The 68391-nt window shown below is 34.9% G+C and overlaps 8 protein-coding genes across 13 annotated transcripts; 4 read left to right on the top strand and 4 right to left on the bottom strand.

The window, feature by feature from the left end:
* Positions 1–2551: 2551 nt before the first annotated feature.
* On the bottom strand, positions 2552–6579 carry LOC132052205 (protein indeterminate-domain 11-like). Of its 3 annotated transcripts, none has more exons than XM_059443610.1 (5): positions 6212–6579; positions 5824–6090; positions 4970–5372; positions 3799–4181; positions 2552–3222 (listed from the first exon to the last, which is right to left on the bottom strand). In XM_059443610.1, exons 2-5 carry the CDS (start codon positions 5990–5992, stop codon positions 2657–2659), a joined length of 1521 nt encoding a protein of 506 aa, XP_059299593.1. In that variant the 5' UTR covers positions 5993–6090; positions 6212–6579; the 3' UTR covers positions 2552–2656. The 3 variants fall into 3 exon arrangements, with proteins under 3 accessions (XP_059299593.1, XP_059299594.1, XP_059299596.1); XM_059443611.1 differs by having other exon boundaries at positions 6255–6579; XM_059443613.1 differs by having other exon boundaries at positions 2552–3219; positions 6212–6578.
* A 5956-nt stretch (positions 6580–12535) lies between these two features.
* Positions 12536–14220, bottom strand: LOC132052204 (polyadenylate-binding protein 2-like). The gene is made up of 2 exons (XM_059443609.1): positions 13966–14220; positions 12536–13641 (listed from the first exon to the last, which is right to left on the bottom strand). Exons 1-2 carry the CDS (start codon positions 14218–14220, stop codon positions 12994–12996), a joined length of 903 nt encoding a protein of 300 aa, XP_059299592.1. The 3' UTR covers positions 12536–12993.
* LOC132052202 (nucleosome assembly protein 1;4-like) lies at positions 14213–20723 on the bottom strand. 2 transcript variants are annotated; one of them, XM_059443604.1, is made up of 11 exons: positions 20399–20723; positions 19712–19755; positions 19280–19375; positions 18182–18274; positions 15614–15706; positions 15291–15378; positions 15142–15203; positions 14877–15064; positions 14653–14794; positions 14518–14564; positions 14213–14350 (listed from the first exon to the last, which is right to left on the bottom strand). In XM_059443604.1, exons 1-11 carry the CDS (start codon positions 20457–20459, stop codon positions 14227–14229), a joined length of 1038 nt encoding a protein of 345 aa, XP_059299587.1. In that variant the 5' UTR covers positions 20460–20723; the 3' UTR covers positions 14213–14226. The 2 variants fall into 2 exon arrangements, with proteins under 2 accessions (XP_059299587.1, XP_059299588.1); XM_059443605.1 differs by lacking the exon at positions 19712–19755.
* Positions 20724–21106: 383 nt separating this feature from the next.
* LOC132052203 (nucleosome assembly protein 1;4-like) lies at positions 21107–24575 on the bottom strand. Of its 3 annotated transcripts, XM_059443607.1 has the most exons (12): positions 24355–24572; positions 24207–24250; positions 24019–24114; positions 23155–23247; positions 22877–22964; positions 22730–22797; positions 22468–22652; positions 22204–22384; positions 22061–22104; positions 21767–21893; positions 21642–21656; positions 21107–21551 (listed from the first exon to the last, which is right to left on the bottom strand). In XM_059443607.1, exons 1-11 carry the CDS (start codon positions 24410–24412, stop codon positions 21651–21653), a joined length of 990 nt encoding a protein of 329 aa, XP_059299590.1. In that variant the 5' UTR covers positions 24413–24572; the 3' UTR covers positions 21107–21551; positions 21642–21650. The 3 variants fall into 3 exon arrangements, with proteins under 3 accessions (XP_059299590.1, XP_059299589.1, XP_059299591.1); XM_059443606.1 differs by having other exon boundaries at positions 21107–21656; positions 24355–24570; XM_059443608.1 differs by lacking the exons at positions 21107–21551; positions 21642–21656; positions 21767–21893 and adding an exon at positions 21900–22007 and having other exon boundaries at positions 22056–22104; positions 24355–24575.
* Positions 24576–33870: 9295 nt separating this feature from the next.
* LOC132052201 (uncharacterized) lies at positions 33871–36003 on the top strand. Its single transcript, XM_059443603.1, has 2 exons — positions 33871–34453; positions 35242–36003. Exons 1-2 carry the CDS (start codon positions 34000–34002, stop codon positions 35712–35714), a joined length of 927 nt encoding a protein of 308 aa, XP_059299586.1. The 5' UTR covers positions 33871–33999; the 3' UTR covers positions 35715–36003.
* A 3033-nt stretch (positions 36004–39036) lies between these two features.
* On the top strand, positions 39037–42818 carry LOC132052200 (heterogeneous nuclear ribonucleoprotein 1-like). Its single transcript, XM_059443602.1, has 6 exons — positions 39037–39267; positions 39709–39749; positions 41187–41350; positions 41457–41559; positions 41633–41802; positions 41906–42818. The coding sequence occupies exons 1-6, from the start codon at positions 39077–39079 to the stop codon at positions 42449–42451; spliced, it is 1215 nt and encodes a 404-aa protein (XP_059299585.1). The 5' UTR covers positions 39037–39076; the 3' UTR covers positions 42452–42818.
* Positions 42819–50620: 7802 nt separating this feature from the next.
* On the top strand, positions 50621–55162 carry LOC132054554 (uncharacterized). Its single transcript, XM_059446537.1, has 9 exons — positions 50621–51104; positions 52154–52248; positions 52381–52448; positions 52536–52579; positions 52756–52833; positions 52918–53071; positions 53318–53470; positions 54525–54590; positions 54781–55162. Exons 1-9 carry the CDS (start codon positions 50839–50841, stop codon positions 54877–54879), a joined length of 1023 nt encoding a protein of 340 aa, XP_059302520.1. The 5' UTR covers positions 50621–50838; the 3' UTR covers positions 54880–55162.
* Positions 55163–57544: 2382 nt separating this feature from the next.
* On the top strand, positions 57545–61214 carry LOC132052199 (large ribosomal subunit protein bL34m). The gene is made up of 3 exons (XM_059443601.1): positions 57545–57905; positions 60195–60291; positions 60789–61214. Exons 1-3 carry the CDS (start codon positions 57635–57637, stop codon positions 60859–60861), a joined length of 441 nt encoding a protein of 146 aa, XP_059299584.1. The 5' UTR covers positions 57545–57634; the 3' UTR covers positions 60862–61214.
* The last annotated feature ends 7177 nt before the right edge of the window (positions 61215–68391 follow it).

Below are 68391 nucleotides of genomic sequence, written 5' to 3'. Positions count from 1 at the left end.
ACAATAGAACTAAAGCAATACTAAATTCAAGAAATTTGTATAATGTTAAATTTCTTTAAGTTTTGAACTATTAAATTTAAAATATTCATTAGATTTTGCACCACCCATAAAAATATTCTTAAGTAACATTGTCTAAAAAAAGTTTAATCACGTCAAATTAATTAAAGAAATACAAAATTATAAATTTATTACAATAAATATAATTATTAATTGACATTTTGCGAACTTAATTAAGATTAATGGACGAAGTTTAGTTATAGAGTAATTAGTACACGATCAAAACGAGCCAATCGAGCTGAGTCGAGCTGGCTCAACCAAACTCGAGCTTTAATCTAGTCTAGTCGAACTAAATTTTGACTAAAACCAAGCCGAGCTGAGCTGAGCTAACTGCATGCGAGCCAGCCTGGCTCTTTGCCCGAGCAATGTTGAATTGAGACTTCAAAATTCTTTAAAAAAAGAAAGGAAAAAATACTCATCGTCTACATTTTCTCAAGTTTTTACTTGGATGGATATTGCCATATTAATATCAATGGTCTCAATATAATTAACTAAATAGAGGTCGACGTCAAACCAAGATTAGTGTATTACAGTCAATCCTCTATATGATTGCCATTCATTATAACAACATTTCACTATAATGGCCCGATTTTCTCCTGAACCGATTTTTCATGTTATATTTTACTTCTCTATAACAGCATTCTGCCTATAACAGTAATGGCATCTATTATAGCGGTACACTCTTTGTAAAATTACCTCTCTATAACAGCCATACTCAAATAGCCTGTAATAATATTTTGTAAGAAATATATTATGTGACAACAAAAGTGTCGATGAAGAGCCTCAATCTATTGCTACTTGGAGACAGAAGAGTCAACTGTTAAGCACTTAGACAGCCTTCAAGGGAAAACTATTGAATTTCCTTTTGCTAAAAGTTTGGACAAAATTCTTCGTCAGTTCAAGCGTTATATTATCACTAAGAGACTATAATTTACGAAACAACCTAGAATTGTAGAGTTCTTACGTCAAACTTAAAATATTTAAATTCTCAATTAATTTAAAATTCATATGTTCCATAGATTTTAATTCTTTATCTTTGTGGTACAACTAGTTTTGGATTTAGTAGTAATTTATTAGTCTTTTCAATTTTTTTAATTTATGAGATATGAAAATCAATTGAGATTTTAAAATTTACAAGTATATTGTTTTCGTTTATAACATAAAAAGTACAAAAAGTTAATTGTTTGCGTACTTTTGTTTACAACAGCTAAATGAGATCTAACTATCGAATAACAGTATACATGCATAACAGCACCTCACTATTGCAGGCATGAAATTTTCGGACAAACGCTGTCACTATAGAGAGGTTTGACTGTAGATAGTTCTATATATTTACTCGATTTGGCAATCCACAGTTCTTGCAAGATTTTCGGATGATAATTATCATTAGTTAACTTATCTTCTTATTTGTACACACTGAACCCCGATCTACGTGAAGATGATCATTAATCTTCTCATTTCTGTACATTTTTCTTATTTTTCCGTTTGACAATCCGATTGACCGAAAGAATGGATAATCTCAAATGTTTTAATGCATGGGTCAACTCTCAGTACCTTCGCACTTCAAAATGTTAACTTGGGAATAATTTCAGAAACATAAAATTGTATGCTACTTACTACTCAATAATTCTTATTATAAGCAACACACAAAAAACAAGTATCTGACTCTAAAATATTGAGAATGGATTAACAAGAACCAGCGTCAATAGTCGGCCTATTTCCAGCCAAAAAGGAAATCCGCCATCATGCTTGCTTGGTCTCTATTTTTTCTTCCTCTTGTGTTCAATTTCTTTGGGTTCTTTTTTGTCTATTTTTGCTATAATTGTAATCTCTAGAAACTTGATTTCCGTGGTAAGAATCTGATAGATTTTTTTCTGCTACCAGATTTGGTGTTGCCAAAAAATTTGGGACAATTTTAGGCGCCAATCAGATGAGAAATTAAAGTAGGTGGAAATACTAAAATTTCACAAAACTAATAGAAATATCTGATATTCTAACCGTGGTTAAGATTCAACATTTATTAATTAAATCTAAGCCTTTGATAGTAATATGGGACACTTGCTATCCATCCAAAGTAAGAACTTGAATTTGACTGCTTTAATTTTGCTAGTCATAACATACATATGGACATAACAAACAGTAAATAAATGAAATTTTTTTCCTATAAATGCACGCACCTATGCATAACCCACTGACCGGCCTCTCATATATCACTCATCAGTCATCATAAGGGATTGAATGCAATAAATGTTGAAGCTATTAAAAGTACTGCGTATAAAATCCTGAACTGGGCACTTAGACGTACGTAGTCACTATCCAACAGAATTATCAATAGTAATAAAGGCTCTTTCAAAATGTACGTACGTACCATGTAAGAGATCATGAACTTAATCACTACCCCTATAAAAGGAGAGTAAAAAGAAGTTGGTGCAAGTACTAGCTGGTCCTCACCAACTAGCTAAAACAAAAAAATGTGTAACTACACACCCGCGCATCAACAAAATAAAACTAAATCAATTATAATTAAATAGTACCAACAAGAATTAATATTTTAGTTTCTCCGAGGATCGAGTTGTATATCAAAGAGAGTTCTTCTAAGCTAACTTTGCCAAGTTTTATGATTTTTGAATTGATCATGTTCACTAGGAGTAGTAGTACTAACAAGACCAGCAATGTTGAAAATGTCATCATTATGAGAGAGAGGTCTTAAACCCAAGAAATCCTTGGTCATATCCTCATTGATTGTTCTGTTGAAGTACTGATCATCATCTTTCTTTGAATTCAAATTGTTAAATCCGCCGAATAATATTGCATCTTCAAACGTTGACCCTTCAAACCCAGTAGTAGCATTAGCAAAATTAGAAAAAGAAGTTGTCATCATGCCAGTGCCACCACTTATATTTGCAGGCCCAGTAGTGGTCAGCTCTTCACGTGAGGACAGATTCTGATCAGTTTGTTTGGTAGTAGCAACAGACACGTGACTATTGTGGGGTATTTGTCTCATCAGCATGTCTGGGCCTGTGTTTGCTGAGACAGCACTTGCTTTGTTACTAATTGTAGCACCCAACTGACCTGCCTTCTGCAACAATGCAGTTGCAGAAATGTGTGAGAAGACCGCAGATTCTCCTGTTGAATTGTAGGGTGTTGCTGTTGATGTTGGTCCTGCTGCGGTTGAAGACATAATTAGATAAATAAAAATGTAGTTTTCTAACAACTTAATCTATTACATGAGTTTAATCATAAATAATTAAGGGGTCGTTGGTTAGGGCTTTAGAAGATTTAATTAATTGCCAGATAAAAATCAACAGTAAATTATAAGTACAATGTTTGGTTTGAGCTTTTAGGAGATTGAATCTCCACATAGAAAACAACTTTAACTTGTATAACGTTTGGACGTTGCTCTTCTCTTTTTGTTTTTCATATAGAAAAGTAATACATGAGTACGTTGTGTGAAAATTTCTATATTATTTTATGCTGAGTAAAATCTGGAACAAGAATTTGGTATTGGTAATACATGGATTAAAAATAATAAAATGACAAAACAAACCCTCATAGTAGTTTGAACATTTATACTTTGCTTAAAATGTATTCAAATATATTAAATTATACAACTATATTGTATAATAATTTGTAATATATCAAACTAAGCAAAAAATAATAATATCAGACCATATAATTAAATAATTAAAAAATATGATCCGTGAAATAAACTTTTAAATGAGATGGTAAAAAGTTCATTACCTCCAAGATTAGGGTTTGGGTTCTGATGAAGATTAAAATCTTTGTGGCTCTGCGAGTATTCTTGGTCTAACTTAGTAGTTTGGAAGATTGATGATGAGCTAAAGTTATGGGGTGGTGGAGGGCCAGGACCAGCTCCAGCAAATGGTTGGCAATTAGTCATTAGCCATGGAGGAATCTCAATATGTCTGAAATTATCACTTGGCTGCTCTTTTTTCATGGAAAATGTAGCTGGTGGAAGCTGGTCATGGTTGCTAAAGTACTGGGGTTGTTGGAACTGGAGGTTCATTTGAGAGGGGAACATTGTTGGATTTCCAGTTATTGCTCTTGCGCTCTCTACAGCTAAAGTATCGCAGAAAGCTCTGTGTGTGATGAAACTATCTCGTCTGATATACAAGAAAACAAGAAGATTAAAGTTATAATAAAGTAATGAACAGAATAAGGGAAAAAAGGACACTATCACATCGTCACAAAAATTCACAAACGAACTTGCATATTCCAAAAAACATGGCTTAATACTTTAAGCACAAAAGATAAATGGCCAATAGTTGTTTTTGTCGCCTTATGGGAATGCATGGGTGGAAATATGATACTGATATCATGTTAATTACATTATGTAATAATTCCAGACCACAATAATCACTTTACACGCCTAGGCACTTAGACCCCAAATAATCACAAAAAGATGAACTCAAAATTCAAAAGCAGAAACAGTAGATGCACGGACTCGTAGTATATGATTAGAGTCTAAAAAGTTTGATGGAATCGTGTTCGTGTTCATACTCCTGTAGCCAAAAAATGTTTTTGGACCTTAAATAATGTCAATGTAAAAAAATTTAACACTGCCAGGTCATCTTTACATTTATACTAATGCGTTTGAACGTAAATTTGATTGAAATTTAAAAAAGAGTTTCTAAAGTTAAAGTTGAAAAATTGTAGTATTTGGAATATCGAAATTGTGCTTTGGACATGAATTTCACTTGTAAATAGTTGGAATTTCACTTGTAAATAGTTGAAGTTTTGTGAGAAAAAAATTTGAAAAACTTATCTTCAAAAAATCAGTCTAATTTATAATCAAATAATATTTTGAAAAAACAAAAGAAGAAAACCTATACATCCAAACGGCTTCCAGGTAATTTGTCTTATTTTCAAGTATTATTCGGTTGTTACATACCTTGAGAAAAGGGTACCGCATTCACATTTGTATTCTTTAGTGCCACAGGTCTTGGAGTGAGCTTTGCAATCAGATTGAACTGCATAACGCTTAGAGCATTTCTCACACTTCCACTTCTTCTCACCATGCTTCCTGCTAAAATGCTTTTTAATTCCAGTAAGGTCCCCTAATGCCCTAGATGGGTCATGGTGCACACAGTTTGACTCTGGACAAACATACACCTTCTTTCTCACAACTTCATTATTATTTTCTCTCTTCTTCAGCTTCCATGGCAAATTATGCCCTCTTCTGTGGAGTTGTAGATTTTGGTCTCTTTGAAACCCTTTGTTACAGATTTCACAAAAGAATCTGTTGGTTGCAACTAGTGTCTTGGGTGATAAAGCTATCACTTCTGCTTCTGGATCTGTACCAAAAATCAATCAGATGATCATTAATTAAAGAGTTTAAGTTTATATATACATCGTTAGTGGAAAGAATTTTTTTTTTATAATTTTTATTTTTTTTCATAATCACCCTAATGATATCTATAGGTAAAACTCTTTAAAATGTAAATTTTATAATCGGAAAATAATGCAAGTTAATTACTCACTAAATGATTTGATAATATCAAAATCCATATGCTGATGGTGTATATAACTAAACACGAGTTTTACTTCTGTATACTTACGGTCTAAAACAACAAGTAAATACATGCCCATAATAGGTGGAATTAGTAACCGGAAAATATATAAGACAGGACATAATAGCTAGGTTGTGCAAAACTTTTTCAAAAAAGAAAAACTGAATAGTTTGCTAGACAAAACTAATTGAGATTAAAAAAAAAAAGGTATTTAATGATCAATACAGCAGTATACCTGGGTTGCCTGGTTGGTTTCTCTTTTTCCTGATTTGTTGTGGTGGATTTTGATTTTGGGGTGTAATTAAGCGCTGAAGTGGATAGAAGCTGGCTCCAGTAGTATCATTATTCATGTTGCAAGAAGATAAACTTGCAGCTTCACCAGATGCACTAGTTAAACTGGACATGTTTGTTGAATAACTTGAATCATCAAAGCCCTTTTGCCTTCTTCTGTTGCTAATAATATAAGCAGCTAACCAACTATCAAAGTCCTGATGACTCTTTTCTGCTTACAAATAGAACAAAAAAGTTATTGAGAATTGAGAAGAAATGATTGCTAGATCTAAAGATAAAACAAAAACCTAGAAAAAGCTAAACCATAGTAGGTGAACAGATAGACAATATACATATAGAAGCAAAAATCTAGTTCCTCTTTGAAATTGTTTGAACCTTCAACTGCATGCCTCCTCCTACTGCTAGTTTAATTTCTTCTTTCCTTTGGCATCACCCCAACAAACAAGGTAGTAGTAGTTTTTTTTTTTTTTTTTTTTGCAAACCAAAAAGAAACAAAATGAGAAGGAGAGAAGGGAAAAAACTTCAGAGAGGTAAGAGATGTGGATGAGAAGGCCTCTCTCTCCACACCCTATGGCTAAGTCTCTGACGTGCACCTTCTGTCTTCCCTTTTGTTCTCTTCCTTGCTGAAATATCTCAATCTTTCTTTATCATATCCTAGTATAGTATGTATATTGCCCTTTCAATAATGTTCAAACTTTGTTTTAAAATTTATAAAACTTTTGCCTAATTGCACCAACTTTTCCATTCTCTCATAATAAAGTAGCTCAAAAAATCAAACATATAGTACTCATCTAAAAGGAGAGTTTGCTTTCTATTTGACAAGTGTTGAAAGAGACTGAGAAAGACAAAGGAAGGAGATGGAGGCGTTGAAAGCATATACTTCCTCCGTCTCACTTGATATTTGGTATTTTGATTAAGCACGAAATTTAAAAAAAAAATCTTTCTTGTAATTTAAAATAAGTTATGAAAATTTATATAATCATAATCATCTCATCAAGAATGAAAAGAGAAATCTAAAATTATCATCAAAAGTGCATCATATAAATTAGTCACCTGAAAAGGACTAGTACAGTAGCATGATCATTGGTAGTAGTAGTAGACCCCTCTGCTAATTAATGCAAGCTTTATTAATTTACAGTGACATGCATGATTGAGTCATTGATTAATATTTCTAACCGACATGCATGATCTTGCCCCTAAAGGCTTACAATTTTAAATTTCCTTCTTTTGTGTCTAGCTTTTCATTTCATTTTGTTATCATTCAGCCTTAATTACTTTTCTAACAGTGAAGAAAGTTTGTGACATTTCTGATTTGTATAATTAACTCAGCTTACTCCTTTTCCTCGTCCCACAGCAGGGTTAAGATTGAAGAAAAGCCAGTAGCTGACTTTTTTCTTTGATATCCATTTTGATGATAGACTAATTTGAATTCGTGTTCAAAGTCTAATTTAGATATAAAATGCGCTATGAAAGGCGAGTCTCTATTCCCAAGGTTTGACGAACCTGATAACTCTGATTGAAGATAAGTTTATAATAACACCACGCATGTATATATATATATTCTTCTAGTTTTGAAACACGGTGATAGTAATTATATATTCACTTCAGTTAAGAACTTCTTTGTCCATCAAATTGACTTTCCTTGATCTAATCCTACTTTCACAGCAAAAGAAAAAAAGAATAAGGATAAGATTAGATTTTACAACTATATCCTGTTATTCCATTTGATTAATATGTTACAAAATATAAAATAATCTTCGAGTTTAATTAAAGCTCTTGCCTTTAATTTATTTTCACTTCAAACATGCAATAAAAGTGTTATTGTAAAAAATTGATAAAACTGTTGTCTTTTTTGACTTCTTTGCATTAGAATAAACCCACATATATCATTTTCATTTGAATTCGATAGATTATTAATTGCAATTGTCCACTTTTGAATTTTTCTTAATTATTTATTCAAGAGGCCAAAAAGGAAAAAAAGATGTGGCGGCTTATTATGGAAAGACAAGTCTGCATTGACCAAGTGATGAACAATTAATATTCCTCTATTTAGTGAAAATCCATCATATGTGCAGTGGCATATGTGTATGGGCACTGGATGTACAAATGCACTGTAATTAAAGAAGGAAAAAAAAAAAAAATTAAAGAAGGAAAAAAAAAATGCACGGTAATGAGGTCATACGTCCTTAATAAACAATCAGACTTTAAAGAAACCTTTTGAGTTTTGAATTCTGATACAAAAGAAAGAAAGTAATTTTATTCACCTATATATTTTTATTAATGTAATGAACATATAATTAATAAGCTAATAAATAACTATACTAGTGGTTTTCGGTTTGTCATTAACTAGTTTATTCCTTAATAATGTAGTTTCGGAAATGGGATATTGGTCAAGACAAAGTCTGACAACATGCACTCCCAACTCAGCTCCCATTTTAAAACAGTAGTCACTCGTTAAACTTTTTGCAAAAAGAACTAGTTTCGCAATATGAAAGAAGAGCACATGAACTATGAGGAAAAACACTAGTGGGAGCTGTGAGCAGAGGCGAATTGATCAGAACTTAAATTTTATTGGTTAAATCTTTAAGATTTGTAGCGTCGAACGATAAAATTATGATTTCAGATATATATGTATATATATATTTATATATATATATATATATATATATATATATGTATATATATATTTTTTTTAATGAATCCTCTAGGCGGGAGTGTTCAGGACTAGTTTTTTATAAATAAATAAAAGCTAACCTCAAAGAGAAGAGTAGAAGTAAGGGGGCTAGACTGATTAAGTGATAGATGGTGTTAAGTTCAGATATATTATTTGTTGCAGTTCTGATGAATTTTTATATATGCATAAATTTATGTTTTACGTTGGAAATACTTAGTTCAAACGAATCCAATATTGCAAACACTGCATCTACCTCTGGCTGCTAGAATTTAATTAATTAGTGTTTGCTGAAGTTCAATATTGGATGTAAAATACAGTCAAATAAGTAAATAGAATTGGATGTATCAGGTGTTGAGTATGTTCGTAGTGGTGATGTAGGATAATTCTGTTGTGAGTTCACGAGGGGAGGCAAAGGCAAAGCAGTGGGTCCATTATATTCCAAAATAATTCAGTACCTACCAACACCTTATATATAATATAAGTTGTAGACATATAATATGATCGTATATATGCATGACAGCAAAGAGATCAGAAAGAAATCAATTAAGGAGAAGGCTTAGTAAGTGCTAGATGGCGTTAAATTTAGCAAGAGGGGACTTACTTTTGTCTGTTTATTTACATGTACAAGTTTAATACATCTCGTACGTGTGAACTTCATTATTTTATTAAGGAAATTGAGTGAAAATATTTAATATGTTAACGGGTGATGGTGAAACTTTGATTCCGGATCTTTTATGTTTGGCTATCATATCAATCAAGAAATTCGTACAAAACTTGAAACCTGTGTAAGGGTGTTTTTGGTAGGAAAAAAAAAAGATTTTTTTTTTTTTACTGAAACATAAGTGATTTTTCACTATTTTGTGCTGATTTTGGTAGTTACATAAAAAATAAAATAAAATTAAAAGCATAAATGTGAGGGATAAATTCTGATACTTAACATCAAACCTACTTAGTACAGTATCTAAATCCTAATCATGGTGAGTGCATATTTTACTGAGGACATTATAGTTGTACGTATTCTTTCTACCCTAATTTATGTGATACTTTTTCTTTTTTCATTAGTCTAAAAAAAATATCTTTCAATATTTAGTAGTACTAATAATTTAATTTTAAACTTCTTATTTTATTTTTTAATGAGATGATTTTATAACCAAACAAAAATTTATGACTCATTTTGGATCATAAATTTCAAAAGTCTTCATTTAATTCTTAAACTCTGCTATTAATCAAACAACTTCATATAAATTAATACAGACGGAATACAACTCAAGGATGAGATGAGAGACAAAAGAAAGAACAAAATTGAAAGCCAGTGGGAAAATGCCTATAATGTTTTCTTCTTTTCTGTATAGTCAGAAAGTACACACACTGATTGAAGAGGAAAGTTCTAGTCACAACTTGAGGGAAGCTGCAATGGAGTGACGGCCTGTCTGATTTGGACGCATGAGTAGACTCGTCCGTGACCAGAGGGCCCATGGCTCTTGTTAAGGAATACGTACTGCATAATTTTATTTTACAATATCAGTGCGAGTGATAGTAGCAACGTGCTTCATGCATATGGTAATCTAATTCATTTTGTTGGAAAAGTCGTGATAATGAAGCTTTGGCGATTCAGAAAGCAATTCATTTTGCGGTGGAGTAAGGATGGAAGAATATAAAGATATTGTTAGACTCATCAGCTATGACTCCAATGCTTAATAGGAGAATAGCTCCCTCTTGGGATATAATTACCGTGTGAGAAGACATCTGATATCTAGGGCATTATCTAAATTAATGATATATATAGACGTGCTAATATTTGTAGCTATAGATTAGCTAAATTAAACTTTACCATTATTTCGAGAAGTCTCTTGGGTTGAAAACTTCCCAATTTGGGTTGTAAAAGAGGACTCCTTCTTACTGCTTTGTATAACTGAATAGTTTTTTATGAATGCATATTAGTTCTGGTAAGAAAAGAAAAATAGTAACATATTACTTCCTCCTTTCACTTAATAGTATGACACTGTTTTATGTTCTAAAAAGATTGTTCCAAGAAGAATAACATTATTATACATTTAGAAATAATTTAATTATAAACTTCTCATTTCATTTATAATATAATAGCATGATTTCGCGAGACAAAAATATCATGACAAATTAAAAATACAAATTTCAAAAAAAAAAAAAAAATCTTAAATTATGTAACCAATCAAACATCTTCATAATACGAAAATGAAGGTATTCTTCTCCAAGTCACCGATTCAAGTGACAAAATGCAATTGGCTTTTAAATTATAAATTGATAGTATAACAACGTATATAAATTGAACGTGATAAGTCAATATGCAACGACACACACACACGCACAATGGCCCCCTCGTGGTACTCATGCTCACGGGAAGTCAGAAAGGCATAAGCCCATATTACAAGGCATAAGCCCATATTACAATCAAAATCAGGATAGTTCCCACTCTTGTTTAACCAAAAACTTATCGCTATTGTTCCAATTTTATTGAAGGGACATCCCTTTCAGCAAAGCTGAAGAAATTTGGGCAATCTGGCAAAGGCCCATGTTCTTGCCGTGCTGTTTTGAGTTTGACTTTTCGGGTGGCAAATTTCTCATTTTCTAGCTAGGACCCCTAGCAACGTCGGTACTTCACTATAGGTTCCTCCTTTCTTTTTATCTTCTTTTAATTTTACTAATAACAGTGTTAGCCACTTCCATGGTGTCCGAGTTGGTTGAGCAAGGATCTTCCAATGGTCCTGGGATCGATATAACATGCGTGTGTTTCTTGGTCAAGCTCGTCCGCACAGGGCTTGCCTAGTGCAGTTTACATCTCATGCGTAATTTATAGGCTATTATACTGGAGCGGCGTGTACCAAAGGATAGTGGCTATGGGTTACTTTGTTACCAAAATAAAATAATAGTGTTAAAAAATATGGGATTTTAGAGAATTGAATCACATAATTGATAATTGCAGTCAATTGTCTAAGGTATTTTAGTGAGATGAGACTCCGCAAGGCAATGGACTGTCCAACCTTGGGACGAAAAAGACAGAGGAAAGCGACTCTATCACAAATAAAAACTCCACCATATAGCAAATATCTACTCACAGTTAACTTTTATCGTTTCATTAAGGAAATTGTTCATTAATTGTGACTTAATATTACAACAACAACAACATATCCAGTGAAATCCCACAATGTGGGGTCAAGGGAGGATAAAGTGTACGCAGACCTTACTCCCACCTTGGAAGGTAGAGAGGCTGTTTCCGAAAGACCCTCAGCTCAACAGACAAAAGAGTCAGATAAGGACAAGTATATCAGAGCAATGCGAAAATGAGAAATAACAAGAGCGAAGAAGTCATGATAAAAACAATCAGGAAAGACAAGACCAAAGCAGAAATCAAAGGGCAATAAACGATAGAGTAAAACTATGACCACTAGTGCGAAAGAATAAGTAACACTACCTACTAGCCTTCTATCCTAATCTGAATCCTCCACAACCTCCTATCTAAGGTCATATCGTCGGTAAGCTGAAACTGCGCCATATCCTGTCTAATCACCTCTCCCCAATACTTCTTTGGCCTACCTCTACCTCTCTTGAAACCGTCCATAGCCAACTTATGACTTATTATTATTATTTTAAAAAAGATAACTGTGGATATAAAAAAAATCTAGTAATTACTTAGTGTATAATCATATTTTAACAACTGGATTTATAAGTAATAACTGTTCTTTAAATTTTGACAATTTTTAATGCATCATCAACAAGGAACAACCACTGAAGCAAATGATAAAGGGGAATTTACTCCGTATAACTTAGGCCACTGGATCATTTAAAGTGAATGGTAGAAAACTTCAAGCTCACACACAATTGCAATAATATACATCCAACGATATATGTCGCTGCAGTAATTTTAAGAAATTCTAAGATCCATCTTAAGAATGTCATTTGTGCAGTATTTCCATCATTAATAAAAGAGACATAAAAACACAAGAAGTAGAAAACATATTTACATATCTGAAATGGGATTATAAATAGAAATTTACACAGCAGCAAGTACATATATATACTAAAAATTTGGATCATCTATTAACCTTCACGATAAAGATCATAGCTGTAAACAAACTACATAGGACAGCAGAAAGGAGGGTGATTAGTAAGAGACGCGGAAGAAGGCCAAACATATCATGATAACAAAAAGCGAACCACAGGCAACCAAAAACCCCCTTGAGCCTTGAGATTACAAAATCACTAACAACAAGTAAAGACTAAAGAGGATAATAGGAGAAGGAATAAACGGAGAGGAAAACTGAGCATACAAAAATGAGGCAAAGGTAAATTTATAAACCAAGGGCTCCAAGATTATATTGGTGCTTCCCCATAACTTTTGGCCTAGTGTGCAACCACAAACTACTGTTGCTTGCACTCTGGAGGACGTTCACCACCCCATTGACCTTACCCAGCTTGTGCTCTGCCACTCTTCTCTTTGCGAAGGGCATGTGAAACATACACTTGCCTATCATTGATGAGTGCACCATTTAACTTATCTATGGCACTTTGAGCAGATTCATCGTTGTCAAATTGTACAAAACCATAGCACTTTGACTGGCCATTAGAGTCAGTAACTACCTTGCAAGAAAGAATGTCACCAAAGCTTGAAAAGGTGTCATGTAAAGCTTTGCTGTCAATTGACCTGTCCAAATTCCTGACAAATAAATTTGCTGTTCGACTCTTAGGAAAATTGGGATCACTGTAAGAGTGCTTCACCCTAATGGACTTTCCGTTAACAGGAGTGTAGTCCAACATCTCCATTGCCTTTGCAGCATCCTGAGGGTTGCTGTAGTTGACGAAGCCATAACCAAGGGATCTCCGAGTGCAAAGGTCCCTACAAATCCTAACCGAAACAACCTGACCCGCTTGGTTAAACAGCTCGTACAGCTGTGTATCAGTCACATTGAAGTCTAAGTCCCCTACGTACAGAGACATTGGCTTGAACTGGTTCTGAACACCACCAGGAGCAGCTGTGGAGGTGGCGCCACCAGTAGCTGTGGCTGCTGCCACACCATTTACTGGCGCCACTGAACTCCGATGCTGCATCTGAACCTGCACCATAAGTATCCTCAGAACCTTCTAGAACAACAAAGATTAGACTTCCACAGAAGCTTCCAAAATAAAAATGATACCCTTTTTTTCTTTTTTAGTTCCATCTCCTCTTGTTATTGATAAGCAATAAGGAAAAGCTCTAGAAGAGTAAAATGGAGGAGAGAGACGGGTAAATGGAGAATTGGAGATGTAAAACGCCGGAGAAAGATCTGAAAAAAGTGAAGAGAATTTTTTTTTTTCTTTTCAATTTTTTAGGGTAGAGAAAACTGCATGGCAAGGAAAATAGTTGAATCGCTTTGTAGAAGCAGGCAAAACAAATGTCACCTTCTTTTCAGGCTTCTCCTCTTCTTCTTCTTCTTCTTCTACCCCATCATAATCACAGGCATATTCATCTTCTTCATCATCTGCACTGTCATAGTCGTTATCATCTTCTTCATCATCATCATCATCAACATCATCATCATCGTCTTCTTCAATATTGTCATGCCCCTTTACATGTCTACTAATATTACATTCCATATACATATCACCATAGTCTTCTTCAATATAGTCACGCCCCTTTACATGTCTACTAATCATACCACATTAATATATCATAGCATCCTCGAATGCTTCCATATCAAATTCCATATATATAGAGTCATCCTCTTCAGCCTCACCAGTAAACCACAACACTGCATCAGGGATTATTTTGTCCCGAATTGTTGAGCTACGAATGGAAGCAGAAAATATAACATCACATTTACTCTTCTAATTCAAACAATAGCAACTTATAATGGGTGGAACAAAAAGTGGAATTTGAAAGGACAAAGATCTAAATAAAAGTGAATTGACACTAAAAGCACAATCCAAGCAAAGAAGAAATGATCTACAGACCCAATTTCATAATCATCTTCTTGCATATGATACTGGGGTCCTCCAACCTATCAGAAATATATTCGGCTTAATTATGACAGCAGATGAAAAGTTAGTACATTTAACAGTAAATGAATAAAGTCGAAGTTTAGGTACCGGTGGCGGTTTGAAAAAATGGAAAAAACTTTCACAATCCACTGGCCTGATCATGGTTTTAGCACTTTTTAACCTCCTATCTGGATTGCATTTTACAGTCTTCTTTGTCAAGCATTTTCCTGGAAACCATTCAATATCCGTCCTGCAAGTCCCACACATCAAACAAACCAACACAAAAAGGATCACAAGATATCAAACCAAAATAATACGACAGCAGAATTTACCCTGTTGTGTTTTTCGCCATAGTCTTATTTATTCTTTTGTGACAGGTCTTTGTCAATACAGAATTCTTGAAAAAAGGATTTGTATCAAAGAAGAAATCCAGCTTAAAACCCTTTGGATGATCAACCCTGCACCACTTGATATCCTTAAGGAATTTTAAAGCTTCTTTATCTCGTTTTGAGACGTAGATCTACAACAGAGTGATTTGCAGTCAGTTCAATCATCAATGTATTACTGCAGAAAACAATGATAACTTTGGTCATTTACCTCATCTTCGTATTTTGCGAAGGACTTCAATGCAGTCAGCCAGAAGTTGGGAACACCTTTTTCTGTACCAAAAGTTCACAACAACAAGATTAAAGCCCATCTGTAATTAATTCTGTATGAATGTAAGAAAGAGCATGTCACAGTTTTACCATCTCCTGTCCCCTTATTATCACTGTGATCCACAGGAGCTAAATCAACACCTTTCACTTCAACAACACCATTTACAATTTCATATCTCTGCGAAAGAAACCAGAAAATGATTAATCGGGATGGATATCCAAAGAAAGTTGAGTCAAAATAACTGCAAGGTTACTAACTTCCACAAAATAGAAGTATTTCTTCCTTCTCTACTTCCCTATCTGTCTTTTTCTTTTTCTTAAATATTTGGGGTGGGGATTGGGGAGTGGCTAGGCGAGCAGATATGTTGTCAAGACACATGCAGATGCAGAACAAGTTGAGTTATCCTTTTAACCTTTGGGTACAATGATTCATGCAGCTTCTCATATTTAGCTTCAAGTACAGCCTTCTCCTCCGAATATAAAGCTTTCAGCGCATCACGTTGACTCTACAAAAAGAAATTTCTGTCAATCTCTCTTTCTTCCTTTTGCAAGAGCACTTAATAACTACACAATCTATTGGATGATCTAATACAGGCAACAGAATAAGGACCAAAAACTTGGCACTGAAAATAAGGACTTATAAGTAAAACAAATTAATCATTAGAATGAGAAGTTATTCATGTACAAACGTAGTCATGCAAATTAAATATCATTTGTTGGGTCGGGGGGAGACGGGGAGGAAAGAATGGCCTAATAACAGTCTGTCTCCTCCAGAAATACAGTCATTATATAGGGCTTGATCAACCTAGCTTTTATAACAGACTGAATTCAGAGCCATGTTACTCGGACTCTTCATTTTCGGTGCCGCACCCGTGTCGACACGACATGGGTGTGCGTGTGGGTGTGGGATGATTTCATCAACCTCTGGTCAACGATTTTGGATACTTTGACCAAAATCGATCCATAGAAATTCTGATCAGTTTTTCTCTGATTTCTTTAATCAAAACTAAAGCTAAGGTGAAATTGAAGAAAATGGAATACCTTGTATAAAAATTTCTATGTCACTGAAACTTCAATCCTTTTATCTCCTTTGGGGATTCTCCTCTTGATCAATATTTTTCCTCAAGTTTTCCACATAATATTCCATAATTTAGGTTTTATAACTCACGATTTTTTAGATATGTGAATTTTTTAGCCTTTGAGATCCCCGCATAGTATCCATGAGAGGACTGGGTCCAGATGGATCCGTATCCCCGAAACTTAAAATTTAGATCATGAAGGATCCGACATCTAGATTACTAAACCGTATCGGACACTTTTTTCCTCTTTATGCACCCATATATAACAGTGACAAGAGTAACTTAGATTTAGAGAGGTATAAACCAACACATATGACCCATAAGACCAGGAAAAGGAGTAGGTTGATCAGTTTTCTTCTTTCCTCCCTGATCCCCCTCATAATTTAGCGAATATAGTTTAATATTTGCTCCAATTACTTACGTCAACACGAGGAAAACACAAAAGGCAGGAAACAGTAAGCAAATTAACTAAGACATAATTTATCCAACACTTATACACAATAACTATGAAATTTAAATATGATGTAGGAGTGTCAAGTGGGCGGGCTGTGTGGAATTAGAACGGGTCAAAAATGACTTAGGTTGAGATGGGCTGGGTCAACATGGAGTAAACAATGGATCATGTCCTAACCCACTCCACTCTTACCAAGTATTAATTTTTTTGTTTGTTTTCTTATAATTTGTTTAATTACCAAACAAAACTAACGAAACTTTCCCTTTTTTTGGCTAATCCTTTTTTAATAAATTTTGACAAGAGCCCCATGGGTCGATCTCAGCTACATATTTAGCCCAAATCAGCCCAACTTAGATGGGTTGATTTTGGAAGGGTAAAATGGGCTGAGTTAATCAATGCGCGGGTTATTAACCCGCCCACCCAAACTTGGGAGGTTTGCGAGTCATGTTTTCATGGGCTAGTCTTGCCACGCACTTTCCTCGAACCACATATTTTTACAAGGACTGCGATACAGAAAGAAATAAAAGAGTAAGCTTCTGCGCGCTGACATTAATATGGTGTTTTTTAGCACTAACTTTAGGCCAAAAAAGTACAAAAATAAGCTAAAAGCCAAAAGTTGGCTATTCTCAACTTATGGCTTTTAGCTTATAAGTTATTTTTAAAAAGTCAATCCAAACACTCTCTAAGTGAAAGATGGAGGAGAAATAATACATATACACACACAAAACACGCACAAACACATGATGTGGAACAAAACTGATTCGCACGAAGAAAAATTGGGAGCAGCGGTGAGGACAAAGGAGAATTATTGAGAGAATTATTGAGAGATGTAACGTGTTCTAAATATGTCAAGAGGGCCTTTGGAGTCCTAGAATTGTTCCTATGCCTGCTAAGCCACTATATGGAAGCATATTAGTGAGCTCTGGCCAGAATTCCAACAATATTTTAAATTGAGTGTTGGAAATGAGTGTATGATCAGATTTTGGATAGCTTATTGGATTGGTGAAGAAATATTGAGGGATAAATTCCCTGTCCTGTATAGTTTAGCAGAAAATATACATAGCTTGTTCAATGAATGTTATACTGATAAAGGATGGAAAATAATTTCAGAAGACACTTTAATGACTGGGAATTGGAAGATGTTAGCCTATTATTTTGTAGAAGTTAGTAACCTTGCAGCTGTATGGGTTTCAGGTTGGTTTGTAATGCACTCACTTACGTATGAGTGCTATATTTTTTAGTTTGTTGTACTCTAAGACCAGCCATGTGAGTCAAAACAGCTGCAAGGTTACTAACTTATACAAAACAGAAGTATTTCTTCCTTCTCTACTTTCCTATATCTTTCTTTTTCTTTTTCTTTTTCATTTGGGGTGGGTATTGGGGAGTGGCTGGGGGAGCAGATATTGTTGTGTCAAGCCACATGCAGAACAAGTTTAATTATCCTTCACCTTCGTGTCCAACGATTTATGCAGCTTCTCATAACCAGCTTTAAGTACAGCCTTCTCCTCCGATAATAAAGCTTTCAGCGCACCAGGTTGACCCTACAAACAGAAAATTCTGTCAAGCTCTCTTTCTTCCTTTTGCAAGAGGAGTTAAAATCTACACAATATATTGGATTATCTAATACAGGCAACAGAATGTGACATGCAAATCCAAGGACCAAAAAGTTGGCATTGAAAATAAGGACTCATAAGTAAAGCAAATTAATCATTAGAATGAGGATTGATTCATGCACAAAAGTAGTCATGCAAATTAAATATATTTTGAGAGATGGGAAGGAAAGAATGGCCTAATAACAGTGTGTCTCCTCCAGAAATACAGTCATTATATACGGCTTCATCAACCTAACTTTTATAACAGATTGAATTCAAAGAGTGGTAAGCCAACATATATGACCTCTAAGCCCAGGAAAAGGAGGAAAGAATGGCCTAATATTTGATGTTTTCTCCATTAAAATAACTTCTCAGCCATTATAGCATCTTCTTCCACTACGACTAATATCACATCTTAACTCAATGTCGATCAAACAACATCACATTAATTGATATAATATGAATACAACAACAACATAGTTGGCTTATAAGCTTTTTTCAGCTTTTTTGAGTGTTTGGTGGCCAGACTTAAAGTCATTTTTGACTTAAAATAACTACTAAAAAAAAGACCCATTTAAAAAAAAGAGAGAAAAAAATGTATTAAGTGGGAATTGATCCTAAGCCAAAAAAAATAAGTTGGACTTCAACCAACTTATTTTTTTTTCTTGGGCACGGGTGCCAGCAGTTAATATTATGCCAATTTTAGAAAGTATGTAAATAAAATATCTAATTTTACGAAGAGACCATGGGTTCGGGTGCCTCATAATCTACTATATAAATTTGCCCATGTACGCAGACCTTACCCCTACCTTTGTGGGATAGAGAGGCTGTTTCTGATAGACCCTCGGCACAACAACGCATAACCAAAACAGACAACAGGTAAGGGTAACAAAGTGACCAGATAAACACAGTCAATGAAGCAACGGGTAACAATTGAAACATATGAATAATAACCTGAAGATTTCTCAAAGCCTCCACGCGCTTCCTAACTCGTGGTGACAATTTCTTAAGTCTAGTCAAGGGATCCCCATCCAATTTCCGAATCTTTTCCTACACATTTCCAAAAGAAAAGAAATTACTACAATGAACAAGAAAACCAAGTGAAATATTTAAACTAAAACAGAATGAACCGGAACAAAAGCACCAAAAAAAATAATACTCCCTCTGCTTCAATTTATGTGAACCTGTGGGCACAAAGTTTAAGAAAGAAGAGAAAAATTTTGAAACTTGTGGTTTAAAACAAGTCATAGAAACTTGTATGCCTATAAATCATTACAAAAGTGATTTTGTTTCCAAATTTAGAAAAGGGTCATTCTTTTTGGCATTGACTAAAAAGGAAATAGGTTCACATAAATTGAAACAGACGGAGTATAAAAAAGAACCAACCTTCCGTTCAAGCTCCAACTCAGCACGATATTCAGCATACGAAGCTACATAGAATTAAGACAAATAAGAATCACTTGGAGCCAAAAGCCATAGAGGAATATATGTGCGTTTGTTCGAGGGTGTGTTCAGTAAGGAAATGTTTTCCAATTTTCTCATGATCGGTTGGTCAAAATTTTAGGAAAACATTTTATCAAGGAAAATAAGTTCATTAAAACTGAGGAAAATGATTTGAATTTTGTGGCAAACAAGTTTAAACTTAGGCATTGGATGTTTGAATTATCGAATGCACCTAATTCATCAAATATAGAAAACCCCACCTATTTTTGGATTTAATAAAGGGACCCGAGGGTGAACACCCTCGGCAATATTACAGTGTATATATAGGGTAGATTTTCGGTCTTTATGTACATATATCAACTTTTGAACCAATAATAGTAAGTGCTTAAAAACTTTTATTATCTTTAGTTTTTAGCTTATTTTTACAACATTTTTTTTATATTTAGAATAATATTTTTTTATTTTTAAACACACACAAAAAAAAAAATGGAAAAAGTTAAAGAAAACATTTCCTTCAAACCGAAAACACCCTGAGAGACACAAAAGAAAACTGAAAACACTCTTTATACAAACACATCAATGTAAAGGAATTTTTAAAAATGTATATATGTAAAGAGGTTAGGGATTTACCAACGGCATCAGCCGTGAAGGGATAAAGATTGGACTGATATATGTCCCAATTGTTACTCATACTGAAATGTGTTGATGAAAGAGAAACCCTATGTCTGCAAAATATATAAACAACCCTAGAGGAAGACTGGAAAAGATGGGAAAATTCCAATGAGATTTTCAAAAAGATATTATGGTATGAGGTAGTGGACCCATATTACGTCACGTCGTGTGAATATAAACTACACGAGCTGAAATGAATTCAAGCTTGTACTATGAGTGGTGACAGAGGTACCTAGCCGTTCGTTGGGTTGCTGAGAAAAGGAAAAAAAAAATAACATTGGAGTTCCTTAGGTAGTTTGGACACCGAGTTTTTCTAAGTTCGAAGCTTAAAAAAGGCTATTTAAGATTTGATAGGAAGTTGCGGGATTTAGGCCAATTAAATTTTATTTCTTTCATTTCATTTAAGATTTAAAGCTGGATATGACCACAATTTGATTATCTATTTTTAATAACTGGAATTATATTGTATCAAATGTTCTTTAAATTCTCAAATATTTAAAACAGCAGCTACAAGTAACGACCATTGGAGCAGATATTGGTACCTAAATCACAATTAATCTTAGCGACCATAGTTTGGGGACTTCACTCTTGCAGTATTTCCATCATTAATTAAGAAAAGTAGATACACACGTGGGAAATATATCTACATAACTTGAAAAGGGATTAAGAAAAATATTTACACGGCAGCTAGTACATATATACAAAGTTGGATCATGTATAAGCCTTTGGTATAAGCAATCATAGTTGTATCAATCTACATAGACGACTGCAGAGAAAGGAGCGATGGTGGGTGGGGGGTAGCAAGGACACTAGCAAAAAGGGTCCACCATTTCATGGTAAGAAAAGCAAACCACAGAATCAAAAAACCAGAGCCATGACAAATCACATCAAAACATAACACGCAGAAAAGGATGATGGAAAAAGGAGTGGACGGAAAGGGAAAATGTGCACAAAAAAATTGGCTAAGGCAAATTTATCAACCAAGGGTTCCGAGATTGCTGTTTTCCATTAGCTTGTGACCTAGCATGCAACCACAAACTACTCTTGCTTGCACTCTCTAGGACATTCACCACCCTGCTAACCTTCTCCAGCTTGTGACTCTGGCACTCTTCTACAATTTTGTCAAATCAATCCACTGTTCATCAAGTCTAAGAAAATGAAAGGACACCAGACGGAAGTGCCACAGATATGTTCATATCACCTTTGGTCCTCAAGGCTGAAACGACAATAGAACAAAGAAAATCGACAGACAGAAACTATCAGCATCCAAAAACAAAGGGAGACAGTTGAATCACCTTGTAGAAGCAGGCAAAAGATATATCTCACCTTATTTTCACACTTCTCTTCTTCATCCTCATCTTCATCTTCCGTATCTTCAGAGTCATCGTTTTCAGCTAGCTCACCAGTGAACCATGACACTGCATGAGGGATTATTTTGTCCCTGATTGTTGAGCTGTAAAAGGAAGCACAAAACACAACATCATATTCACACTTCTAATCCAAACATAGGCAACTTATGATGCGTAGAACCAAACGGGTAATTTGTTCGGACAAAGATCTAAATAAAAGTGAATTAATACTAAGGGAACCATCCAAGCAAAGAATAAATAATCTACAAACCCAATTTCATAATCTTGTTCCATTTGATGCTGGAGTTTTTCAACCTGTAAGGAATACATTCAATTTAGTTATGACATCAGTAATAAAATAAAAAAAGTAACTCAACAGTAAATGAATAAAGTCTTCTAAGTTGTGGAACCTACAGTATCATTGTCTATATCATAGCCATCATCTTCAGGTACTTGTGGCGGTTTGAAAAAGTTGAAGAAACTTTCACAGTCCTCAATCCTAATTTCGGGCTTGACATTTTTTAATCCTTTCTTTTGCCTCTTCTTTAAAATCTTCCGCGTCAAGCATTTTCCTGGATACCATTCAATATCTGTCCTGCAACGCATCCCATATCAAAGAAACCAACAAAAATAGGACCATAATATATTACCCCAAAATAAAAACACAGCAGAAGCTACCCTATTGCTTTCTCCAGTATGGGTTCATCATCACCAATCATGTGATAGGTCTTTGTCAATACTGGATTCTTGAAAAAGGGGTTTGTATCAAAGAAGAATTCAAGCTTAAAACCCTTTGGATCATCGACTCTGCACCACTTGATATCCTTGAGGAATTCTAAAGCTTCTTCATCATCCTCTGAGATCTATAGCAGAGTGATTTGCAGTTAGCTTAATGAATGGAACTTAAAAGCAAGAAACAATGATAACTTTGGCTATTTACCTCCTCTGCCAATATCTCATTATTCTGCATAGCGATCAGCCAGAAGTTGGGAATGCCTTTCTCAGTACCTAAATTTCACAAGAAGAAAATTAAAGCCCTTCTGCAATTAATTCACACATATGTAAGAAAAAACGGGTCAAAGTTTACCATCTCCTGTCCCTTTATTGTCACCCTGGTCCACAGGAGCCACATTGACACCTTCCACTTCAACAACGCCATTTACTATTTCATATCTCTGTTAAAAAACCACAAAATGATTAATCAAGCAAGGACATATCGAGTCAAAAATGCTGCGAAGTTATTAACTTCTACATTTCTTCTAATTTTAATTTCCTATATCTTCTTTTTTTCTTTTTTTGGGGTTGGGAGCAGATTTCATTGTCAAGATACATGCAGATGTGGAACAAGTTAAATAAACTTTTCACCTTTGTGTACAACGGTTCATACAGCTTCTGGTATTTAACTTCAAGTGCAGCCTTCTCCTCCAAAAACTTAGCTTGCAGTTCATCATGTTGACCCTACAAACAGAAAATTCTGTCAAGCTCTCTTCTACCCTTTGTAAGAGCAATTAAGATCTAACATAGTGGAAGAGTCAATACAGCCAAATGAAAATGCAAATCCAAGGACCCAAAAGTTTGAAAAGGGGAACTTACAACTAGCAAATTAATCATTAGAATGAGAACTTATTCATTTACAAACATAGTTACTAGTCACTCCAGTTAAATATCATTTGTTGGGACTGGTTGAGGGGGGAACCAAAGCATGGCCAGATAACTGCGTGAGTCCTCTAGAACTGCAGTCATATATACCATACAGCGAGAGTCTGTTTCTCAATTGCCACAACTTATACCAAGTGAAATGTCAATAGAAATCAATAGATGAATATTGTATCTATAAACACGGCCACACTCATCATCTCTGTGAGACTATTCTTCTACAAGCAAGCATAGCACATACCTGGTCAAACGTCAACAGAACATCAAGCATGACTAAGTATAGAACCTTCCCAACTGTCGGATACTAAAATATACAGTTACACACACCAGTTTGTGCATATCCTCTTTGAATACTCAAGCCTTCCATAACCTAAAAGATGGCTGATAAATATGTAAGTAATACTAATCTTCTATACAACTTTCACCACTTTCATATCTTCAAATTAATTATCTCGTCGATGCCATGTTTTCTCCGTTATACTAACTTTTCTTCAACCATTACAGTATCTCCCCTTCCATACTGCCATCATGATAAAATGAAACAGATAAAGACATGCGATATGAATAATAAACCTGAAGTTCTCTCAAAGCATCAACGCGCTTCCTAACTTGTGGTGACAAAGTCTCAAGTATGTCCGAGTTCTCCAAAGCCAAATTCTGAAGCGTATTCTACACATTTCCAAAACAAACCAAATATAAAAAATTAAACGAAAATATGACGAACAAGGGAAAAAACGAAAGAGAGAGAGAGAGGAGCAAACCTTGAGTGCATTTACCAAGCCAGCACGATCCTCAGCACTCAAAGCTATGGAGAATGATGACATTAAAGATAAACAAGAATGAATTAGAACAAAAGCATTGATATACATGCGTATGATCAAAGGGATTAGGGATTTAAATTTAAATTACCGGCGGCAGCGGCAGGGAGGGAGGTATGGAGATCGGAATCTAACTGAGAATTGCTCATATTCAATTATGACGAAACAATTGGATATGTAATCAATGTGATGAAATGGAAAGATACGTAAACAACCCTAGAGAGAAAGAGTAGAAATGGGGAGGAAAAGGAGGGAACTCCAAAGAGTTTTTCAAAGACTATATACTTATGCATGGGATTGGTAAGGCCATATTCCGTTACGTAGTGAAGTTCTTTTCTTTTCTCTCTCTTTCCAAAGTCCAAAAAAAATTAGTGAATGAGAGGGGGTTATTAATTGTCACCATATGATATAAATCTACGTGCAAGTCATTACTATTAGATACGTAATTCGGTAATTAAACATTCAATAGATATGAAGTTGTTTGTTCAGCTCAAAATAAAATTTTCTCATCAAACAATTCAATTCCTATTATGATCCGATTCCAAATTAGTCATTGTTATGTGTATTTCACTTTATTATTCCGGATCATTTCGTTCTAATATTAGTAAGTATGGTACACCCTGCGTCTCAATTTATGTAATACTAGGTAATTTTCTCGCGCTTCGCGCAGTTGTGAATGACCTCATTAAGCTTACGAATGATATTCGATAATATAATAAAAATAACTTGAGGGATGTTTCTTGTAAAAAATAAAGATATTAGTGACAATATTTTCAAACATAAATGAGAAGATTTGACATTGTCACTCAAGAAATCCAAAAATTTGAATATCACCTATTTCAAAATTAATTTAATTTATATTTTTTAATAGTCACAATTATAAACATCACAAATTTATATAAAAAAAAGTAATAATTTAAAGCATCGGTCAATAGAACCTAAATTACCATTTTATTTATAGATTACAAAGAAATAAAATAACCAAATCTAACTTTATTAAATTCCTAAGATATTAAAAGGATTATCATCTAATAAGTCACAATTACTTATGACTTATCTGATTAAATTAAAGATATGTCAACAAAGATCCACATCATGAAGTTAGCATGAATTTGTTCCGCAAGAAAATTCCTAGCTAAGAGTAATACATTCCTTCTCTAATTGCTTTCAAAATTCATGCGCCTCCTTTATTTGAACTTTTCACAAAAATATAGTAATTGATACTCATCATACTCCTTTTCTGTAATCGGAACTATTTAATTCAATTGGTAGAAGAAAAATCATGTGACGTTAAAGTGAATAATTTGCAATATTTCTCAATAAAACAAATTTCTATTTATGAAAAATGAAAATATATGTAAAATACTTATCCAGCGAAAAAAATATAATAAAATACGATACCGCAGACATTCAAAATGAAGAATCTTAATACTTAATGTGCCGAGTTTAAGAGAACTTATATACTACTACTATATACTTTGAGGCATTCAAAATTTCTGCCTAGTTTGATGCTGGTACATACATTGAAGAGTGTACATGTGTAATGTTACGGGCTGCCTTCATTGTGCCTTGACGCCCATAACCCCTGCGCGTCCCGAGCGGGCCAAGCGAGACGACCCGTGACAGTTGACATGAGACTAAGATCATTAAAATGATTTCTTACGTAAAATGGAATAACTCTTTTGTATTCAGATGGAACAAAATATGTTCCTTTCAAGAACACAATATTGAACCTCCATTTTCATTTATTTCATATTGGTAATATGCATGCCGTAATTATACAGAGAGATAAAATGATAACAAAATTGGCAACATAAATTTTTATGCTCCTGGTTTCTAAATAGTTTTTACTTATTGCTTCATCCGGTCCATTATAGTTATCGTGCTTACTAAATATAACAGGTAGAAAATAATTATCATTTTAGAAAATCAAGATATAGTTGATTACTCCCTCCGGAGTTATCGAAGAGAGATAAATATGATGAATGATTAAAGTAAATAAGGTTGTAACAGTCAAAAGCCTTTTTATTATTTCTAAAGGGACGTGTAAAAGAAAAACACAATAACTAAAATGGACCAGAGGTAGTAATCTTATATTCTAACATGACTATATTTTATTGGTTATTTGTAATAAGCATGACAATTAAAATGGGCCAGAGTTGTTGAAGAGAGATTAATATTATAAATGACTAAAGTAAATAAGATTATAATAGTCAAAAAAGTCATTTTATTATTTTTCAAAAGACGTGTAACAGGAAGCACCACAACTAAAATGGGCCGGAGGGAGTATATCAGGTTAAGAAAAGCTTTAAAAATTAGGAACAGAGCAATAGAAAACAGTAAAAACATAATACTTGTAATTACTAACGAAACAATTTAATCCAGACAAATAAAATTAATGAACTTTCATTCCGCTGCCGAACTTTTTTATCCTATATTTATTTCAGTTATGATATGCATAAAATATTAATAGTTTAATAATTTAACAATTACTTCATATTTTGCTTTGTCCTAAAAATCTAACTGATTGTAGAAAATAAAATGCTAATGTATTCTTTGTACACAGGGTAGCCACAACACAGAACTGGGAAAATAAAAAAAATGTATCCTATTGATCAAAATATTTTAATGTAGACTTCAACAATTATCAGATAAGTAGTAAAGATAAATTCAAAATTTCACATCATCATTTGTATAAAAAGAGAACAGGAAGAGAAGGGGATTACCGATGATAAATGGAAGGAATAAGAGGAGTGGAAAGAAGAAGCAAAGTAGAGGAGGAGAAACAGGGCAATGGGTTTAAAAAGTGGCTTTTGAACGGTTTTAAGGTGACTGTTGAACTTCTTAAACAGAAGAATTACACTGATTCATGAATGTCTCCCTCTTTACAATAATAAATGCGTCGCTATTTTAATTGTTACAAACCGGTGTGGCTTTTCCTTTTGAAATCATCAGAATTTTAGCAGCGAAAAAAATGAAAAGAAAAGGCAAAAAAATGAGGAAAAAGATATATAGCTTTCTTGATCTCTGAGATTTGCCACATCAACGGGCCTAAGTCCCGGCTTTATATATATATATATATATATATATATATATATATAGAGAGAGAGAGAGAGAGAGAGAGAGAGAGATTTCGCCTTTTGAGAGTCAATTTGATTAAACTTTGAAGCTAAATTAGATTAGATTAACTCACTATTTAAGATTTAAATGTACATATTTGAAAACTAAATGAAAAGTATTATAAGTTACAATTTTTCTTATATTAATTTGGTGAAAAAATACATCTTAAAATGTTGGTCAAAGTTTATGCAGTTTGAATCTCGAGAAGCGAATGACAGGGGAGTAATTTATTTATCTTTAATGCAATGATGGCTCTTTCAATTTAACATGTCATACTTGTTCTGTCTTCACCAACTTAATCATCTTAGTAATATTTATTGTTTCTTAATTGGAACATTCATATTTGCGTATAGAACAACAACATATTCAGTATAATTTCATAAGGTGAGATTTGGGAGGGTAGAATATATGCGGACCTTATCCCTACACAAGATGTTTCCGATAAACCATCGGCTCGAAGGAGAGATAAGACGGAGGCAGTAACAACAAGCAGTAACAATAGCTAGATAATAAGATCAACGAAGTGATGGAAATAATCATCTAACACTAGAGCTATAAGAATAGGCAAATGGGCAAACGTAGAAATGATACTAATAACTCTAGTGTAGAAAAAAAAATGTACACAGGAACCTACTGTCATATCCCTCTACTCTAATAGTCGATCTCTATACCCCCTATCAAGAGTCATGTCCTCGGTAAGCTGAAGATGTAGACATATCCTGCCTAATCACCTTTCCCTAAGATTTCTTAAGCCTACTTTTCCCCCTCCTCAAACCCACCACCGCCAACCTCTCACACCTTATCACTGAGGCATCGACATTGTCACGACCCAAACCCATGGACCGTGACGAGTGCCCGATCACTGCTGACCAAGCACCCCTAAACTCGTACTTGCCATATCTTTGAATAACCTAGTGGTCCATTTCTAACTCATATATGAGCGATAGCATCTGCTGCAAAATTTATGCAATAAACTCTACCTCAAAGAACTCATAATTTATATACGTGGATATGTATATATAGGCGTACTTGCAACGGATGACAACACGATCGACATGGCCACTACACATTTTGTCTGGAAAATAGGAGACCACGAGCTACATGATATTTTCACTATATACAAGTTCTCTACGGACATACTGCATGGAGTCTAGCGTAGAAAAAGACGGGACAAGCCCCTTGTCATACCCGTATCCGTACACATCATAAATAGCATACCAAAGGCTATCCGGATCAAGTGGAGCGCAGCGGCGGCGGTCGAGGAGATCCTAATGGTGCGGCTCGTCCGAATGACTACCGAAACTGCGGGCATGAACGCGGCATCACGAGGGGACGTCGGTACGAAGCGATTGTGCGAGTATGTAAGGCATGAATAACAACATAATGAAAGTATGAAGATAACGTAATATAAAAAGAGATCATCTTGTGACTTTGAACACCTTTTTAAGGCGGATGTCGTGCATGCTTAGCTTTTTAAAAAAAAAAAAAAAAAAAAAACTTTTCCATATATACATATATAGTATCTTGTCCGGCCGTTAAGGCACGGTGGAACATATATATTGTCTTGTCCGGCCATTAAGGCGCGGTAAAATATATATAGTATCTTGTCCGGCCATTAAGGCGCGGTGGAATATATATATTGTCTTGTCCGGCCATTAAGGCGCGGTAAAATAAATATAGTATTAAGGCACTTATATATTGTCTTGTACCGCCCGCGCGGTAAAATATATATATTGTCTTGTCCGGCCATTAAGGCGCGGTGGAATATATATATATATATATATATTGTCTTGTCCGGCCATTAAGGCGCGGTGGAATATATATATTGTCTGGTCCGGCCATTAAGGCGCGGCCCGTCCGACACGTTAAGGCGCGGTGGAATATATATAGTGCGATTAAAACCATTAAGGCGCGGTCGCGTCCGCCGTTGGGCGCGGTAAGTATCTAAACTACTCATACATAAATACATATAACATGCACGAGAGCCCAATTAAATGTTACTACTCTATCGGAGTGACGTCGGGTCGGTAATCTCCGATTTATATTATGGGTTATTCATCACCGCTATATCTCACCTCGAAGGAATGAAAAACATGAGATGAGATCATCATCAATGAATAAGATTGAGAAATCATGAAATAACTCAACATTCTCATAGCAACATTGAAATCATAAACTTGGAACCTTTAAGCATAAAATCATCATTATCCTTGTAATCATCATAGAAACATTCTCATCTTTAACATCATGAGAAGCTTCAAGAATCATGAACTTCTAGCTTTTGAAAACAAGGAAGTTATGGAAATATTTATGGAATCATAACATAAGAATCATGCATTTGAAAGAAAGGGACAAGCCTTAACATACATTTTTGGTCGCCTTAACTTTAACTACTCAACGCTTGTCCTTCCAGGCTCGTAAATCTATATTCAAGAAAATTTATACTATTGTTAGAATCACCTTTATACTCTTGTCTTAATCCTTCAAATAAATCTTTCTAGAGTTGCCGGAATTTAAGCATCTTCCCTGTTTATATGCCTAACCCGAAATCACAATCTTATAACCAACAACAACAACAACAATACCAACATTATCAACACCAATATGCTCCATGAAACATCCCACGCGATGTTTCTTTAGTCTAATAATCGATTCATTAATTATATGATATTCCAACGATTTTACTCTCGGAAGTTAATTCCAATTCGCAATAACAATACCAACATCATTGTCAACGTCAGATACATATGAAAATAGCACCATAATTCTTTTTATAACTCCATAAACTCCATTCCATAACACAATTATATTCTAACTTCAAACCATAATATCTTCCATCTTTCTACACTAAAGCCTTCCAAAACAATTCCAAAACAATAAATGAAGTATAGGGCCTTACCTTAGGATGGAAAATACACAAAATCCAAGCATAGTCTATGCCCACAAGATCAATACATCTTCAAGAACCATGAGTTAGTTCCCTTGATATATCTTTCTAAATCTTCAACTAAGGTCCTTAATTAATTTGGTTACGGAAACTTTGTTTGGAGCTCTTGGAAGTTCATAGTTTTTTCTAGAACTTTGGTGAGCTTCTTCATCTGATTTTTGGTGAAAAAAATGGGGTTTTGCCCCTTTTATAAGGTTCTAAATTCGGGTTGGGATCACTGTAGCAGTATTGTAGAAAGTCGGTACTGTAGCAGTTACTGTAGCACGCGTTTCTGCTCCGTCTGCCTAACTTGTAACGTCCGTAATTCTCTACTCCGATGTCGTATCGACGAGCGATTTGTTACGTTGGAAACTAGACTCGACGAACTTCACTTTAGGCTTTAGAAACACCTTAAAACTCCTAATATACTAGGAGCTATACCCCTCCAAACTTGACCCAAAAATCTACCCAAAATCCTGCCAACTTTTTCCAAATTTTCGTCAAACTTATTTTCTTCGATTTGCTTGATCCAGGAATCTCCCGAAACTCTCCATACATGATATTTATCATTAATTATAATTGATAATGGTCATGTCCTTTGGTTCCAAGGTTGTCCTTCTCGGTTAAGACTTATAAGATCATAATTCATCCTTTACTTAAACAATATACTTTTTTTTTTTTAAATTATCGCCGTATGGTGGCGTGACCTTTATATCAATAAATCAAGAATTACAAAGTGAAGGGGAACATAAGCTCAACCCTCTGTTTCAGTTTACAGATAATGACTGCTCAAAAAAATAAAGCAACAGATCTTGGAATGTAGCATCAAAGGATCCCAAGAATGGCTAAAATATACAGTAGAAGATGAAAACCACCAGGCTTTGCGCAAATATACAAATCTAGTGTGATAGGCAATCTCAACTGGACCATTTTTATACAAAAGAATTCTTCCTCTGTTTATACCGAAGGGACTCCATTTGTATGAGATCAAATCTGTAAGGTCCGTTGGCTCTCGATGGAAGATGCGCATGTGCAAATATATTCAAATCCTCATTTGTAATACTCTATTTTGCTAAGGCATCTGCGACTTGGTTGGCTTCCCTATAGCAATGTCGAACCTCTCAAGTAATAGTACTTGATATATTTTGAATGTGAGTAATAATGCTCTTCATTTGCCAATGGATATGGTAGTTGCCTTTGATCATCTCAACCACAATCTTTGAATCACATTCCAAGATTACATTGCTATGCCCATTTCGATAACACCATTCCAGGCTATTTAGAGCAGCCTTGGCTTCAGCCATATTCCTAGTATCCATACCCACCCTTTCGAGCAAAGGCCATGATAATTATTCCTCCGTGATCTTTAGAAATTCCTCCAATTCCACTTTCTACCAATTGCATCCTTGCTTCCATCAGTGTTAATCTTCACCCAATTTTCAGGGGGCTTCAATCATTTAACCACAATACATTCAATCTTGGGAATAAGGCCCATAACTTGTCGATACATATTTTCCCACCTAGAACTCCATTCAGTATTACTCTTTGCTTTGGAGACAACCCATAGAATAGTTTGATGAAGTGAATTTTTTGGCCTGATATTCCACCACTTTTAAAGCATACACCTGATAGGTACATCCTCCCAAGAAATTCCAACGGATTTCCAAAGAAATTCACATTTGTTCAAAGAATTTTCCCACTAATGAAAGTGTGGTGCATAGTATCTCTTTGATCAATAGGACAAAAACACACGCATCATCGTCAATCCCAAATCTAGAAGCAATAGTATCATTAAAAGGCAAGCTTCTTTTCAAAAATCCCCACATTAAGAAAGACATTTTAAAAGGTAAATTCTTATGCCAGATCTTCTTTAAAAAATAAGAAACCTCATTTTTCTATCTAATATGTCTCGAGTGAAACAGAGAAAAAGTACCATTCTTCTAAGATCCGAATAGGAGTATCAATTAGATCCCGATTACCTATGTCAATGGAGTTGATGTGTTCAAGAAGATATTCGTGAAGTCGTAAGTGATTTACATCCCAATTTCCATTAGTAATAACATCACTAACAATTTGGTCATAATTAAAATCATTTCTGTGAATAATTGCTTCATTCCTCACAATCCAAAGTTGTTTTACCTAACCATAGCTCGACATACTTACATTCAAATTTAACCATTGCTTCTCCGAGGTACGGGGTGTAACAGACTCCTCTCCTTTGCACACGTCCGAACCATCTCAACCTCCCTTCCCACACCTTGTCCACCACGGGGGCCACCTTATCTCGAATCACTTCATTCCTAATCTTATCTCTTCGGGTATGCCCACACATCCATCATCCTCATTTCTGGTACCTTCATCTTCTGGTCAAGATCTTTCTTAACAGGTCAACACGCTGCCCCTTACAACATAACGATCTAACTACCACTCAATAAAACCCACCTTTAAGTCTTAACGACACATTCTTATCATACAAAACACCAGATGGGAACCTTCACTTCATCCATTGCCAATACGATGTATGACATCATCGTGAATCTCCTCGTTATCTTGGAGGACTCTCAGGCACTTGAAACTTCATTATTGCATATACAATTTTTTTTTATTTTTTTTTGGTGTTATATTCTTAGCAAAAGGCCCATATTGATTTTTGAAATTGTAATACGTATTTGGCGTAATTATATTTGAAAACATGCTTCAGAATCTTTTTCAAAATTTTAAAAAATATCAAATAAAATAGTCCAATAAAATTATTTACACTCTCGTCTCTCAATTTTTATTAGCATTTAATAAACGGAAAAGGGTCAAATATACCCCTATACTATCAGAAAAGTGTTAAATATACCCTTCTCGTTATACTTTGGGTAATAACTCACTTTGGGTCCAATATAAGTCTTAACTTTGGTTTTAAATATACCCTTTCGTTAAAATTGTCCATGATGGACATGGAATAAACACTCGGTGAGGTGGACATCACATAGATGCCCCTTCCATTTACCCTCTCTTCCCTTCTTCTTCCACCACTACCATCTCCTTCCCCTCCACAACTTTTGCCACCATCTCCACCTTCAATATTTGGCGACCGAAATTTGTATGTGATCTAACAAAAACGTTTTGTGAGATCTCAAAAACTCAAGTTTCTTGGATGACTCTTAGGCATGTTCACCAAAGACTATTTTGGGATTTCATTAGCGTTGTAAAAAAGTTTACTTAAAGTACATTTACGTACAATTTTTTTTTTTTTTTTGGTGTTATATTCTTAGCTTTAAGAGGCAATAGATGATAAATATAATGTTATCATTGTTTTTTTTTTTTTGAAATGATGTGGAGATGGTGGTACGATGGTGGCAAAGGTTGTGGGAGAGAGGAGATAATTATATTTGAAAACATGGTGTGCTTCAGAGTTATCTTTATTCTAAGTCCAATGGACAATTTTAAAAAATATCAAATAAAATAGTCCAATAAAACTATTTACAATCTCGAAGGGATCTCAACCTTTTATGATAGTACAGGGGTATATTTGACCCTTTTCCGTTTAATAAATTATGAGTATTCAATTCTATACCACTCTGTATAACCGACTAGTAAATAAAGCCGAGACTCAAAAGTAGCAAGCACCATTACAAAAATCGCGACAACGAAATGGAAAACTCTGGCGGTTCATCCGTTACTCCTTAGTTTTGAAGTAAAATGGAAATTGAAGGTACAGATGGGTCCAAAACCCGACTCAAACCCGGTTCAACCATAGAGTTTGGTAGAGGACTCGGGTTTACCTCCGATGACAAAACCGTTTCTCGCCGTCAAATCTTGTTCGAAATCCACAAAGATGAAACTAAGGTTAAGTTTGAAGTTGTTGGAAGGAACCCCATTTGGGTATACAGCAATAAAGCTGGTAAAGTTAGTACTTTTAGGAAGTTTGAAAGAGGCGAAATGGAGAATGGTGACATGTTCTGTGTATCTGCCAAGAAAGCGATTTGGTATACCTTGAAAAGAATTGATTTTGACGATGAAGATAAAAGGGGTGGCGAGAAAGAGATGGAAATGGAGACCCAATTTGCTGAAAGTCTTCAGAGTAGTTCGTGTCCTGAAGGGATTGAATTTGACCTGGAGCATGTTGATATTTCGGGCATTGACCCTGTTCAAGGTTTGATTTTTCCACTATTTGTTTCTTTGCCTCTCGAATTTCAATGCTCAATTGATTTCCAAGTTGCTTCACTTTTACCATGAATTGAAAATATTCAATCAGTTCAAGTATTTACCATCAATTCTTAACTAGTTGGCTTTGTTATTTGAATCATCTGAATCCATTTTGTTCCATTGTTATAATCTGATTATTTGTCGTGCCTAGAAATTTGTTATTGTAGTTGATTTTTACAAACACTATTGTACCTTGGGAAGAACGATTTTTAGCGTTGAGATAAAGTGGTACTAAGTAGGAGCTGGAAATGGAGACCAGTTAGCTGAAAGCCTTCAGAATAGTGGCTGTCCAATTGGGATTGAAATCTTGAATAAGAGTTCGACTATGTCCATATTTCTGGGTTCTGGCGTTGACTTTGTTCAGAGTTTGCCTTATATGAATCATCTGCATTTTTTCTGCTCATTTCATTCAGTCGAGGAAATGATAAAAATGGTCCCTTATGTTTGAGCGTAGGTTCAAAATATTTGATGGAGACTGAAAGTGTTAACTTTTGACAAATTTAAAGGACCAAAACTGTTCAGTGCATACTTAAGGGACTATTTTGAACCTACCTTCAAACATAACGGGCCATTTTTATCATTTTCTCGATTCAGTCAGAGGATTTATGGTGGATAAGACTGTATTTACATTGGCCGTTTTGATGTAACTTGAATTATTTTATTATTGATTTAAGCTAGATACGACTCTCTGATTGCTTGTGATGAATCTCCTGATTGGTCTTTTGCTTAATGCAGAGTTTGGTTTTCTGGTGATGGGACATGAATTCGATGGTTATCCTAAGAAAATGATTCGGGAGATAAAGAACTGGAATTGGTTTATTGAGGAGGAACAAGCAGAGAGTGATGATGATGAGGATTCTGATAGAAAAGGCAGAAAGGGTGGTAGGAGAAAACGGAAGAAAAAAGGCGAGGCAGATGATGATGAGTGGACTGGCGAAAGTGAAGATGAGAAGGACCTGCTCACGAGATCTAAGAAGCTTCAGGGACCTAAATACGTGACAAGGTCCAAGGACAAGTCTAATGCAAAACGGAAAAAACCTTCCACACAACATAAGGCTAGACCCTCTGAAGAAGAATATGAGGAAGATGAAGAAGAAGATGAAGAGGATGAAACACTGGGGGGTTTCATTGTAGACGATGTAGAAGATGAGCCGGAAGTTGGTGACGAAGAAGAAGAGGAGGAATTTGATGATGATGATGATGAATGAAGTGTTAGAAGATTGATGTTCCTCCAAAAACCGTACTAGATGGTTTTTACTAGCTAGTTTTATGTAGGTCTTTGTGAATTGTGATTGCCTTTTGGGTGTGTCAATCATATGCCGAATCCTGTATTCTACCATTTTTTTTTTTTTTTTTTTTTGGATAACTGTGGTGTCGGGACCAACTTGCACACAGCCCCACTCGTAGTCTACATTTTTCTGTCATTGTATATGATAATGTAGTTCTTGAAGCAATAATTTATTTGTTCTTTGTACTATAACTTGCTGATTTTGCTGACACACTCTTTTGAGTCTTTTTAATTGTGTTGCTTTCTCTCAGAAACTTAGTTATATGACCAAAATCCGCAGCTTATTGGTAGATGAACTGTCATTAAATATTTCTTCAGAGCTTTGGTGAATGGGATCCAATGGTATTCTGGATTGGAATATATCATCTCGTAGTATCAATGAGTTGATTGACTCATAATTGATGAGTCGGAGAGAATTTTGCTGACAGAAAGCTTCTTGTTGCAATTGCGGCCTTTAAAGCATAACAAGAATGATGTCGAGAGTAAACACAATCCCGCAAACTTGTCACATAACAAAATGAACGAGATGAATTGGTTACTAAAAATTATCTCTGAGCAAAGAACTGATGGCTGAGAAATTTTTCCAAAGGTAAAGACCAAAGACTTCAAGACAAGAATAAAAGGGACGAAATGGGTAAATAGTCACTTTCTGGACCACTAATTAATACTCCCTCCGTTCAAAAAGGGTGCCCACTTAGCAATTTACACACTCCTTAAGAAAATACTAATTTTTAGGGAAAAATAAGTAATTTGACTAAACTATTCTTGATTAAACGAGTGTTGGGATTTGGTCAAAAGAGTGTCCCCTTAGCAAGTTACACACCCCTTAAGAAAATATTAATTCCTAGGGAAAAATAAGTAATTTAACTAAACTACTCCTGATTAAACGAGTGTTGGGATTTGGTCACTTAACACTTAATAAGGGCAACTCTGGAAAAGTAAGGTTAGTTATTTTTTAATTTGGTAAGTGGATACTTTTTTTGAACCGAAGGGAGTATTTAAGCAACAACATATCTGGTGTAATTTCACAAAGTGGGGTGCGAGGAGTAGAGAGTGTATGCGCGTTGGGGCTTATCCTGCCTTGTAGAGATGACCGCTTAGATGGTCCTCAGCTCAAGTAAAGCACTAATTGTTTCAAAATTATTTCAACATTTAGCCATATTTAATGCAAAAAATAAAGTTTGATAAAAATACCCGAGCCAAAAAAGCATAAAATTCTGGAAAATTTTCATCAAATTTTGAACTACTATCACAATTCAAACTCCAATATTTTTTCTTTCCCTATGTATAACAAAAGATTAAAAACTTAAATGCAATACATAAACATTCCACTTACCTTAAGATGTCGGTGAACGGCCACCCCTGAGATCATGTTGGTGCACTATACTCCCTCCTGTTCAAAAAGTTTTAGAATGTTCATAGCCTTTTTTTTTCCTTAAATAAGAGTGTCTAATTACTAAATCGATAAAGAATTAATCTTATTTTTTTCAAATTTATATTTATAAGGTCTTAATTTATCAAATTTCAATACCTATTCAATTAAGAGTTGTTTAATCAAATTAGCCACGAAGTATTTTTTAAGGAGTTAAGTATTTTTTTTTAAGTGAGAGTATTTACCAACTTCAATGCTCGAGACATATTCCCCGAAAAGATACTTTGTACCATATTTGCTCTAAAAGTAGTTGCTTTTTCTTGAATTTTTAACCGAAATAATTCATTATTTAAAACATTTAACAAAAATAATATAATTTTTTGAATTTTTATCAAAATAGAATAAACGTATGTCTCAGTAGCGTTTTATAAGTTATTTTATTTCAAAGAATTAACGGGCAAAACTAACGGCATACGGATTTAACGGAAGTATAAGGTGTTACTGTGAGTAACGATTTAACCTTAAAACGTTACTCTCAGCAACGACTTTCTGCTCCTTACATGAATTGATTTGACTAGTATACCCTTTAAAATATTACAGTCAGCCACGATTCTTTGCTTAAAGATTACACCCCTGCCTGATAATTTTTGTCTCAATGGTTTCGATACTTCTTCCGCAGCTCCTTGTGGTTTGATCAATCTTTGAAAGCAATCAACTGTAACAAGACCATCAAGTGTTCCATCTCTCACATAAATCTTCATTCACCTCCTGTTTCTATAATTTTTTTCTACGCTATTCTACACATATATTTTACATAATCATTATTTGAATCTCAAATTCTCATTGTCAATACCTTTTTTACAGCAAAACCCATTTTTAAAATGTTAACACAACCTCAAATTTCAACAGCATTCAAGCAAATATATAATAGCATTTTAGAAAAATCAGAAAATAAATAATATTACACAGCAAATCAGAATTGTAGTCACAAAATTTCGAATCAAATAAAACAGGATAGCAAAAAAGCTCATGAAACTTCAATCGGGTTTCGGCATTTGGAAAAGTCGCAACAACAATTTGATAATATACAAAAAAAAAAAAAAAAAAAACAGATGTAAACCTTGCATTAATTAATAATACATGAGAAAGGATATCACTTTTTTAAAGAATTTCCTAAACTGCATCAATTTTTTCTTAGACTTGTTTGCAGTAACTATTTCACGGTTGTAATTTAAGAAATCGAAACAATCCCAAGGTTTTCACACCATTGACAACAAAATCTCACCCAAATACACTTTTTCATGTATCACTGGTGGGATTTGAAATTTGAACGATCGGCGGAAATGGCGGGCCACAAAGCCCTAAAACAAATGGTTGTTCCCACATGCCTGTGGCCGCAAAGATTGAAAGAAAATGTGAACCAAGAAAATGTTGTCGCGTGAAACGAGGTCATATTAATTGAGTAAATTAAAACGTTACTGCGGATAACGTTTTTGTTTATATCGTGACTCATGATTAATGCAAACCTCTTTCTAACACCATTTACAGTTAGTTTTTGCCTTTTGATTTTTTGAATAAAATAATTTAGAAAACGTTAGTGAGAAATAGAAATACGTTTAATCTATTTTGGTAAAAGTTTTAAAAAATGTACTATCTTTGTTAAATGTCTTAAATAATAATGGGTTGAATAGGTCAAAAATTCCTTTTTCTTTGAAAGTATTTGATTTACCAGAAAAATCTCATTCGGCGGCAAATTTTAGTTTACCGCTCAAAGCTAGGGTTTACTCAATCACAAAACTCAACTCCTTTCCTCACTAATCGATCAACACCTAAAGCTAGCTGCATGCTGGAGTAGTTGAATCTATCAAGCTGTAGGTGTTGTTGGAAATAATAATCTGGTACAAAATACTATGGATTTTGATGTAACTGAGCCAAGGATAGCTCTTTACGATGATGAAGAAGAACAGTTTGAGGAACAAAACGAGGAAACCGACCAACAAATGGGATCTTCAGAAACCCGTGAAGATATAGAAATGACTGATAAAGTAGACGATAGGACAGGCCATGAATTAAAACATTCAATCAATGAATCTTCAACAGGGTTAGTTTGTAGCTTAGTTTGTAGCGTAGTTTATACTCCCTCTGTCACAATTTAAGTGTCTTAGTTTGACTGTACACAAAAGATTAAGGAATAAAAAGACATTTTTGAATCTTGTGGTCACTAAAATGTCCCTTGAATCTTGGGTTTTAAAACTTGTAGAATGTTTGAATTGTCAACTTACTAAATAGAGAAAGTCACTCTTTTTGGGACAGATCAAAAAGGAAAATAAGACACTTAAATTGGGACGGAGGGAGTACCTTATAGCTTGTGGCAGGTCACAACTTTGTCTTAGAATGATTTTTTTGTTCGGTCGTTTGAATGTTACCCAATTGTTGTATTGTCTTGATGAGAGGAACTGGAAGATATGGAAAACCCCATTTTGTAATTTACAAATATGTATATGAGTTTATGCCGACATAATGTTATTTTTCTTGTTGATAGAAAACTTTTTGTTGGAGGCATTGCTTGGGAGACAACCGAAGGTATTGAATTTATTGATGCTATCTTGCTTTGTATCATTGTGCATATTACGTCTTAAATAGGACCCTCTGTTTTTACTTGCAATGTTAGAATTCTTTTATACTCTTAGCTAATTGTGATTGCGCCAAATCTATTTGCCTCAGTTTTGATATTTTTAGAGTAATATTTGCTTTAATGTGCAACTAAACTGCTGCTTATTTGCAAGTGCTTTCTTTGTTTGACTGTATTTGAATGTGTTCTAGCACTACATTTTCTCTCTCTTATGAATGTGGATATGTTTTCAACTGTTTTCACATTGACACTGTCTTATTTTGTAATGAATAAGCCTTGGAAGTGAGATTACCATGGTCTTGACTTGGACAAAAATATGGATTTTCATTTATGTATGGGTAGTTTCACATCGGAATTTTGGTTAAGTAGCTAATGCAGTTGTCAACTTGCTCTGCTTTTTCTTCAGTTATACCTCGGTTGTTATGTAGTTAAAGTTTTTTAAAAATTGGTTGCTGCACACTTAAAAAAAAAAAAAAAAAAATCGTTGTTGCATATCCAACTTATTTTACGGTATCAAAATCAGTAATAATCTTCTATATTGACATTAGCCTTCTATTGCATCTTGGTGTGCTGTATTCATATCAATTGCCTTTCATCTAAGCATATCCCTGGATCTTAAAAATAGTGTGTTGCCTGGACAACCTGGCTGAAGCATGCTTGATGATATATCACTAATGTGCTGTAAGTGGTCATTTATTAAGTCTTCTTAGATGTCTTCGTATTTGTCGCTTGGCCACATCACAATACTCACTCAGGTGTTGTTATGAATGAGCATCATATTTGAAAAAATTGTGCTGTATCTTTAGGCATAAGATTGAATCTAAGCCATACTCTACTTAAAAATGAAAGAAGATGGAAATATGAAATGTGGACGTTCACTTCTCCTGTGGATTCTGGCCATGCGGATATGGCTTGTTTGATTTATAAAGCCATTAAGCATATTCTTTTATTGCTTTTTTTTTTTTTTTAATGGGTGATAAAGTCATGCAGAAATATTTGTTTCCAGCACAAGCTATAGTTCCCTGATTAGAAGTAACAGTATCATGCTTCTTTTTAGACGCAAACTGCATATTGAGTTCATGGTGCAAACTGTTTTAGTATAACAGAACATGTGTTTCGGTGATATCTGGAGTATGGGATATGCTAAAGATTTCTTGAAGAAAATGGTCTTAAAATCATCTGATAATGTCTTTAGGACGAGTTAGTTTCTAACATGAGGCATCAGCTAACAGTGACAGACCTCAAAATAGTTTGCCGAAGTAAACTATGTTTCACATCTACCTCTCTTTTCTAAGATTAGTACATCTACTTTATCTGCATTCCTGTTTTCATGATATCGGGCTATCTTTGCTCTAACCTCATTCTGTATACGGTGTTTTACTTTCCAGAATCTTTTAGGAAGCATTTCAGCCAGTTTGGAGAGATAACTGATTCTGTAATAATGATGGATAGAATCTCTGGAAGGCCACGAGGATTTGGATTTGTCACATATGCTGACCCGGAAATTGCAAATAAAGTTTTAGAGGAAGATCATATCATAGATGGTAGAGCGGTAGATTTTCTCCTGAAAGCACTACATTGTCTCATTTTTCCTTTATTTACTATTACTCTTCGCCTAGGTTTATGTTTCAAAGAGTATATTATATTTCGTGTATAAGGTGGAAGTGAAGAAAACAGTATCTAAGGAGGACATGCATGTTAAAGGAGCATTGAAAACAAAGAAAATCTTTATTGGTGGTCTTCCGTTATCTTTAACTGAAGGTAATACATGGTATCATTTCTTATTTCTGTCGGTCAAAAAAAGTTGCTCCTTTAACCTAGCGATTAATTTCAGATGAGTTGAAGGAATATTTTTCTTCTTATGGCTATGTCGTGGAGCATCAGATCATGCTGGATCAAATCACTGGTCGGTCCCGAGGATTTGGGTTTGTGACTTTTGATAATGAAGAAGCAGTTGAAAAGGTTTTATCTAACGGCCATATGCATGAACTTCGTGGTAAACAAGTGGGTAATAGGACTTTATACTGTCCCCGTGTCCTGAACTGATTATTGCGTCTTTTACTTTTGAGGAAACAATTTTAACAATTTTTGTTTTTGTATTCTTCAGGTTGAAATTAAGAGGGCGGAGCCAAAGAGAGCTGGTGTTGAACATGCAAGTGAAAACCGGCTACATCGTGGTGGGAGTAGTTCAAAATCATATGGTGGCATTGGTGGTTCTGTAGAGGGTTTTGGTGGTGGATATGGTGGAAAGATGGGTAGAGGGTATGGTGGATACGGAGGATATGAAGGATACAGTGACTATGGCGGGTATGGCAAGTTTGCAGGAAGTTATGGTGCAGGTCCTGCAGGATTTTACCCTGGATATGGTGGATACGGTTATGGCTTTGGGTTTGGTGGAGCTATGTATGGTGCAGCTGCTTATGGTGGCGGCAGCTATGGTGCACCTGCCTACTATGGCAGTGGTACTGGTTATGGGAGTGGTGGCGGCTGGAATGATGGGGGTAAAGGCGGATATATAGGTGGTGGCAATCCTGCTGGTTATGGTGGTGCAAAAGGTTATGGTAGTGGTGGCAGCAGTGGTGGGGGAAACGGTGGTGCCAATGCATATGGAAATAGCGGTGCTAATGGAAGGTTTCATCCTTATTGGAAGTGACAAAGTTTGACTTTGAGGTGGCAAGAACTGGATTTGATGACTTTTGACGGGTACCATCTAGGTGTAAAGTCTCTGGTGAATGGTGATGGTTTTTGTTTCTTTTGGAGTTGATGATTTTGGTGCATAAAGTTATTCCTCACCCCACTAACTTCCAGTAGATGTATTAGCCTGTTAACTTTGGGATAATGATAGGATAGCATAGTTCTTGTTTTAACTTTATAAGTTAAGCAACCATCATATTGTAAGTAAAGGAAGTTGAAAATGTTTTTGAATCCATGCTAGAAATATTTAGACACCTCTCCAATTGAAACTCCACATTTCAATTGTAGATGACACCTTTGTGAAAGCCATTGAAGTGATATAATGATACTGTATGCTCGTGGACGAGCTTTTACTTTAGAAAGCAAGAGAAGTACTTATAATTATCGGAAAAGGGCCAAAATACCACTGAACTTTCGAAAATAGTTTATTTAGACCTTTCATTATACTATTAGGTTAATTGTGCCCTTACCGTTATATCATGGGCTAGATATACCTCTGAACTTTTGTAAATAGTTTATTTATACCCTTAGTTATACTATTGGGTCAATTGTGTCCTTATCATTATACTATGGGCCAAATTTGCTCTTAAGTTACACGGTCTGCCACGTGTCACAATCACAATGACCTAACTCATTTCCCCCTATAATTACCCCCAATCACCGGATCCGCCCCGTCATTTTATTTCACACAACCCGTTTTGTTTATTTTAAACTCAAAAAAAGTACCAGTACCTCAACAAAAAAAAAAAATATTACAAAACTGCTTTTAGCGTAGTAATTTACTGCGCTAAAGCAGTTAACGGGGACGGCTCCGTTAAGTGCTTTAGCGCAGTAATTTACTCGCTAAAGGGGTCCGTGTTTTTTTTTTTTTTTGGCCCTTTTGGTTAACCCCTCTTTCATTACACTTTTTAACGTACATTGATCATAGATTAATCATGCTTCGGGACCCCGAAACTTCAATATTTTATATAGAATCCTATTTATTTTTGTGCGATTAATAAGGTAGGCTTAATACATTAAGGATAAAAAAAATCTTCGGATTGCCATTTTAGTGATTGAAAAGTGCTCGAACGCCATTTTTGTTTAAAGGCTTGGTGTCATTAGCTTTAAGTTCTTTACGAATACTTAAACTTGTTCATTAATAATAAACCAAAAGTAGTAAAAATACAATCATTAAAAAAAAAAAAACTTAAAATACATTCATCAATTCATGCCCTTGAGTTGATGAAAAACTAAACATACTAATATTCTTCAAAATAACAATATCATCATAAATTAAACTTAAAACTAAAATCACAACATTCTTAATCATTATCAGAATAGAAGTCCTCAATATCGTCCTTAGAAAAATATTGGCGGTTTATTAAGACACATCTTTTTTCAGTAGATGTTAGTTCTCTACCGGTTGATGATGCTTATTCTTCGACCAACTTTAGCATGTAAAATCTACATCGTCTTGCCAGCATTCTGTTATTTTCTTTTCTAATCCTTTACACGGCAAGCTCGCAAGTTTCCGGACCTACTTGAGGCATGGTTATGGAGTACCTTGTTGGGATTGGAGCGTTGAGATTTTTCAAGTCACGAACAAGACGTTCTGATTCGGCAAGCCGATGTGCCAATTCTCGGCCTAAACCGCAATAATATTCTCACGGATCTGAATATTTCACACTGCGGAAATCATCATTACGCTTTATAAGAAGGTGGGGATTTAGCTCATCTAGTTTGAAACCACTGGTATCGCTCGAAAAACTGCTATGATTTGAACTCTCATCATCACTGCTATTTGGTTCTTTTGGAAGGAGTAAAGACCAAGCTGAGTTTCTACTACTCGACATTGAATATGTTGTAGTCTAATAACAAAAGAAAGTGCTACTTATATAGTTGCAAACCCCCATGTACTCCTAGTTTTGGGGGGGGGGGGGGGTTGGTCTCTTTTTATGACCCTACCTACTTACTTTATATAAAAAAATATTAATCTTCACCGTACATCTCACGTCCGAATCCCACTGGATCTAAATCTTGTGCTACCATGTACACCATATTCTACCCTAAGGTAACGTATTTGCATCCGATTGTTCTCTTCGCGAAAACGGTTAAGAGCAAAATTATACTCTTGTGGAGTTCCACGAGGCATTGACATAGTACCTTTTTTTTTTGCGTTTAAGCCCTACTAACGCTAACTTTTGCTCCAGTGCTGCAGCCTCCCTAATACGCCAATTTCACTCCTCTGTCATCATATTGTTGTAACGTTGGTTGTATCTCTCGTTCGGGTTGTTTGAGTATTCAAAATCTTCACCCAATTCCCATGTCATACCCATTGCGTCGAATATGTTTTCTAGAGTCAACGATATAACATGACTAATATCTCTAAATTAGTCAAAAAATAACATAGTAACTCAATTTTGTATGGAATTTTGTGTGGTTGGTAACTATTCGTCAAATTACGTTATATAACACTTAAAGTTTGATTCGAATTATGACATTTTTTTTGTATGACAATTGAGGTGACATAACATAGTGTAGGAGTATAGCGCAAGAAAAATGCGCGTTATAAATAAAACAACGTAGTAATTCTCATCGCGTTATACACATATAACGCAGTAATTTAGTGCGTTATTCTGACATAATGCATTATTTTATTGCGCTATTCGCGGGGTCCGACATAGCGGTTAATTCATGCATTATGCAACACTCCGTACTTAATTGATTTGACGTAACACCGCAAGACACACTAATTTCATGCATACGTTGGTTCAATATTCAAACTTCAAATCTATTAATACATATTTCGAATGAGAGAAAAAATTCTAAGTTTCATCCAATTTTTAACACAAATTCTAAGTTTCATCCAGTTTTTGCATTTTGTATTCCTCCTAAATTAGTCAAAAAATGGAAGATGTTCCAAAAATTAGAGTTTCTTTATTCTGGGACGGACAAATTATATTCGAGGAATATAATTAGCGCTATGATTCTTCCCCAAAATATCATGTTAAGTTTTCACTTGACTTAAAATTCTCAAAAGCCCCAAGGCTTGTATAATAGACTACAAGTTAGTAGGAGTGATTTTGATTTAAATATAATTGGAAAATATTCAATGTCATTTACGCCGCAAGGTGTAACTAGTTATGGACGATTAAGGTACATTCAAGACGTACGGTTCTTTGACGGATTATTTGAAGGCGCCTTATGATTATAGGGAATGCATAACTTTAAACGTCCTTGAAATGTACAGAGAAGGTCCCATTAATCGACCGGAATTCATGGATAGGGCTCCCTAGCCCGAAAGACATCGTTGGGAAGCCCCCGTCTAGAATTCGGCCCAAATCACTCAAGGTAACTTACTTATGAACACAATTACCCCCGACATGAGTATTCATGAAGGCATTTTGACGAGTCAAATGCCTATGGATAGATTAAGTCAGCAATTTGATGGGCAGTGGTAAATATTCATTTTTTACATTATTATTATTATTATTGTTGTTGTTGTTGTTTTTTGTTGTTGTTGTTGTTGTTGTTGTTGTTGTTGTTATTATTATTATTATTATTATTATTATTATTATTATTATTATTATTATTATTATTATTATTATTATTATTATTATTATTATTATTATTATTATTATTATTATTATTATTATTATTATTATTATTATTATTATTATTATTATTATTATTATTATTATTATTATTATTATTATTATTATTATTATTATTATTATTATTATTATTATTATTATTATTATTATTATTATTATTATTATTATTATTATTATTACGGAAAAGGGCCAAAATTACCCCTGAACTTTGAAAAATAGTTCAATCCATACCTCGCTATATTTAGGGCCAATTATACCTTTAAAGTTATACCATGGGGTCAATTATACCCTTGTCTAGCGTACCCGTGGCATCATCCCGGCCCTTCAAAATTATTTTACTCTCAAAATAATTTTTACTCACTAAAATAACTCAATGACTCCAAATTTTTTTTCCGAAGAAAAATAATACGGATAATTTTTCCAAAAAAAATATAAAAATAATTCCGTATTATTTTTTTTAAAAAAAAAATCTGGTCGGATTGAGTTATTTTTGTAAAAAATTATTCGAGGGTAAAATAATTTTTTGAAGGGCCAGATGATGCCACGTGGCAACAAGCAGATGTAAGGGTATAATTGACTTACAAGATAACCGTAAGTGGCATAATTATCCTAAAGTATAACGGCGGTATGAATGAACTATTTTTCAAAGTTCAAGGGTAATTTTGGCCCTTTTCCGTTATTATTATTATGTGTAGTGGCAATCGAATGTCATTAATGATGTCGATTATATTATTTAGGGGTTATACATTCGATATGGATCATATTGACGGCCCTCAATCGAGATGGATGAATCAAAGTTGGAACATCCTCATTTATCCAACTACTCAAACCGATGGTCCTTTCTCAAGTTTTTGGTGCGATTGATTACTATCGAGTACGTCTATTTTTTTTTAACATCAAAAAGTATTATTTGATGTAGAATAGTTAAAATACTCTACATGTAGGGAGAATGTGTGGTTGCACCAAATTATAGTGCAAAGACCTGGCTATGGATGGTCCTGGATTATCCGAATTATACGGTGATATCATCGAGCGATAGCAGGAAATACCTAATGCGGAGGAAAGTGAGGACGAGGTTGAGGTTGAACTAATCCTCAATATCAAGTAGAATCTGAGAAGACATGATGAACCGTTCGGCACACCAAGCAGGAATCGAATTCACAACAACCATTTGAACGAAGAGTCGGCTCGTTCGGGGCCGCAAAGCCAATTTCAACAAAGAAGAGTAAACCCCGATTCAATGGCATTCCGATGAGATCCCCATTCGATCATCTTCAAGATCGCCTTCAGACTCTTTGTCTTTACTAGGGATGATGATCATATTCGGCGAAGTTTGTGGAAAGAGCCAGTGGATCTTTTAAAACAAAAAGCTCATATTGAAAAAAGCATGATTTTCAACTCGAAAAAATCATTGCAAAGGCTGTTAAGATTTATTGCATCCAGTGGACGAGGAGTTTAAAGTTGACGATTCCATACAAAAACTTTGACGATTAGTCTCATAAGCGAAAATATCAAGATCGCGAATGGATGCTCCATGGTAAGGAAACCGTCGAAAGATGTGGACTATTTCAAAGTTCTACAAAGCACACTTGTGATATGGGTGACCTCCCGCATGATCATTGTTAACCTAGATACCAATACAGATTGCTCCGTGTTAGTTGGCGACATCGGAAAAAGCCCAAGGTATCCCCTTCGCCTAAGTTTATTTTATTTTTGGTGTTAATATAATGTTCGTCGTATGCCGATATTTCAACTTATTCAAAGTTCCCTATTAAAGATTGTATTAAAGCCGTCCTGAAAGTATATAGCAAAACTGTTAGTAGGAGGAAGGCATATCTTGGGCGTATGCGTGCACATGAGATAGTTTACGGCAATTGGGAGGGCTATTTCAAGAAGTTGTCGAGATACACGGCGCTCTACAACACTTCAATCATGGTATCGTTGTTGAATGGAAGCTCAAATCGAAGTCAGCGTGCCCAAGAATATTTTTGAGTTTGTGTTTTAGGCATTCAAATCATGCATTGATGGTTTTGCTCATTGTCGGCCTGTAATATCAATAGATGGAACGCATGTGTATGGGGCATACGACATAAAGCTACTAATTGCAGTTGGAATGGATGCAAATGGAGCTATATTCCCTCTAGCTTTTGCAATTGCAGCTAATGAGAGCATTAGTACGTGGGGTATGTTTTTGGACTACTTAAGGCAACACGTTACTAAGGATCGCATGGGAATATGTGTGATATCAGACAAAAATACTGGCATATTGCACAATATGTTCAATTTGCAAGGGTGGAAGCCACCCTTTGCCTACCATCGTTATTGTTTAAGGCATTTGAAGGCAAACTTTCAAAAGGCATATCGAATCCCAGCACTTTGCAATTGGATGTGGGCGGGGCCGTAATAGAGCTTCAGAGAAGAAGTTTGACATCGCAAATAGACATTATTAGGCGGGCGTAACGAGGAAGCCTTCCACCGGTTGAATGTAATTGATAAAGACAAACGGACATTACACCGTAACGAAGGTAGGCGATGGGTATGTCGACAACAAACAAACGGCTCCGAGTCATTCAATGGTTTGTTGAAACCGCACGGACTACCCGTCACCGCAATGGCGAGAATGACTTTAAGCTGTTGTGGAGCGGTTCGTCAATAGATCAAAAGAGGCCAAAGCACATGCAACAGAGGGTCTAAGACGGATGTCAAAACGTCACAATCGTTTGAGTACCACAAATATAAGCTCGTAAACATGACCGGATGAGTACAACCTCCGCAGCGCATATATTTGAACTCACAACAAGTGTGCACCAAGGTAAAGGAGGTAACGTCCACACAATTTGTGAGATTCCAAGAACATGCACATGTGGCAAGTGGCAATCATATCACATGCCATGTTCTCATGCCTTCAAGTGTTTTATCACAACGGGAAAGAACGCCTCCGAGTACAATGGCCGAGAAATATACATTGAAAATTATGCAAGAACGTATCTTTGGAAGGTTCTACCCACTTGGTAGTGAGAGTTATTGGCACACCGATCCATTTTCAATGGTTGCAAATAAAGCATTTATCCGTAAATTCAAAAAGAATGCATACTCCCGTATTCATAATGATGGATGTTCTAACGGGGGAGATACACTCGAAAAATGCTCATTTTGCAATTATGTTGGTCACGATAAGCCCAAGTGTCCCTTACGGCATGGTGGTCAAACTACATCTCGCGGTGGAAGTACCTCGTGGTGGGAGGAAACTTTCGCGCGGTAGATCTAGCAAGGTCGCACATCTAGTGGTAGTGGCACATCTCGCGGTGGTGGCACATCTCGCGATGGTGGCGGAAGATCAACTCAAGGGCATTAATTGATGAATGTTTTTTAAGTTTTTTTTTCTTTGTTTGATGATTGTATTTTAAAAAGTTTGAATTTCTTATTAATGAACAAGTTTAAGTATTTTCATATTGTTATGAATGATGCAATTTAATTATTTTGAGATTTGTATGAATGCTGCAATTTTGACTAAAAAATAGTAGTCTTATTAATGAACAAGTTTAAGTATTCATGAAGAACTTAAAGCTAATGACACCAAGCCTTTAAACAAAAATGACGTTCGAGCACTTTTCAACCACTAAAACGGCAATCCGAAGATTTTCTTGTCCTTGATGTATTGAGCCTACCTTATCAATCGCACAAAAATAAGGAGGGTTCTACATAAAATATTGAAGTTTCAGGGTCCCGAAGCATGATTAATCTATGGTCAAAGTACGTTAAAAAGTGTAATGAAAGAGGGTTAATCAAAAGGGCCAAAAAAAAAAAAAAAAAAAGGGACCCCTTTAGCGCAGAAAATTACTGCGCTAAAGGCAGTTTTGTAACTTTTTTTTTTTGTTGGAGTAGTTTGGTTCAAAATGTTTTTTTTTGGGGTCATTATGGTTCCGGACTCAGAGAAACAGGCGCATGTTATTTTCTTTTTCTGTATAATAATTGGTTTAGGCAGAAACAGAGAGCTAAGTGGAAAGTGAGGTAGCCTTTGACTTGCCTTCTTGTGATTGTTTTTCCTTTCAATTGTTCTTTCCCGCCTGGACGTATTGCTCTATCTGCAAGTAAACCTATTTTAACCTCTTATGCAAATATTATATCTTCATTCTCCTTTGACAAATCTAGATTGAAGATTTCTTAAACGTAATGTTGTGAAAACCCACGAAAAGAAAATGACATTCAATTTCTGCAACAAATAGAAAAAGAATCAATATCTGCAAGACTGCAACAAATTTTTTTCATTATGAATTTTTATTGCTATTTGTCATTTTACATTTTCACTATCCGTTGAAATATGATATATACATCGTCCTCCAAAATCCTTCTAATTTTTAAAAAAAAAATTAGTACTTCAAATTGTATCATCTTTTTTTGGAAGGGAAGATACAATATACTCTTTAGCTTTAAACTTATCACTTTTTAAAAATTGTATTTAAGCTTATGTGTAATTGAAGTTACTGAGATGGTTTGATATGTGAATCTCGGGCGTGTAAGTTTTCTTTTCTACCTTCCAATTTGTCGTTACCACTGCCACATTGAAGAAACTAGCAATCTCACTCTCATCTTCACACTACATTTGTACAACTAGCCTCACGCCGTGGGAAGCGGTCTATCTGTTTTTTAGAACGCTTTTATTTACCCCCTCTTTTTCCTCAACTTCACGTCTCTTGCCTTCTTTCTTTCAACTGCTCAATCACTCAACAAACACACACACACACACTCAATGAGACCTTCAGGAGCGAAAAACTTGTTGCCACCTGGGCTGGTGTCCAATCTTCAGGATGTCCTTTCTGCCAGAAAGGGTGGTGCCCAAAATGACAATAATGAAGATTCAACGGAACCCAACTCGGTTCCAGATGAGGTTGACGATACAAAGCCTGTCGTTTTGGTTACAAACGCTGATGGGATCGATTCCCCTGGCCTAACATATCTCATTCATGCTCTCGTTTCTCAGGGACTTTACAATGTTCACGTCTGCGCTCCTCAATCGTACGTGGGTTTTCTTTTAAATTTTTCCTCTCTCCCCGTTACTTATACGTATTTGTTTACACAGACTACGGTTTTTTATTCTTGATTAATTATCTCATGCGTGCACCTCAACTCTCCCCACCCTGCAAAAAGAAAAAAGAAAAACAACTATGGCTCGGGCAGCCCGGTGCACTAATGCGCGGGGTCCGAGAAGGCCTCGCCACGGCGGGGCCTATTATATCTCAGCCTTACCCTCGCATTTCTCGCACGGCGTTTCCACGGCCGAACCCCTAAACTCCCGGTCACATAAAAAAAAAAAAAAAAAAAGAACTATGGCTAATTGGTTTCAAATTCGGTGTTGGAGTGGAAGGGGTCCAAAATAGAGGAGAATATATATAGGAGGTTTCCATAGCTAATCCCAACATGCTCTGGATTGAGCGTTGTTAATGGGGTTGGCGAATTTTTGTAGATGTCGAAATGCTAGAATGCAGGCTCTCTTGGTGTATGGGTCCTGATTAACTCCTGAGTTTGTTTTTATCCCTCACAGTAAGGATAAGGGCGGTATCTAATTTAGTACTTCGCTGCAATATTTTTTTTTTATTATTTTTTTTTATTTTTTACCAATATACATCAAATAATTGACAAAAATGTCATTTACACTATTACTACTTGTTTAGTAATCATCTCTTCCTTATTATCTCCACATGTATGTTAATAATATCAATATTAGAATTATAAGAAGCTATATATATATATATATATATATATATATATATATATATATATATATATATATATATCATATTTTACTGTACCTCATTTTAACTGTTAAAGAAAGTGTTTCTCATTTTACTTTTCTTCTGAAAAGCTGTTTTTTATTCAATAGATCAAAATCGATAATCATAAGTTTTATATATTTTTAATTATATTATTCTAACTTTTTTTTATCACATAATATAGTAAAACTAATATTAGATTGGATAAAATGATTAATGTATAATTTGTTTGCGAACCAAACAACCCCTTTAATAATTTATGGTTAATGTGTTTTCATCCAATTGCTATTGTAGAGATGAATCAACAGCAGGACACTCTTTTACTCTGAAAGAAACCATTGCTGTTACTTCGGCTGAGATTCATGGTGCTACTGCTTATGAAGTTACTGGTATCACATTCCGACTGTTTGGTTTTTAGTATATACTATGTTTTATTCAGTTTTTTGTTGGAAAGTTTGCGATTGATATTTACTTTAGCTTTATAGGACTACGCTTACATTTAGAACTTATTCTGGTGTCAGGGACTCCCGTAGATTGTGTGTCATTAGCCTTGTCTGGGGCAATATTTTCCTGGTCAAAGCCTATGCTGGTATTCTTTGACAAGCTTTCGGTTATACCACTTCCCTATTTTGGTATTTGCTTACACGCTGTTCTTTCTTTCTGCTTGGACTTTTAGGTGATAAGTGGAATCAACAAGGGCTCAAGTTGTGGCCATCATATGTAAGTCGTGTCTTCTTAGGTGAACTTTAATTAGCACAACTAATTTTTTTGAGATTGTTTTATTATGACTACTGCTCATATTGAAGTTGTGAATTGACACTTTCTACCTCTTTTATTTGGTACTCTTATATCTCCTTAGAATTTTGTGATTATTTGTATTACTTCACTGTTTCCAGGTTTTACTCAGGTGTTGTAGCTGGTGCAAGGGAGTCATTGTTTAGTGGTGTTCCAGCTATATCGATGTCACTTGACTGGTATTTGCTTTTCATTTATGATGTACTGCTGAAATTTGATTAGTCTTGATGGCCTTAACAATGTATACCCATAATCTATTTTAGGAAGAAGGATGAAAGTAAGGAGGGTGATTTCAAGGATGCCGTAAGTGTTTGTTTACCGTTGATAAATGCAGCCCTTAGAGATGTTGAGAAGGGAGCTTTTCCCAAATGTTGCTTGCTGCATGTGGAAGTTCCAAAGTCTCCTCTGACAAACAAGGTCTGGTTTATTGTCACACCTTTGATCGCTTCTTCCAAATGAAGAACAATACAAATATTGGACTTGTGGTTCGTTGGTCAGACCAATTCATCAAAACGAATTCATGTTTTCGTCTTCTTTCCTTTTTCTCCCAAGTCCATCCATGTTCCATATATAGGGCTTATAGCTGTGTTTGCTTTAGCATATTGTATCTCTTCATGTATGTGCGGGGTATAGAGAGATTATTTTTGTCCCTTTATGTGACAGGGATTTAAATTGACCAAGCAAAGTCACTGGAGCACTAAGCTTTGCTGGCAAGCTATTTCAGCAAATAGGAATCCTACTGCCGGACGTTTTGTTCCCAATCAGCAAAGCCTTGGACTACAGCTTGCACAACTAGGCCGAGATGCTTCTGCAGCTGTGAGTTAACTGGTCCTTTACTGACATGTGAATGAGTGACAACCCAATTTCTCTTCAAGTTAAGCTAGATCAAGAATTAATCTATCCCCTATCCCAATATCTAAAAGGAATTTATATGGAGTTGAAATTCTGTTGAATACTATTAAAAAAGCATAGCATTCAGAGCTTAAGGCAGGTAGTAACTTAAAAGCTGATTCATTTCCCAGTTCATGAGTTGAGCAGTATTGGAGTGGCTTCTTTGATTCCGTTATAGTACGCAATGAGACAAAAGTGCACATAAATGGGTCAGAATACAGTTATTTGTGACAAGCTTTTTAGAACACTTTGCAGCCCCTTCTTGTTTTAGTTGTCTCAGTCAAGGTTTGCATTGTAGATACTCTTAACCATTCAGACCTCCAAATCTCATTTTTCTCAGGGTGCCGTCGGTTAGCCACTCAGAAAGAGAATATAAAGGAGGTTGAATCTGTAGGTGTAGCAGGGAAATCTGATCCCAACCGGAAAGCCAAGTACTTCAGATTGAGGTAAGGAATTTTTTTCCATCTCTAGGGAAATATCGTATCCAGTTGCTCTCTTGGATAACTAATAGAGGAATCTTCAGGTTTTTTTCTAATTGAAAATGTAATTTTCAACTTAATTAATCTCTGTCAATGGAAAAGAGGGGATCTTATGTATCAGAGCATGTTAAGTGATTCTGATGTTGATCTCCTTTCTCTATAAACGAATCCACGTTTAACTGACAAAAAGGGGAAATTCTGATGAGTTCTCACATGTATGCTTATTGTACTATCTTTGTGATGATGGAGCAGGCTTGTTTTTTCTATTTGGTTGTCACTTTTATATTTTTGATAAAACTTGGTTGGTCACTTTTATGTCCTCAGATGTTGCGAAGTTGTGGTTCTCACAACCAAGCATCTCACATTTCCTTATACTGATCTTTCTCATCTATGCCATCCCATACCTTTTACTTAGCATCTATGCAATCCTATACCTTTTTACTGGTACCAGTTGGTTCTAATGTTAAAGTGGATGTCGTCATTGGTTATTTGCACTGCAGTTACTTGAGAAGAAGCAGGAAGAAGAGGACGAGGATTTAGATTTTAGAGCTCTTGAAAATGGCTTTGTAAGTTCATTACTCTAATCCTCGATATAAATGTCTTTCTCCCACATGGCGCTGGGAGGGCGTTTTAGAGTTCCTTGTCAATTATCTGCCCTTGTGGACACATGTAACATTACAGTCTAGCCAATCTCACACTAGGGGATAAGCTCGTCTTTATATGCTCTTGACCGATTGATATTATTGTGCTCAATAGATAGCGGTCACTCCAGTCTCTCTATCGATGCATGTAGAAGCAGATGTTCATGCAGCCGCTGCAGAGTGGATTTCCAATGCATTAGAAGCTGAACAATGAAATTCATCCAGTCACTTGATCACTAACCTTCTGTACATTTCGAGATGAATTTGTCTTGGTCATCTATGCAAAATCCACATTGGTGATGCCTTGATTGTTGATTTGTTTTTGTCTATTGCCTCATCCCTTTTTACTTTGTAGTGAAGCAAATCCATCAGCTAACAGGGTTGTGTTGTAGGCTTCTTTATTGACAAAGTTGTGGTTACGCAGAATGGTTAGGTTATTCTTTTCTACCTTGTAAACAGAAACAAACAGATGAAATATAGTGGAATGCTTTTCATTACTTGATATGCTGAAAGTTGAGTGATTCTTTGTTACATGATTCTTTCTTCGGAAAAGGCCCAAATATGCGATCGAACTATCGGAAATGGCTCATTTATGCCACTCGTCAATAGTTTGCCTCATTTATGCCACTCGTCAATAGTTTGGCTCATTTATGCCACTCGTCAATAGTTTGACTCATTTATGCCATTGAACTATCGGAAATGACTCATTTATGCCACTCATCAATAGTTTGGCACATTTATGCCATCGCCCGTTACCAAAATGACTCATCCATGCCATTTTTCGTTAACGCCGGTGTTACAATACCAGATATGACACGTGGCTTCCAACTAGATTATGGTTGTGGGTGGGAAGCGTATGGGTCAGATTTTTATTAATTTGGGATTTAAAATTGGGCTCGTTTAATTAAACGACGTAGACCTCTAATTGGAGGCCACATGTCATAGCTGGTATTATAAAACCGACGTTAATGAAAAATGGCATGGATGAGTCATTTTGGTAACGGGCGATGGGATAAATGAGCAAACTATTGATGAATGATATAAATGAGCCATTTCCGATAGTTCGGTGGCATAAACGAGCCAAACTATTAATGAGTGGCATAAATGAGCCATTTCCGATAGTTCGGTGGCATATTTGAGCCTTTTCTGTTCTTTTCTTTAAGCATCTGAGTCATTGTTTATTACTATTCTTTCTTTGCAGAAATATCTAGTGAAGTGAAACTTTTGTGTACTACTCCCTCCGGATCAGAAAGAGTGTCCACTTAATCATTTTCACACTCTTAAGAAAAACTAATTCCTAGGCAAAAATAGATAATTTGACTAAAATGCCCATAATTAAATAGTTATTGGGATTTGGTCATCTAACACTTGATAAGGGCAAATCTGAAAAAGTAAGGTTAATTTTTTCTTGATTTGGTAAGTGAACACTCTTTTTGAACCAAAAAATAAAAGCTAAGTGGATACTCTTTTTTATCCGGAGGGAGTATGATTTACCTTCTTGTACCGGGTGGAGTGCACAAATAGCCGAACCCCCATTTAAGCCATATAGTAAGAGTTCTTAAATTTTTGCAAGTATAACCGTTTTTAAATCAACTTCGGACGCGCTAGTCTGAAGTTCAGACGAACGTGTAAGAAATTTGACTTGCCAACATTTATCTTCAGACAATTTTGACGCAAGTAACTTCAACCATTTTTGCAGATGTTCGGGTCATATACAACTGAACTCACTTGATGTTAGACTTCTAAGTGATGTATGATTGCTTCTCCCTTAGTGTGATATTTCTTGTGGGCAGCACAGTAACTCAAATAAACACTCCTTGGCATCTTGCAACAAGAAGATCTAAATCCTAAGAAGATAAATACGGGAAAAAGGGAGAGTAGTCCTTAAATTGGCTATAGATAAAAAATTTAACAAGTTATTTCGCCTTAAACGGGGTTCTGCAAATAGGCTAGCTCACAAAACTACTTGCTTGTGCGTTGGTAATGGATCTCTCGTCTTACATAATTAACTTTTAGCAAAATTATAAATCTTTTGATAACACAAGTTATGCATAATATGACAACCTATATGCTAATAAAATATATGACGATTGACATAAACTGGGTCGATTTATGGTTAAACAATTTTAGTAACTATCATAATTTGATTATTTTTATTTATATCACATTAACGTTGATACTGAACATAAAAATATGCGACGGGTTGAAGGTTCTAGTTACATGAATAATAGTAAGAACACTGTGAATCGTCGTTGAGCAAAGGAGGACACAAGAAATAAGTCACAATTGGATCTAACTTCACGTTTCAAATCAAAGCAATGTCACTGCAACAAGAAGAAAGTCATAATTGAATTTTTAACATAACGTTTCAAATCGTAGAAATAGCGTTCACCTGCGCTTTTCGACCATATAATTAAAAAATAATCACTGTCATGGAGTTTCAAATTTCACAGGTGGAATTCCATGGTCTATCCTGATGTTTCACTTGTGGAACTTAAAATTTCAATAAGGTGATTATTTTTCGATTACAGGATCTGAAAAGACTATTCGTGAATTTTTAACCTTTCAAATTAGAAGAAATTGTACGACCTGCTTTCAAATGGGCTGATCTTTAATTTTTTGCCTTCAAAATCGAACTTATGACAGGGCATAAGTTCTTTAAAGGAGCGTACATAACTTTTGTGATATTACGATGTGAAAATATAAACTTACGTCCGCGAAATAGTTGTTTGTTATGAGGGCCAATAAAGACCAGCACAAAACAAGGACAAAAGTGCAAATGACCCCCTTTCAAATCAAAGCCAGGTTACTTCAACTTAATTGGGTTAGAAGCCAAGGCCCACAAAAAGATAGGCCCATATTAAGCCTAAAGTTTTCTCAGGGAAAAAAAAAATGGAGGAACCTGGAAGAAGTCGAAGTAGATACAGTGCTAGGGTTTAGCATCTTCGTTGTGTATCAAGTGTAAGAAAATGTCGTCATCTTCATCAAAAACCCTAATTCGAACAGGCGTTTCTCTGATTAGCCGTTTAATGAGCCAAAACTTAAGATGTTTATCATCAGCTCAAACTCCAGAAATTGCAAATCGGACCCTCACTTCTAGGCTATTTCCATCTCTATCCTCTCAGTCTCCAGTTCCTCTTAATTTACCCCAATCCGATGTTGATTCGTTCAAAAAGGTTTCCACTGAAGGTTTCTTATATCCAACTGGCCTTCCTTCTCTCCCCTTTTTCCTCCCTGAAGGTCAATCTCTTTTTTCCCTCTCTTTATATTTCAACTTATGCTACATTATTGTGTAATCTTGGTATTTAACTGGTAATTTGTGGTACATGTTATATTTATTAAGTATTTCATTTGTGATATGAAATGGGCCACAGCAGAAGCGTAATAGATGTAGATGAAACATATTGTTGACCTCAACTAGGATCGAAATTGTGGCATACGTAACTGGTTAATTTTGAATACATTCAAACTCTCAAGGGAAAGTGTCTAAGTTCTCAAATATTCAGAATATACAACAACAAAAACATACACAGTGTAATCCCACAGAGTGGGGTCTGGGGAGGGTAGAGTGTACGCAGACCTTACCCCTAACTTGGCAAGTAAAGATTCTGTTTTCAGAATATCATATGCTGAATTTGTCCATGCCATTTGGTTAAAGAGAAACCGAAGATCTAAAGATGAGGATGGGAGAATATAGCCGGGGATGTTTGATATTCTACGGATAGCTAGTTGTGTATAACTTAGCTAAAGTTTTGTAATTCTTTCACCGGTGAATAATACAATGTTAGTTACCCCCAAAAAAAAAAAAAAAAAGATACATTGCACTTGGAGCTGCTAGTTGATTCAATTTCAAATGCAATGACAGTTGTTCCTTTCTAGCCTGTTGTTTCTCTTTAGGATCACACTTCGCAGGAAATTTCAATATAATTAGAGCACAGGGATAAAAAACTCTCCTTTTCTATAGGCAAAGATATGCTTGACCAATCCATCTAAGGCTGTGTGGTGATCAAAGTTAGCTCTGGAAGTTTCTTGAGCAGGCTGCTAGTTCAAGTACATTGATAACTTACAGTCGGGTTAAGCTAAAAGTGGGTGTGTTGAGTTGAATTTCAGCAGGGTGAAACAGGTTGAGTTAAACAAAAAAATGAGTTATAGTCCAACCTGTTGAACTTTATATGTCAGTCAAATGTTGGGTTTCAAATGTATAAAAAGATAAGTGGTGTCAACTTGCGCAACGCAATCCATTGTGGCTTGCGCTAATTGTTCTCGTAGAAGTTAGAACTGCAATTTACTAATTACATCTCTTGATAATTTTTTATTCATTTTCAACGCTACAGAGTTTAGAAACAAATTATTAACCTTCGAACATTGTTACGTTGGTTTCCTCCTTGTCTGAATATTCTTGGCTTTCCTGACTGCAGTATCTTTTGAATGATGTTTAAAAAGACAAATACTATCTAATGTCTATTAAACAAAACAGGGATTCAGTAGCAACCTCTTCTTCAACGTAAATAGACAAAAAGTTTAGTTTGTGTGAAAACTGGCTTAGTACTTTTCTCAAACTAGAATGGAAAAGGAGCTCTCATATCTCAAAAGATAAATAAAATGAGAAATGAAGTACCAACAGGGTGAGATGTAACCCATTAGGTTGCAGATCATTAGCTCATTGTAGAACAATATTCTGACGGGTAATATTGTTTTAATTCATAGTTAAACAACTTATTAAAGTTGTGCGAGTTACACAGAATAAGCGAAATGTGCCACCGAATTCATAATGTAGCATTCTTAATTTTATAGATGCCAGGCTGTTCTCTTTGTTGTTTGCTTCAGGGCAGGCAGGCATATGGGTAGAATGAAAAGAGATGTTCTTGGATACTGAATTAAAGCATTTCTTTGTCTTCTAATTAAACCACGATATATGTTGACTACCTTGAGTTTATATTCTATGTTTACGTCAGTTCTCGTGGTTCTCCACATTCTAACTGGCACTTGGAGAATGCTCTCTAGAGAAGTTAGTAAACAAGAATTATCCTTATGTGAGACTATTGTATATAGAGTTGATAGCTGTACGGAGGCTCTTTTTTGTCTATGTGAGTGCTTTCGGATGAGTCAGATAAAATAGGCGCGAAACAAGTATTACCTTGATGTTATCCTTATAAAAAAAAGAATTTCCTTGATGTTAGACATTTGTTTATAGAGTTGATAGCTGTATGGAGGCTCTTTCCTTTCTACTTGGTTCTATACACTTCTACAAATGTTAATTGTTGTTTAATTCATTTTCCTAATAAAAGAAAAATGCTTGGGTAGTCAGAAATTAAACTTGTTATATAACTGTGAGTTGCTTGTACCTTTCTTGGACTGGTCTGGTTTTGTGTGAATTATTTTTGTCAAAGCAATTAATAATTAACATTATTATTTGTTATTTCATCTGTGTATCTATTTAAACCATCAGAGACATGAATACAAAGAATCATTTAATTAACCTGGTTTTACATGAATTACTATATCATTCTTCTATTTCTGTTCATGCAGTTGATGATTCTTCGTCTAGTGGGATGCTTTTGTTTCCAAAGAGAACCTACCAACCCAGCAACATCAGGCGCAAGAGAACACATGGTTTCTTTGCTCGGTACGTCCCTCTCGCTTGCTCACTTTAACCACTGGACAAATTGCTACATTCTCAGTAAGAATAGTATTATGCACCATCTAGCACTTATATTATTCTATTATAGCTTTTTGAGTCTTTGAGTTGTTGAAAGAATATGCACTAGGCCACTTTTGCTTCTCTTCCTTTTTCTGGAAACTGTAGGATTATAATATATACAATACATTCCCCCGAGTCATATTTAAGTTATCGACATACTATTTTACTTTTAGAACAATTCCAACTAGAAGTAAGTGTACATGAAAGTGGAGTTGGAGTTGGGGATATCCTGTGTACTGCTATGCTTAATATGATGCCCAGGATTCTGGTGTGCTCTCATGCTTGTGATAAAAATTAGGTTGTCATTTGCCTCCAGCTGGTTTCATTTTTCTTGGTTCACTCGCTCTATAAGAGATCTTTTGTCTGGATTGTTTATGTTATTTGTTGAGTTCTGACTATCACACATTTTAATCATTGAGCAGCAAAGCAACAAAGGGTGGTAGGAGAGTTATTGCTCGACGTATTGCGAAGGGTCGAGCAAGAATAACAGCATAACAACAATTTTTGTTGCGTGGTTCACAAGTTGTACGGGTCAAGGCTAGAAGGCTGATTTAGGGCATTTCACGGATAACTTGAATAGGTGAAGTAGCGATTACTGAAAAGAATAGGATGAGGAGGTGGTGTTTTGTTGAGCCTCAAATTGGAGCTTGTACTTAGGCTCCTACTTCCCAGCTTTGTCCCCAACGCTTCTTAATATTTTTCTTTGGATTGAAGCTATTTTTATTTCCTCTAGAGATATGCATGATCTGTAATAAGGATTTTTTTTTCAAATGTACCCAAGTGTCCTAGAGATTGACGTGCGAACAATATCACCCTTTGGTTGTTTATGGTAAGTCACTTGATGGTCACGATAGAGACACCCATCTTAATTTAAGGAAGTGGATGTTGCCAAAGTAACGCGTTATTCCTTTCCTTTCAACTTATTCCCTGCAACTTAAAGTGTCACCAAGCTTCACATCTTCTTACTTACCATCTGCTCATTCATGGTCCACTCCTCCCCCAAAAAAGAAATTTTGAAGTGAAGAAACAAAGAATACAATTGAATATAAGATTTAACTCTTGCCATTTTCTCTCAAAAAGGACGTGCGGGTCAGAGCGGAGGGGTACTGTTTATCAATTTTTTTTTAATTTTTTATATTGATGCCTTTTATCGATTATACGTGGGTTGCTTAGTTGATTTTTTATATTATCAAATTAGGATTAGTATAAACAGTCACCTAGTGTTTTAAGTTATCTTAACCTGATACGTTTTTGGTATCTTCAGCAAATAGCCGACCGGATTAACTATTTATTTTTCCTAGCCGGTATACGTCAATTATAAAAAATAAAAATAAAAATTAAAAAAAACACAAAAACTATGCATAGAAATTAAACCCTCTAAATTTAATCAATGCCTAAGGAAAGTAAAATGAAGATAAACTCAGATCAACTTTTTGTGCGGATTTCCCTTCATGCGGACTGGTCTTTAATTTTTGCCTTCGCTTCATTTAATGGACTGGTCTCCCAATATATGTAAAATATATATGAAAAATCGAGGCAAGGTTCGAAAGTTTCATGTTGGGTATTTTATACCACCTTTAAGTCGAAGGACCAAAATTAAAGACTAGCAATTTGAGGGCCAAAAATTAAAGACCACCCCAATATAAAAACAATCCGCGCGAAAAAATGATGTAAAATTTTCACAAACAGCTACCTTTTAGCTCCTTCTAACAATCTATAACTACATATTCTACATTTATTTTTTTCGATGTAAGGAGGACCCTATATTTAGCTTAGTAGACGCGTCGACTTAAATATATGATAAATATAAGGGACAAACACACGCCTAAAACGAAAGTGCTATATTTATGGAAACAAAATCTATTCCAATTTAAATTAAAATCGTCTTTTAATGTTCTTCGATTCACGCAAATATCCTCCCATTCCATATATGATCTCATATCTTATTCAAATAGCTAACAAGATGTTATGTTATATTGGTGGTTTAATAAGATTTGAAAAGTCTACTCTATATAAACTAATTTGACCTTTTGTTTTGGATTTATGTTTTAATAGTTGTATTTACTTATTAAACATGTATCTACTTATTCTGGTTTACTGTTAACTATATTTCATATATATTTTACATATATTGGGAGTGTATTTAGATGAAATTTTAACTTCTGTAACACCCTGTACATTAAAAGTGGATTTATGGAATATATCTAAGTTATATTTGTTGTATATTTCAACTGTATTTAAATGGTTAAATATACTACAAAAAATTACAGTTATGGTGAAGAACAATAAACACGAATTAACTGAAGAAACATGTGAAAAAAATAACAATACAAAATATACTTAAAATGCACATAAAATATAGATCTACAAAATATACTTAAAATGCACGTTAAGTCACGTATCCGTAATAACCGAACTAAAAAATACAAACGAACTAAATATACCGAAAATACAACATAAATAAATAGGTTAAATACACTATGAAACGTAAAAATCATATATAGAATCTTACTTTTTTGGGAATTAGATTTGAATTATGAGTGAAATTAATAAGTAGTTAATTAGAGATAAACAAGGAAGATGAACTATTGTAAAACTGATTTGAAATTGGAGGAAATTAAGGGATATTGGGCATAATGGCGTGTATTTAGGGGATAGGAGAGAGAGACTTTTTTTTTTTGCTTAAACTTAGGTGCGTGGGAAGTTATCAGATGAGTGGTAAGAAAGTGGTAGCTATAAGAATTAAATATATTATATTTTAGCTACTAAATATAATTATTGTAAAGTTTAGTTATGTTCCATAAATAGGTAATAATATAAGTTATGCCAAGTAAATTTTAGAAAAATGATTGGGATTCATTGTTCTCTACTGGGCCCTTACTTTGAAGATCCAATGTTGATAGCCCGAGGCCCACGCTGAGTTTTGTATTTTACTGCAGCCAACATCTCTCGGACCCGACGTTCCTCGGCTTCTGCAAAACGGTATCTCATGGCGGACTCTAGAGGAAATGAAGCCCCAATTTCTTCTACAGGTAACATTTCCTTCTTTCCTATTATCTATTATCTACCCTTCTCCTTTCCTATTCTATAGGTATTGCTAACCAAGGGTGTTTCCTGAGAAAAATAAAATTATTGCAAACTAAGATGCTGATAGATTTATTATTACAACAAAAATAATGCACCTTTTGGGTCTCTCTCACTTACCCACGTCCTAATTCCTCATGTTGTCATGACAAAACTGAACAGAAGTTTTCATTTATGCGGACAGTTATTGTTTTAAAAAATTCAATCTTCACATTAATTGATGTTGAACTTCGTAGTTGCCTCAATATCTATTGGTATGTTGGATATCCTACATCCCTACCGTAGTGGTCCTTCGGTCTTCTTATATGGTCTCGAGCAATCAAGCTTGCTTTTGGGTTAAGTTAGACCAAGGTCCTTTCTTTATCATGGTAACAGGTCGGGCATGTCTCAATTCTTGATTTACCCGAGGTTGGGCGCCAAGTTATATTGTCCACGTTTTAGTTGCTACGCCTGAGCGTCCAGGGTGTTGGATATACCACATTGGTGGGGATGTGGTCCTTTGATCTTGTAATATGGTGTTTGGCAATTCTCACCTCTTGCCTAGCTTTTGCGGTTGAGTTAGGCCCAAGATTCATTTCTCTTCTTAATCATGGTATTGGTGTGCATTTTTCTTTTCAGTTTGTTTTGCCATCCTTGCTTGTCTGATGGGAAATGATTTATTTCTGTTGCTAATATAACCTGTTATTGTTCAAACTTAGGATATTATGTTTTATGTTCCTTGTTGCCATTTTGATCTCTTTGTAATTTTAGATGTGAAAGATGTAAAAGCACCAAATTTAATTGAGCGAGCAAAGGAAGAGATTGAGGCTATGATTCACCACGATAAAAAGCCTCATCATCACAAGGAAACTCATGGAACTAGTGATGACATTGATGAAAGCACCCCAGTGGATGAAGTTAAGGGACCAAATGTATTTGAAAGAGTCAAGGAAGAGATCGAGGCAGTTGTACAAAGTATTCACCCTAAGAAATGATCTAACTCTTTGTTGAATTAACTGTTCTCACGTCATTAATTTTAACTATACTGGTTCCCTGTTTCCTTCTGATGTACAATAGCTAATTGCTACATATAATACTATTGATTTCTTGGCGTTTCATTGAAGGTGTTGCTAATTATGACTCCTTTTGATGTGTCATGATCTTTTAGAAGGTTCCTTGCTGATCTTAGTTTCTATATCATGTCAACTGTGTCTTGAAGTTTTCTCAGTTCAACATCCTGGTACAGTTGAGACATTTCATTTTGCAGTAAATAGAAAATTCATTTTGAGATATACATATGAATATGAAAAAGAAAAGTAACCGCCTGGTGAATTGATTTTTAGGGCCTTGAAGGTTATGTCATTGTACCATGATCTCCATCCCACATACCCTCTAGTATGTGTCTCTTTCATAATCCAAAGATAGGAGATCACCCCTTCTCTCGAAGTTACAAGGTTATTTGTCGGCTCTATCGCCCATATTTCGGGTGTCGTGGCATTGTTTTTGCCTCTATTGTCGAAAAGCTAAGACCTGTTGGAGCCACTAGTGGCTGAGACAAAGCAAGCAATACAGCAACAAAGGTATAGGTTATGCATACCTGACCCTCGTCCCCATGTGCGCTTTTCTCTTCCCGCAATCAAATAAGTTAGCAAAGCCAACTAAAAGTTAGGACTGTCCCCTTCAGTCTATACTGACCCCGGTCCGGGTTGGGGTGAAGATACAAGAGTGATTTGACACTCCTGGAGGGCTTCTTTTGATTGGGAGAAATGCACACATTTTTTTTCTATCATCATTAAGGGTACGGAGGATTTTCAGACTGGATTAAACGGGATGGTAGCATGTACCAGACAAAATAATCAAGGCACGTGCAATGCTTACCCAAACATCACTATTATCCATTAAAAAAGTTAATCACAATATCTTCCCATAGTGACGTAAACGAACCTAGTGTGAAGATCTATTTCTGCCCACACTGCAGGAATAGCAGTGTTAAAGTTGAGAATTGATTCTGTTAATGTTAAAGTCAGGGACAGGTTAGAGAAAACCTTAACAAGCCAAATTTTCAGTACTTAGAAGCACTAAGCCAGCTCAAAATAATCTGGAAACTTTTATCTGTTAGCTCTATATACAAAAAATATTCTTGTTTGCTATTGAATTATAAATGTCCTGATATGATTGACTGGAGCAGGAAGTAGATAAAAAAAAAATTGAAAAGCACTCGGGTTTCCTGTATATGAAGTATCAGAATTTTTTGTTGGGAATAAAGTTGAATAGGAAGGGAAAGAAAAGAGGGAATAAAGGAAAAAAGTTTATGTCTAGGAAAAAGTATTTCCATCTGCTTAAAAAGGAAAAAAGAAGCTGCAAGGCATGAGTTCAAACTCTGTGGTAAACAAAAATCGGATATTTAAATCGATTCTAATAATAAAAAGAAAGGTTCATTGTTTATCAAATTTCGAATTGGTCACTGTCACTCGTAATTTTTTCTCAAATACCAGAAAAACAAAAAGTGATGGAAAAGAGGAAGAGAAATACCCCGGATACACAACACAATTGCCCAAGGAAAGGTTTAAGAAAATTTAATATTGTAGTCGGAAAAAAGAAACTTAAAATCTTTTGTTTCATTAATTATTTTTACCAAAAAAAAGTTTCTTAGCTAACAAATTTCTGGTTCAACAAAACTTATCTCTGACAAAGCTACATCATATGATTATGAAGCCACCACAACAGTATCCGAGCCACTTTCTATCCACAGCACCTAATCCTATGTTGTCCTCTAATAAGATAAGGTGAATTTAGTATTCAAATCACACATAAAAAGTTGGTACATTCTTTTCATCTAATTTTTGCGATTCCTAATATCCGGTTTTTGTACCCACGTCGAATCAATTAGGTAGCATTTTGGTAACCAATGAAGAATTAAAGAACAACAAAAACTATTGAAAATGTCAAAAATATGTGAACTTTTAAAATTTAAGTTAATCTGAGTATCTGAGTTCTGACCATCTCCTTATAACAATGAATTCGAACGTAACATGAATACATATCTAAGTCTTGACAAATTAAAGTGTAAAATTGCTAGAGGTGATTGAATCCCAAGCTTATTTAAGCTTTCGTCCTTATTCAACTTCATCAACAGGGCACCAATATATGTCATATGTCTTCCCAATGAAATAATGCATCAAACTTGGTTTTTTGAATAAGGAATCTACTTATACGCTGACAATAATAAAATTATTACATTATCAATATATTTTAACCAAAAGTAGATTATTTACGACATCTCTAATATTTTTTGGTGTTACCAGATTAAGATTATCATAGACAATTATTTATTATTGTATGTAATCTTAACCTATATGTTAGATATTGAACTCTGGACAGGACCAAAAGAAAACCTAGAGTTGGAGAGTAATATCAAAATACAATGGTCAACCTACCAAAAGAGATCAAGATCGCAGAGAACAAGGTGAATCATATCCTTAATATTTTTCAAATTGGAGAAAAGCCATCACTACAGATAAAAAAGTATCTTTTCCTTCTTTTTTTATTTCAAAATTTTCTTTTGGTTTGAGCCGTTGATTTTAAAAAGGGGACAACATTGGGAAAACCCTCGGGTAGACTAAATTCTATTTCGGAAAAAATCTTCTTTTTTTTTTTTTTTGGTACTATTTCGTCACATAAATATTGTTAAAAACTACTTGGGTATGTCTTTATGAGTGAAGTTGTTAGTACTAATATTAATCGCTAAGTTTCAATCTCATATATCGACTGTGTAAAGATTTTTTTATATTACTGGTCATTCAAAAGAAATTTATAACTAATTCTCTTTAAAATATGAAATTTGCACATACAAATAAGATAGGTTTCTACTGGAATAGATAAAGATATTCTAATGTGTAAAAAGGTGTACTAACACTGTATATAATTTAAACTCGTGATAAACTAAAATCTTACTTTTACAGCCAACTCTTTTCTACTAGTACGCACTTTTATAAAGAAAAATTAATGATCCGTCTTTCTGACGGAGGCTTAGGCAAGATTCCAACCTATAGATATCAAAAATAATACGCGGAGAAAGACAGACTCATAGTGGCAGGCAACAAGCTATAAAGAAGAATAAGGTAGTCTATAAAAGTTACCGTCACATCGGAAACACTACCCAATAATAGAGTCTCAATACGTGGCAATAAAGTTACTTTGAAACAAAAAAAAGTAGCCTTTATTTGTCACTAAATCTTACTGAGTACGTAACTAGGAAGTTTCTATATCCCTTCTCGAAATGTTACTTTGCAAATTTCTTCCAGGAAAGTGTCCAGAGATACAAAAATGTATAAAAAATGGATGTGGCATGGAAAGAAATGACACTGACAAGATATTATATATTGTTGTGAAATTCTAGCATGGCGTATAAGGAATATCCATGGTCAACCACGATTGAATTCCTTCCTCCCCTAACAAGAAATAGAAAAGATAGAAAAAACAATTGATCCGAAAAGGGCAGAGACGTATCACCAGTTCCAATACACACACATAACATGTATTCTTTGGTAGATAGTCGAAATTATAATCCTGGGACTAATTTATCCCAGAGACGATATCACTAACTTTATCATAGTTATAAATTTACACTACACACATGGATACAAATTTTTATACCTTCTACATTAGTTTAATTTTACTAACTTAACTTTTTTCCGGTTCTAACAATTTATATGATATTGTTTTCGTATTAATTTATTAAAAAAATTATGATATATTATTATATTTGTAACATTTGTATTTAAACATTCTTTCTTATCCTTAATGAGAATATTTCATAGTCACACATGATACGTTTAAGATCACAAATTTAAAAATCTTAATTTTTTCCTTAGGTATCGAGTGCGATCTAATTACCTTACATAAATTGGAATGAAGGGAGTGTAGTAAGTAAGAATTATTTCGTTTTTCTGTTCTTTTCCG

This window comes from Lycium ferocissimum, chromosome 4 (assembly GCF_029784015.1).
Source record: "Lycium ferocissimum isolate CSIRO_LF1 chromosome 4, AGI_CSIRO_Lferr_CH_V1, whole genome shotgun sequence".
Classification (NCBI taxonomy): domain Eukaryota; kingdom Viridiplantae; phylum Streptophyta; class Magnoliopsida; order Solanales; family Solanaceae; genus Lycium; species Lycium ferocissimum.
Note: the sequence above shows the minus strand (reverse complement) of the source record. Positions and strands in the feature narration are given on the sequence as shown.

Excerpts from the sequence above, each read along its gene's own strand:
- LOC132052205 (XM_059443610.1), bottom strand. The coding sequence starts at position 5,992 with ATGTCCAGTTTAACTAGTGCATCTGGTGAAGCTGCAAGTTTATCTTCT. Across the intron at positions 5,373-5,823 it reads AAACCAACCAGGCAACCCAG|ATCCAGAAGCAGAAGTGATA; the intron begins GTATACTGCTGT and ends TTTTTGGTACAG. Across the intron at positions 4,182-4,969 it reads TGCGGTACCCTTTTCTCAAG|ACGAGATAGTTTCATCACAC; the intron begins GTATGTAACAAC and ends CTTGTATATCAG.
- LOC132052204 (XM_059443609.1), bottom strand. The coding sequence starts at position 14,220 with ATGATTAGTAGACATGTAAAGGGGCGTGACTATATTGAAGAAGACTAT. Across the intron at positions 13,642-13,965 it reads AGGAGAAGCCTGAAAAGAAG|GTTCAGATGCAGCATCGGAG; the intron begins GTGACATTTGTT and ends CTTATGGTGCAG.
- LOC132052202 (XM_059443604.1), bottom strand. The coding sequence starts at position 20,459 with ATGAGTAACAATTGGGACATATATCAGTCCAATCTTTATCCCTTCACG. Across the intron at positions 14,795-14,876 it reads ATGGCGAAAAACACAACAGG|GACGGATATTGAATGGTTTC; the intron begins GTAAATTCTGCT and ends TGGGACTTGCAG. Across the intron at positions 14,351-14,517 it reads GAAGATGATTATGAAATTGG|CTCAACAATTCGGGACAAAA; the intron begins GTCTGTAGATCA and ends TTCCATTCGTAG.
- LOC132052203 (XM_059443607.1), bottom strand. The coding sequence starts at position 24,412 with ATGAGCAATTCTCAGTTAGATTCCGATCTCCATACCTCCCTCCCTGCC. Across the intron at positions 22,653-22,729 it reads ATGAGATATTGGCAGAGGAG|ATCTCAGAGGATGATGAAGA; the intron begins GTAAATAGCCAA and ends ACTCTGCTATAG. Across the intron at positions 21,894-22,060 it reads GAACAAGATTATGAAATTGG|CTCAACAATCAGGGACAAAA; the intron begins GTTTGTAGATTA and ends TTCCTTTTACAG.
- LOC132052201 (XM_059443603.1), top strand. The coding sequence starts at position 34,000 with ATGGAAATTGAAGGTACAGATGGGTCCAAAACCCGACTCAAACCCGGT. Across the intron at positions 34,454-35,241 it reads GGGCATTGACCCTGTTCAAG|AGTTTGGTTTTCTGGTGATG; the intron begins GTTTGATTTTTC and ends TGCTTAATGCAG.
- LOC132052200 (XM_059443602.1), top strand. The coding sequence starts at position 39,077 with ATGGATTTTGATGTAACTGAGCCAAGGATAGCTCTTTACGATGATGAA. Across the intron at positions 39,750-41,186 it reads TGCTTGGGAGACAACCGAAG|AATCTTTTAGGAAGCATTTC; the intron begins GTATTGAATTTA and ends TTTACTTTCCAG. Across the intron at positions 41,560-41,632 it reads TCCGTTATCTTTAACTGAAG|ATGAGTTGAAGGAATATTTT; the intron begins GTAATACATGGT and ends GATTAATTTCAG.
- LOC132054554 (XM_059446537.1), top strand. The coding sequence starts at position 50,839 with ATGAGACCTTCAGGAGCGAAAAACTTGTTGCCACCTGGGCTGGTGTCC. Across the intron at positions 51,105-52,153 it reads CACGTCTGCGCTCCTCAATC|AGATGAATCAACAGCAGGAC; the intron begins GTACGTGGGTTT and ends TTGCTATTGTAG. Across the intron at positions 52,249-52,380 it reads TACTGCTTATGAAGTTACTG|GGACTCCCGTAGATTGTGTG; the intron begins GTATCACATTCC and ends TTCTGGTGTCAG.
- LOC132052199 (XM_059443601.1), top strand. The coding sequence starts at position 57,635 with ATGTCGTCATCTTCATCAAAAACCCTAATTCGAACAGGCGTTTCTCTG. Across the intron at positions 57,906-60,194 it reads CCCCTTTTTCCTCCCTGAAG|TTGATGATTCTTCGTCTAGT; the intron begins GTCAATCTCTTT and ends CTGTTCATGCAG. Across the intron at positions 60,292-60,788 it reads ACACATGGTTTCTTTGCTCG|CAAAGCAACAAAGGGTGGTA; the intron begins GTACGTCCCTCT and ends ATCATTGAGCAG.